Source organism: Capsicum annuum, chromosome 1 (genome assembly GCF_002878395.1).
Source record: "Capsicum annuum cultivar UCD-10X-F1 chromosome 1, UCD10Xv1.1, whole genome shotgun sequence".
Lineage (NCBI taxonomy): Eukaryota > Viridiplantae > Streptophyta > Magnoliopsida > Solanales > Solanaceae > Capsicum > Capsicum annuum.
The window spans coordinates 6,417,216-6,489,304 of NC_061111.1; the positions used below are offsets into that span (position 1 = coordinate 6,417,216).

Genomic DNA, 72,089 nt, shown 5'->3' on the forward strand with positions numbered 1-72,089 from the left:
TATATATATATATTTTTTTTGTCTTCTAAATGATCAATATATTAAAAAAAAATATTTATCAAAATGACAAAAAATTGAACTGACTATAGTATTCTTTACAACTCCTTTTGATATTCTCATAATGTCCATTTATGACCTCATTTCTCCATTTTGGAACTTTTATAGTAATTTTAATTTTAATTTTAATTTCTGGAGATCATTTTATCGAGCATAATGATGTGAATCGAGTTTATCATATTCAGTATACAACGTCAACCCAATGTGCCAAAGGAGTGCACAATTATATATTTGAAAATAATTTAACTTTAAAGTTTTATTTGTTTATCCCTAATGTCAAGCTTTCACAACTATAGAGATGTCTCTACACGTTTAAGATAATAGATTTAATTTGTTTTTCCCTAAAACTTCCTAACAAGTCAAACTCCATAATGTGCCCACATGCATGCGTAACTGTTGTATAATGTTATCTTTAATACGTATCAGTTTGTTGTTATCTTTTTCTCTCTTAATTTGAGTCTACTTTTATTTTTTCAGGATATGAAATATTGTATTGACATGTAAACCCTCACTCCATTGTCATTCCTTATGATAATTGGAGAAGAATTACCTTCAACAATGTACTTTACTTCAATTTTTTAACGAACTTCGTCAATATTTAATTCTATCGCGATCATAGCAATCAATTTCAAGAAGGTTATACTTTCCGAAATAATAATTGCATCATTTTTGTAGGGTTGATAAATAATTTTTGAGTCTCAAATACCCGAATGACGCAACAATATGAGAATGTTTATATTGATATTTTTTAGAATTGAAGAAAGCAGTTGATGATCTTTTTTTTTTTTCAGAACATAACAACAAAGAAGAAAATCTACTGTGATCTTTTTGAATTTTTTTGAATTTGAATTTCAGTTACTATATTTAATCATACACCATATAATGATAAATGAAGTTAATTAAGGAAGAAAACGATAGTATCAGATTTCTCTTTCCATAAATATAGGTTAATCAATTTTCTCATACATTCCAGCAATGTATGAGGGACAACCTAATGTATAAGTATATTTCTCAGTTTCGGAAGAGAGAAAGGCAGCCGGGTTTTTAAGTAATTACCTCCACTAGGGAAGGGATTTATGTGGTTTATACATAAAAAAACAAAAAACAAAAAACGAGAGTATGGTCATGGGCCTTTCAGTTAGCCCCTGCATGGATTTTGTAAGTGGGCCTGTGCTCAAACCCATGCATTTAGTAAGGCCCAAATTTTTGCTCAACAGAGATGGCCCAAACATTGTCCTATGGTAACATTACGATCCAATGCATAGGCCCAAAAATGAAGTAAAAGTATTTGTGATACGAATTTAGCTATATATTTGTGTGGAATAATATGATATATCTCACTCTCCATAATACACAAAGTGACAATAAAAGGTGAGAAACTAATTAATGGATTGCTGGTCAATAACATATCCAGCGTAATTACACAAGTGAAGTCAGAGAGTGCGATGTGTACGGAAACCTTACCCCAGACTTATGACGATAGAGACAATTTAGTATTCTTTAAATCCTGAACAATACTCAAACAACAAAAAGACACTAGTTAAAGTTTTTAAATGATTGGTTATGAATATTGTATCAGTTGTCAACTTGTACATTGTTAAATGTTAAACCAATGATGCATATATACCCTTGGAGAGCGGTTCTTTTATAGTTCCTACCTAAACGTGGAATATTTTGTATATCTGATATGCTTAGATATATATATTTTTTTTTAAAATTACACATTATGATTGATATATGTCCCTAAATGCGCCAAACGTGTAAGTGATCAAAGTCCATTTATGTTTTAAAAATTGGCCATGCGGTTGGACGAGCTAAATGGATTTTTTTTGCAAATAAAAATGGTCAAAGTCCTTTTATGCTTTTTAAAAATGGCCAGTGGAGTGACTTCTATTTTATGTTTAGACCATAGCTTATTGTCTGGGTTGCAATTGGTCATTTGGTATGTGGAATAAGATTTTAACTGTGTCTGGTAGACGGTATAAATCAATGGACGTTCTTTGTTTTCTTCTAGCTCAACAATGGTGTTCTTCAACCAAAACCAATCTAAAATATTCTCATATAAACAACAAGTCTTCAATTTCTTATTGCACATACAAAGAAAATATGGTGGAGGAGGTGAAATCTTGATGGAACTATATATTTGTATAATTTTTTAAATGGATGTCGGCACAACTAATAAAGACTAATTTTCTAGCTAGTCCGGTACCTACATTGGAGCCGGACAGACTTTGGCGGAGGGGAACTTGTTGCATATCACTTGGGAGGAAATAGGAGTAACTAATTTGTACAAAGAGAAACAAAATACAAAGTATATTGTCTGCATCAATTCTATCATCAAATTTGCATATCATTTTTCAATTTTATTCATAATGAAATTAATACCATTACAACATTCAATACAACAATAAAGGAAAAAGAAAAGACAGAGAAAAGAGGCAGTGGAAAGGTGCAGGTCCTATGATAGGGATGCTTTCCAAAAAAACTGAAAATCATAAAATAAAGATAGAAAAAACAAGCCAAAGTTTGGATAATTGAACAAGATAAGAGCATATAAAAATTTGGAATTTTTTTTCTCCAAGTTTTCAAGCTACTGGTGTCTTCCTATTTGGCTTGAACACATTCTCAATGAGGGACTCCTTGATGGACTTCATTTCAGGGAATTCCTTGCTCAATTTCGAAGCATCGAGCTCGTTGTTGCTTCGTGGAGCGATGATGACCTTCGCTTGCTCCTCGATTGTGAAGTTCTTCCAGCAGAAGCTCGGGTCAATATACTCACAGTACATCTCCAGGATCTCGTTATGGCTAACAACTCCAGGATTTGTGAAGTTCCATATGCCAGTGAGGTTTCTCTTTGCCATCTCGATGGAAATAGGGAGAAGCTCGTCCAAGATTGTCATCGAGTTTGGGATGTTGACTACCTTCTCGTATCGAGTGATCTTGGTGATGAAGTTTCGGGGGTTGGTCAAGTCCGAAGAGATGGGCATTCTGACTCGTAATGTACAGACATTGTCATAGTTTTTCAGCAATTCCTCCACCTGAAATGATGATCAGTCAAAATAAGAATAAAGTAGAAGGTTTTAATCACACACCAAACATTAGGCATGCCCCAAATAGGTGAACTAGTTGGTGAGTGATCAAGATAAGGCATCTTCTTCCAGGACGGACAAGAGTAACATTAACTACCGAAAACAGGATATTTTCAGCAAGTAGCACGAACATGGACAGCCTTAGATCGGAAAGTCCACGAATCGCAAAAGAAGGGTTGCAGAACAACATATAACACAATCTGAATAAAGCTTAAAGACAGAACCGAATCAATGACAAAAGAAAGAATTGATCAAGAGAAGATAAAACAAATACTGCAACATTGTAGAAGAACTATTTCTAGTAGAATGTTGCATTTTGAAGCATCTATCATCAATCCGTAATCAAGCATTATTGACTCTGCCTATTAACTCATCATTCCTCTTGAAAATGCAGATCGATTTGCTGTACAAGTGTAACTACGTATCTTGGACATAGATCAAATATCTCTGATTAAATCATCAACCATAAAAATAACTTATCTAAGAAATTAACAGCACACCCAAATTTAGCAAGTAGATTCAATCACAACAAATAGCTACATTCCACATTAGGATCTGGCCCGTGCACTTAGAATACTAAGCAAAAGCAACTATATACACTCAACGAATCAAGACCTCTTTCTCTTACTCATAGATTACAACAACAACAACAACAATGCCTCAATCCCAAACAAGTTGGAGTAAAACCAGAGGCGGATCTAGGATTTAAAGTTTATGCGTTCCCTACGTTAGTCAAAAAACAAAACAAAATAGTAACAAAGGGGAATCAAACACACAACCAAAAGAAGTCGACAAAAACTTTAACAGATTTTGCTGCTCCACTAAACCAATAACACACCTTGTTTATGAGTTTTCAACTTATAATTCTTATACATTTACTAGATTTCTCAATATAAATACAATATCTGTACGAAAGTTACTGGTCCCAGGAACCCCCACCCAACCCCGTGGATCCGCCCCTGAGTACAACTATAAGAGTACAATAGCTAACTCTCTGACTAAACCAACTTAGTTCCAAACAAGTTGGTATCACACATATGGATCCACATGAAATCATTACTACTTTACTCTACTTCACTCATAATTAATGATCCACATAACATCATTAATTAAGAAAATATGATGTCATACGGTCAAACCAAACAATAAAACTGTTATTAAACAACACTAAACAATAAACGGATAAAGTCCAACCAAACATTATATTGCACTGTACTGTACAATACAATACAATACAATACCATACCATACAACACATTATGAAACCATGGCAAACCGCCATCCAAACAAGCACTAAATAGATCCATATGATATATAATGCATTAACTAAACAGATCTCATAAAAACAAATAAACTCACCATAGCTTTAGTCTTTGAATAAAAAGATCCAATAAAATTAGGAGTATCCTCTTCTTTAAATCCAACACCTGACCCCAACTCATGATTCGAATCATATTCAAAAATACAACCAGTTGCATAATTAATAAGGATCAACCCTTTCTCTCTACACACATCCGCAAGCGTCAACGTACCAACAACGTTAGTTCTAATTGTCTCCACCTTATGTGATTCACACCAATCCACATTCGGCCGACCCGTTACCCCCGCCGCATTGAATACATGGGTCGGGTTGAAATCAGCGATATCCGACTCCAACGAGCTCCGATTCTCAAGTCGACCCGACCCGTATGCGTATTCAATACCTTGAGCTTCACAAAGCTTACCAAGTATGCCACCAATCCAACCAGTTTTACCGTAAATCAGGAACTTGTATGAGTTGTTTTGTGCTGGAAAACCCATAATGGAGAGTAGAGAGAGAGAAAAAAGGTTTTCTTTTTTTTTTGTTTTTGGAAAGAGGAAAGAGAAAATGATTGCTCAAAAATGAATGAAAGTAATAAGGTAAGAAAATGAAGTATTTATACATGTGGTTAATATAAAGTACAAGCGGATGGAGGAACCACACATAGATCTATCTAAAAAAAAATTGATGGAGTTTAAATACAACATACTAAATATAAAAAAAAATAATAAAAATTAATCTAGAATTTGAAGTTAGAATAGTATATACTAAATATATACCAAATATTAATTATTTTATTTATTTTAATTATCTCATTGGTATTGATTGTTGATGAAGATTACTATCGTAATTATTGCGAGGTACGCCGAAAATAACAAAATTTCATGTTCAAAGTCAAAAGTCATAATTATTTAATAGTATGTAATTATAATAATGAATGAATGATTTTATGGTAATCGATACTGAAAAAATTGTTAAACATGAGATTTATTTACTCTAAGAAGATATTTGCTTTAAATAATATACTAGTTTTTTAATGGTTTCATGCCCATTTTAAAATAAAAATAATACATAATTTCTTTTTATAAAATATGAGTTAGACGTAAAAAATAAACAAAAGGCAAGATTGGATCTATGAAAAGGTTAATCGGTCACTGAATAAATTAAAAATGAGGTGGGGAAGAAAGTGATGTTTTTATTTGGAAAAGGATGTGTGGCTGTGGGTGAGAATAATGAACGTACCAAATGAGACCATATATTTTCTACTATTATTACTAGAGTCCTAGTAGATTTCTTTTTTCCCTTGTATATTTGAGTCAATTTTTTTTTCTTTCCAAATATCATAATGTACTCAGAATTTAAGGATAATGAGTGCTTGAAAAATTTAAAAATTGAAAAAAAAAATAAAATCATCTCAATGAGATTTTAACTCGAAACACCCTTCTGATGAAGGACCTTAAGATCAACTTAAACACCAATGTACTCAACCAACTTTTGTTACAATGGATGCTTTTATATGTTTTATATCTATTTTCATGTATTTTCTACGTAATTATACTTATTTCGCGTCGAGTTTAGTGAATGCCGGAGCACTCCAAAATCCTATGTAGGTCCGCCCCTGATAGTAGTAGTAACTAATAATACAATTGTTCGGATGATTCAGTTGGTTTTAGAAGGTCGCCATTGACATAAATGACTCCAAATCAATCCCCCTCAATGGCTTATGAGTCAAGTTTATTGCATAAGACTTGCTTAAGTGCAGTTTAATCCACTGTGTGGTTTGCAGGTTTGCAGGCTATTACATAGTGAATGGTTTACTCAATACGCATAAAAAACTCACTCGAAGCACAAAGTTTGTAGCGACTGTTGGTTATCTTGGGGTTTAAGAAAAAGGAAACAAATAATAATGCACTCATTTTTTCTTTCAATTTTTGTTTTTTTAAGTTGCAAATCTTGGCTAGCAGTTAAAGTTATAGTAGCACCCTTGGTTATCCTGGGGATTAAAAAAAAGGAAACAAATAGTCATGCTCCTATTTTTTCTTTCAATTTTTGTTTTTTTAAGTTGCTAATCTTGGTCAGCAGTTCAAAAAGTTATAGAAATATTTGTTTTTGATTTGGGGGTGTCAAACAATACTTCGATAAAATTAAGGATTTAAAATCAAATTTTAATAATAGGTTTTTGTTATAAAACAAGAAAGAATAAAGAAGAAGAATAGAGAGAATAATTGTTATTTCTTCTCTTGAGGGATGATTTACAATGAAGGAAGTCCTTCTATTTATAGGGGGAATTTGCCCTACTTTCACACTAAAAAGACAAGTACATCAAATCCTGTTAGAAATCAAATAGATCTTGATAGATCTTGATAAACATTCACTATAATTGATATATATCATAACACTCCCCCTTGAATGTCTAACAATACGCATATAGGTTGCCTCATTAAAAACCTTACAAGGAAAACCCAGTGGGACAAAACCTCGTAAGCGAAAAAAGAGTACAACGCGTATTAGCTCCCTCTAATAAGAACATCCTTGAATCTTTGCATTTCGATCTTGTGCACCATCTTCTTGAAAGTTGTAGTTGGGAGAGACTTGGTGAATAAATCAGCCACATTGTCACTTGAACGAATCTGTTGTACGTCAATATCACCATTCTTTTGGAGCTCATGTGTATAGAGGAGCTTTGGCGAAATGTGCTTCGTTCTATTTCCTTTTATGAATCTACCTTTCAGTTGTGCTATATATGCTGCATTATCTTCATATAAAATTGTGGGTACTTTGTCACATTTCAAGCCACATTTTTCTCGAATGAGATGTATTATGGACCTCAATCACACACACTTTCGGCTTGCTTCATGAATAGCTATAATCTCAGCGTAATTCGATGAAGTGGCTACGATAGATTGCTTTGTTGATCTCCAAGATATGGAAGTACCCCCACATATGAATACATAGCCTGTTTGAGACCGAGCTTTATGCGGGTCGGATAAGTATCCAGCATCAGTATAACCAACAAGATTGGAATTGCAATCTTTAAAATAAAATAAACCCATATCGGTAGTCCCCTTTAGATACCGTAATATGTGTTTGATCCCATTACAATGTCTCCTAGTAGGAGCAGAACTATACCTTGTTAGCAAATTTACTGAAAAAGCAATATCAGGCCTTGTAGTAGTTGCAAGATAAATTAGTGCACCAATTGCACTAAGATATGGTATTTCAGGACCAAGGAGTTCCTCATTCTTTTCTTGAGGTCGAAAATAGATCTTTATTCACATCAAGTGATCGAACAACCATCGGAGTACTTAATAGATGTGCTCCATCCATATAGAATCGTTTCAACACTTTTTTTGTGTAGGCAGATTGATGGACAAAGATACCGTTTGTCAAATGCTCAATTTGTAAATCAAGGCATAACTTTGTCTTTCCGAGATCTTTCATCTCAAACTCTTTCTTTAGGTAATCAATTGTCTTTTGAAGCTCTATTGGCGTTCCAATAAGGTTTATGTCATCGATATACACAGCAAGTATAACAAACTCCGACGTTGTTTTCTTTATGAAAACACATGGGCAAATTTCATCATTCGTATAACCTTCTTTAGATAAATATCCACTGAGACGGTTATACCACATGCGTTCAGATTGCTTTAAACCATACAATGATCTTTGCAATCTAATGGAATACATTTCCCGAGGATTTGAACTATATGCTTTCGGCATTTTAAATCCTTCGAGAATTTTTATGTATATCTCATTATCAAGTGACCCATATAGATAGGTTGTTACCACATCCATCAAATGCATTTCAAGTCTCTTATAGATAGTGAAACTAATAAGATAACGCAATGTTATTGCATCCATAACTGGTGAATATGTCTCATCATAATCGACACCAGACCATTATGAAAATCCTTGTGCAACAAGGCGTGCTTTGTATCTTTGTATTTCATTTTTTTTATTTCTTTTTCGCACAAAGACCCATTTATAGCCAACAGGCTTAACACCATTAGGTGTTTGAGTTATGGGTCCAAAAACTTCACGTTTGACGAGCGAATTCAATTCAGATTGAATTTCTTCTTGCCATTTTGGCCAGTCATTTCTTTGTCGACATTCTGGGACAGATTGAGGTTCAAGATCCTTGCTATCTTGCATGATTTTCGTTGCAACATTATATGCGAAGACATGATCCACTACTATTTCAGATCGATTCAGATTAGTTTCAACATCACTTGAATTCATGGATAGTTCCTTATTTTCTTGAGTTTCAGGCTCATTGATTCCTTCAGGGATATCAACATTGCTCAAATCTTGAACTTCCGTATGTGGATCTTTCGTGGTGTCATCTTGACCATTTGTTTTTTTTTTCTAGGATTTCGATCCTTAGAACCTAATATCTACCACGCTTCAAGCGTGCTTTAGATTCATTAGCTATGACACTAGTGGATGGTCCTTTAGGGACATCAATTCGAATTGAGATATTCTCTGCAGGAGTATGTGATTTAGTGATCCTTTTCAAATTTGTAAATACATCCGACATTTGATTTGCAATTCTCTGCAGATGAATAATCTTTTGTACTTCTTGCTCACAAATAGAAGCACGTGGATCAAGATGAGATAGTGATGAATTTTTCCACAAAATTTCTCTTTTGATGTCACTATCTTCTCCCCCTAATTTTGATAAAAGTATCCCATCAAACCGACAATCTACAAATCAAGCAGTGAACATATCTCTCGTTAATGGTTCAAGATAGCGAATAATGGAGGGTGATTCAAACCCAACATGAATTCCTAACCTTCTTTGGGGGCCAATCTTGGTGCGATTTGGTGGTGCTATCGGCCCATAAACACTGCAACCAAAAATTCTCAGCTGAGATATATTAGGCTCTTGACCCAGAACCAATTGCAACTGAGAAAATTTATGTTAATTTGTTGGTCTAAGACGAATAAGTGTTGCAGCATGCAAAATTGCATGACCCCAAACAGAAGTGGACAACTTAGTTTTCATTAGTAATGGTCTTACTATCAACTACAGAAGTTTAATTAATGACTCAGCAAGGCCATTTTGAGTGTGAACATGGGGTACAGGATGTTCCACTCTTATCCCGATCGATAAGCAATAGTCATTAAATTCTTGGGATGAAAATTCTGCAGCATTATCAAGGCGAATAGACTTGATTTGATTATCAGAAAATTGTGCCCGTAATCGTATATTTGTGCCAACAATTTTGCAAATGTTAAGTTGTGACATTTGCAAGATGACAAAAGGCACACATGAGACCATCTAGAAGAAGCATCTATTAGGACCATGAAGTATCTAAACGACCCACTTGGTGGGTGAATTGGTCCACAAATGTCCCCATATATGCGTTTCAAGAACGCGGGGGACTCAATCCCAACTTTTGTTGGCGATGATCTCACAATCAACTTGCCTTGATAACAAGCATTACATGAAAATTCACCATTCGAAAGAACCTTCAAGTTCTTTAATGGATGCCCATTTGAATTTTCTATTATTCGTCTCATCATTATTGATCCTGGATGTCCCAGACGATCATGCCAAAGTACAAAAGTATTGGAATCAGTAAACTTGCGGTTTACTATGGAATGTGCCTCAATTGTACAGATCTTTTTCCAATACAGGCCAGAAGATAAAGCAGGGAACTTTTCAACAACACATGTCTTTTCAGAGACATTCTTGGTGATACGAAGATATTCAAGATTCATCTCATCAAATGTCTTGTTATGATAACCATTTTCGCAGATATCTTTAAAACTCATCAAGTTTCTCCGAGACTTGGGAGAGAACATAACATTATTTATGATGAGTTTAGTTCCCTTGGGCAAGATTATAATGGCTTTTCTGAAGACTTCAATCAAATCAGCACTACCAAAAATTGTAGTAACATTAATCTTGTCCATGTTTAGATGAGAGAAATATTTCTTGTCTTTGAATATCGTATGTGTAGTGCCAGAATCAATCAAATAAATATCTTCTTGAAAATTATCCATATCTTTAAATAAAATAACATGCACCAAATAAAATATATATTAAATCTTTGTACAAAGTGAAAACTTATAATATAAAAAAATTATTAATCACACTTTAACTAAGTAATTAAAAAGAAATATATCCAATTAGTACGATATGCAATTGTAATCGTATTACGAAATGAGAATATAAAAATATTATTATATTAAATAATTATATGAGAATATTATTATATTAAAGAATGTTAATATAAAGAATACATTACAGAATGCAGTCTTAATCATATTATTTGCACAACATTATAAAGAATGATAATTTTGCATTGTAATGAATGCAAAGCAAGCACTCCACATATTGTTTCATGCGAAAAGTAAACCTTTGTACTATTGTTTTTTTTAATAAATAATGATAAATTTAAAATTTAATTCAATCAATAATAAACTACAATAATATAATTGAACTAATCAATATTAATCAAAAACTAATACTCATGCAAACAACTACTTTTACATGATTCTTTATTCACTAACTATTATCAATAAAAATAAAACAAAATTAAAAATCATTCATTCTTTCATGTTTACGGAACCATCACCAATCAAGTGATCAATCTTTCCTTCAGGGTGCTCGAAAAAGTCTGCTACATCCAAACATGTGATGTCAACATTATTTTCAGAGAGAAAGTTAGCCTCGGGATTTCTCTTTCTTCTTTAGTGATGCTTGATAAAGATCAACCAAGTGCTTGAGAGCACGACTATCACGTGAATAATGTCCTTTTCCGCCACATCGAAAACAAGTAACTGCTTTACGTTTCTCATCTTTTCTCTTTTTGTTTGATGAATTATTAACACCCGAAACAGGGTTTCTTTCTTGGTCCACGACCACGTCCACGATCAGGGCCGCGACATTTTCCACGCCTAGCATGGTGAGCATGCACATCATTCACCTCAGGGAATGGTGCATATCTAGTTGGTTGGTTCTCGTGATTTTTCATCAACAAATCATTATTTTGTTCAGCCACGAGAAGATAAAAACTCAGTTCAGTATACTTCCTGAAACCTTTTTCTCGATATTGTTGCTGTAAGAGCACATTCGAGGCATGAAAAATGGAGAGCGTCTTTTTCATCATATCATTATCATTGACCATCTCTCCACAAAGTTTCAATTGAGAAGAAATTCTGAACATGACAGAATTGTATTCATGAATAGACTTGTAGTCTTGAAATCTTAGATGCATCCACTCATATCATGCTTTTGGGAGGATGACCATCTGTAAGTGGTCAAACCTTTCTTTTAGGCTATTCCACAATACGAGTGGATCCTTAGTAGTAAGGTACTCAATTTTCAGAACTTCATCAAGATGATGACGCAAAAAAATCATAGCCTTAGCACGATTTTGACTAGACGCTGTATTTTCATTCTTTATGGCGTCTCCAAGACCCATAGCATCTGGGTGGATTTCAGCATCCAACACCCATGAAATATAGTTCTTGTCCGAACTTTGAAGGGCAACGAACTCACACTTCGTAAGATTGTTAGCCATATGAAAAAAGGAAGAAATAAAAAAAATAATAACTTAGTCTTAACCTTCAAATTTGAGATGATAGAGTCTCGTGCTGATAACGTGTTATAAGACAAGAAAGAATAAAGAAGAAGAGTAGAGAGAATAGAGAGAGTAATTGTTATTTCTTCTCTTGAGGGATGATTTACAACGAAGGAAGCCCTTCAATTTATAGGGGAAATTTGTCATAGTTTCACACTAAAAGATAAATACATCAAATCCTGATAGACATCAAATAGACCTTGATAGACATTCACTATAATTAATATATATCATAACAGTTTTATTTATTTCGTACTTATTATGTATAACGTTGTATTTTATCAAATATAAAGCCTTTATAGTAATATTATTACTTATATTGGTAATAATTAATTTGATCCAATAGATTTTTTCCATATATTACCTTCGATTTTGTTATATAACACTTTAGTTATTAATTTGAAAATTTGAAGGGTTTAACTCAACATTTAAGAAATTAGAAAATTAGTAGTACTACTTGGAGTTTTTAAAAAGTACTCGTATATTTTATTTCATGAATTTAGATATACTATTGCACAGATCTCCAAAGATTCCTTTTTTTTATTTCTAGGAATATTAAAATTACTTTTCTATGGGTATTTCATCAATCCAAGCTAAATTTATTAACATTTGCTTCTTGTTTGGTTTAAGTTTTTTGGTCATCAAACACATTGATGGTAACTTTGATTTAAACTTAATAAAATTCCTACAACTGATTTTTTTTTTTCATTCTTGATATTATGGGTTCATAATCTACTATTTATAAAATTTTAATGATTTTTAATATGTATATGTACTCGTACGCTACATTCATCATGGCTTGCATAAATAGGGTAGTAAAATCCGTCAAATGAAAGTATGAGACAGTTATTGACTTCATCAATCGCTAAATAAGCTTGAACCTCAACTGCAAAGACCGCCTTTGTGAAACTTCTTACATCAAAATGCACATTCATGGTTTGCGTTTGGGGGTTTGCCACATCTTGCAAGGAATAAAGCGCGAAACATTTGAAGAGTTGATCACCCTCGATGAAAATCTGAGCTAGTACCCGTGGAATACTGAAGCTACTTAACGAAAAAGAAAACTTCTATACTGACGAGAAATTACTAAATTCTTCAATTGATCACAACGACAATAAACTCACTAAAATCTCACAAGTGGAGTCTGAAAGAGGGTAAATCAGACCCTGACCGTACCCCTACCTTGAGAGGTAGAGAGGTTGTGAAAAATTTTAATATGTGAGAGATCCCGGGAGAAGGGAGTTAAGATAACAAGGATCGCTGAGTAATCCTACCTCAGGTATTTTCAAATCGAGATTCTTGTATTGCTAACCGTTAAGTATTACATGACAGATAAAAATTATACGAGGGTCTCAAAAATTTTGCCAAGGAGGAATAGTGGATCCCACTGTCACAAAAAGATGTCAACGACTTAGATGCCCTATTTCTCTCTCTATTTCTTTTTTTTTTTTCTTACCTTTCTTTTTTTGGTATGGTTGTTTTGCAATATCCTCTTCCAATTCACCTCTCCACTAATATAGGATATTTCAATTTTTAAAATTTAAATTTACTCAACTCGCTTCATTGCACAAATTAAAATAACACAATCACAAGATCAAAGGACAACAAAAAGCAGTAATGGACTTTTGGTCGTGAAATAAAAAAATTACTTTATTTATAAGTTTTAAAATTGAAGTTGGAGTTGTGTTGGTTATACTTTTTGTAATAAAGATAAAAAAAGCCGTTTGGACATATAGTATTCACTATATTTCAAAATACGTTTTTACCTATTCTGGAATACTTATTTGGTCATAAATAAATCAAATACAAATTGAAGTTTTATTTGAAAATTTGAAAAACATCTCAAAAGAAGTTTTCACTATTTTTTATTGCACTTTTTGCACTTATTACTTTATTTTAAAAATAAATTAATTTTTTATTTTCACAAAACTCTATTCTAAAATTTATTTTCACTTTTTATAATTAAAAAAAAATACATTTAAATTCTAAAATCAACTTCAAATACTATGACCAAATACAATTCAACTCCATTTTCAACTTTAAAAAATTCAAATAAAGTGAATATATTTTTGATCTTTCATTTATTTTCACTTTTTATAATTAAAAAAAAATACATTTAAATTCTAAAATCAACTTCAAATACTATGACCAAATACAATTCAACTCCATTTTCAACTTTAAAAAATTCAAATAAAGTGAATATATTTTTGATCTTTCATGGTCAAACACCTATTTAAAGTTGAAAGCTAGATGTGAAAATAAAAATTTTAAGATAGATTTCATTAGTGGTTATTCAACTTTGGCTTTATCAAAAATAATTTTCATTTTCTTATTACATAAAGTTATCTAACTTAAAAGTTTAATACACATAAATATTATTTTCACATAGGTGTGTTCGGTAATGAGGACTTTCGATGAATAAAAATATTAAAATAAAGAAGTAATAAATTTGTTATTAGAGTAAATAAATCAAAAAAATCATTTAAATTAAAAAATGAATATATTGCAAAGTAATTATACCCAAAAAAAAATGTAAGGAAGGAAAGAAATAGAGAGAAAAATAAGGCATCTAAGACTGACTTCTTTTTATGATAGTGGGACCTATTATTTCTTACTCGGCAAAATCTAAAAAGATACTCATACAAAATACTTGGGCCTCTCATATATTGAACTTTTCCGAGAGGTTGTTTCCAACAGACACTCGGCTCGAGGAAAAACATATGTATCGATCACAACAACCATAAAGAGTTCTCTATTTAACCCCTCTGAATTCAACAAATATTTTCTCATTCTAGTTTGTATAAAACCAACACTAAGCGAAAAAAAAAAACAGGAAAAATGCACCAGTGCATAAGGGTGCAGAAACAGTATAAAAGAATGAGGATTCTTGAAATTTTCTAAATCCCAAGATCAGATGGTGAGATTTTCTTGAACACCGGTGAATGTACCTATTATCTTCCCTCCGATGTCTGGAAAAGTTTCGCACCCAGGAAGTGACTTAACTTTCCCAGTTCGATCAACTTCAACGGGATACTTAAGAAGGTGGCCTCTCATTTCGGTGACTTCATCAGCCGCGTACTGTAGCCAGTTGTGTTCACCAAATACTCTCATCCGTCTCACACATTCAAGACTCTCTGGATGCTCAAAACATTGCTCTAGAGTCGCCGTGTGCTCTGCCCACAGTGACATTCTATATCCGTATATCTGCAGTCGAAATGCAATAGTAAGAAGTTAGTCACACAATATAACTTCTTGAAAAGAAATGGTCTGAATATCAGTTCATAGCATCAATCCGAAGCAGATATTGTTATAGCAATTTGTGTCAAAATTTACCTGTGCATGTGGTCCAGTGTGTTTGTTTGCCCATGTATGATGAGGCTGATATGCACCCATTGCAATTTCAGTATCTCTGGTGCCTTCAAGAGAACGTTGATTGATGTTTGCAGATCCCAATATGACATACTCATCGTCTACTATCATTCCTTTTGAGTGAACATATATCATAAATCGTCGACTTTTCTGAGTGAGTTCCTGAATAAGGATGGATTACATTTATAACAAAGATCAGAGGCTGATAATTATTAGAGAATCATGAAAACAAGCTAAGCTTAGATGGAGGAACCGTCGGTTACCTGAGGTGTACTTGGCTTCGAACTTCTGGCAACTGTAGTGATTGCATTTTCCGGAACTTCGCGATTGCCAAGACAGAAGAAAATCAAATAGTCCTGTGGTTCATATGTGTTTTGCAGTCCTACCTCTTGTAAAGCTTTGTAAATAGTTTCATACATCATCTGCATGGTATTGTGCTGCAAATACAAACAATATCGGTTATGAAGATGCAACCTACATAAAATATGCATCAAATCTGCGCGCTAACACACAATTAGTCCCAAAGATATCATAAGGATATCGAAGCACAATAAACGTGAAGGTGAACATATCTAACCTGTCAAAAAAGAGTTAAGCTGCTACAAAGACATCAATCTTGATACAAGAGAGACATGATCTATGGTAAATTTCCGCTAACTGAAACTAAAACTAAAACCTCCATGTGGAGTGAAATCACAAATAAATTTCATCACTAGAATTTTCAAAATAGGCAATGTAATATGTGATTAAACCAGGTATATTGCTTGAGGAAGATAGGTCACTCTTAACCGTAATTCAAAGTTAAACTTTCACACTATTTGGCAAAGGCAACATCCTCATCATATGCCAAACTTATCACCATAACTAAATTGTGATGGATCAAAAAAGAATTTTAGCAGGGTAAATCGGAAAGAAGGGAGTACATTTTATGTGTTCTAAATCATCCTTCCCGACATCTATATGAGGAAAACGGTATGTGTCACCTGTTTAAGTTGGGTAAGAAACACTAGAAGGACAGAACTGCTAATTTCCCTCATGAAAAAGAAAGGACAAGTAATTTATATAAGAAGAAATTAATAACTAAATCATATCAAATTACTCATCCTATATGATGAAGACTACACCACTTAAAACGATGAACTAAAATATACCTGCCAAAAAAGTATTCTCTGAGTAGCAGTACTGGTTGGAACACCCTCTGGCCACATAGGAAGAACTATGTATGCTGCAAACCTCTCATTTGCTCGTATTTTGTTGGCAATTTTTAGAGCAATTTCCATTGGTATCAAGTTATTTGCACCTAGTGATAGAACAATATTTACACTATTAATATATAGTAATTCATACTTTATGAGAAAAAATATTCAAGAGAGATTGATCCATAGTTCATTAAAAGAATGGAATAAGAAATTTGTTTCCCCTTAAATCGGTATTTTAGAGTGCTCACCTAAATTCTGGTAGTTACTCCAATTATAAGAAGACCCTAGGAAGTACTGGTTCTCGATGTAGATGAAATGCTGGGCAGCTCGAATTGCCTTTACATAGGCAGTATGTATGCTCATGTCTATCAGCACATTCTTACCACACACTAGGTTCTGTTACCGGAAATGGTCAACACATTGGTTAGCTTACGGCATATAGATAGCATGTGTTTTATAGATTGAAACATTTGGAAGAAAAAATCTTGCCCTGTTAGTGGCTTCTTTGGGATCTTTGGGGAAACCTTTAACAGAGTTGGAGTCGATCGACCGGAAAATCTGCACGTGCAACAATGTTAGTCAGAGGCAATCAAAAGGGAACTTAACAAGCAGTGCTAGATTCAAATCCTAAGTACCTGGACGTGCCACGTATCTGGAACATCTTCTCTTATGCAAGGGACTTCAGCTATTCCCAAGATATCGGGAATCCTGTCAAGCTTGAGTAATGCATCGTCATGTGAAGCTTTCATCTTTTGAAGTCCATGGCGCTTCGAAGCCTTCAACCAGCGCTCCTCGAAGTTAGTTAGGACATCATATGCAGCAGGACCCTCAATCCGACTATGCAAATCATGCCAAGGTTCTCTAGGACAACCAGTAGTAGGACCCTGTCAAAGTACAAAAAAAGATATACGAAACAAACAGATCAGGACTACAAACATCAAATTTCAATTGCTTGTTATAAGAAGCTAGCCTATCAAGTGCCTAGATAAAAACTAAATTTATGACGTGACCTGGCTTTTTGAGCATCACTAAACCTTTCCGGAGGAACTTACAATGTTTTCGGATTACATCTCTCCGCAGAACCTCCACTTTTATGTCATTAAGGTAATAACCGAAGGACAACAAAACGTGGATCATACAATAAGTTCCCAAATTTAGGTGTTTGAGACCTATGTTACCATTTTCTCATGGGAATAGAGAAGGCCATATTTATATGTGGAATCCCTAGAGATATGTCCTTTAAGAAAACTTCGTGAAAAATAGGCCGTTAACTAACTGAGGCCGTGAAGTAACTGAGGAACAGTTAGTTATACAAGTGTTTGACCTACCTAATGGAATAAGCCGTGTCAAGAAGGAAATAACATGATGTATGACTGTATGTACTGAATTCTATAGAGAAAAAGAGAACTACATCAAAAACCCGCCACTTAATTAGTCACACGAACAGAAAGTTATGTCAAAAGTAATGCATCATAGACATAATATTCAACTATTACCGTGTAGTTAGGCTGATGAAAGTCGTCCTTGTGTACATTTTGCAATGTTTTAAAGATAGGGTGTTGTGGAGTATCATAACGCCCTTTGCACAAATCAAGGCCCCCAACGAAAGCCATAATCTTTCTCTGGTAATTACCAGCATCAGCATCCACTATTACAGTTTTCTGATGATGCGTGTATATCGTTTCAGTTTCCTGATGACAAAAAACATAGTGGTTCAGTAAATAAAACAATCTCAGGAGAGCCAAGTACTTCAGAAATAATTACTCAGGTGAAAAGAAGAAGCTACGTAAGGGAATATACTCATTCAAGAAACGTCTCTCAGTACTAGTTAACATGGCACCTTTTCGGCCAAGTGCTTTTACTAGTTGTTTATTGGGCGCGAGAGTTGCACTGTTAGCTTACTTCCTGCTTCTTTTTGGTTGAAATATAGATCATTTTCAGTTCATTCTATAGACTTGCTCCTTTAGTCTTAGAATCTTCTATTTCTGACCCTTCTATTTCCTATGTTTTTCCTCAAACACTATAAATAGTGTATACACACTATTACACCATGTTTGAACAATAGGATATTGGCCTCAGCATTGTCCAAATTATCTATCAAGCAGGTAATAGTATCTTTCAATTTGTACAAATTCTTGAATGGAATTGGATAACTTCTCATTAGACAGAGTCCCTTCATTAGGCATGGCCCACAAGCCATACGAGAGAAAGAACATAGGTGACATACATTGAACACGGGAAGATATATGACAATATGAATATACTTGAGCAGACATAACCTTCGGAAATTTCACTATTTACCGACCAATCTATAGTTCAGTGCCACGAGAACCGTGAGAATTGGAGAGCAAGTACAGCACTTGCTAACATGATATGGTTAGGAAATACAAGAGTTACAGAAATGGTAATTAAATACTGTATGCAGAAGTCATATGTCAGAAGTGAACCTGCTTTTTGGCCCAGCTGTGTCCTTTTCCAGCAGAACGAGGACAAAGTAGCACCTGCACTGAAGAATGCTTAAAATAGCGACGAGTTTCTTCATCATTAGTTCCCATAATTCCTTCCTACACATCACAAAGAATTCATTAAGGTTTCTTGCATAGAATTGGCATCGCAGAGAAAAATATACATTGCTTCATCATGTATAAAGCTTCTGATTTAGAGTCAATAGTATGACTATCTGGTAGATAATTCAATCTAGACTTGCGTTCTTGACAGTACATAGAGTAAGAAGTCATGCTAAAAGAAAAAACACTTTTATGCAGCTCGTCAACCTGAAATATAGGCAGAATCTATGTTAAGTGATACCCCCTCCATTTCAATTTATTTGTCTTACTTTCCTTTTTAATCCGTTTCAAAAAGAGTGTCTCTTTCCTTTTTTGGCAACTCTTAATTTCAACTTTCCACATGGCATGTTTAAGACCGCAAGATTAAAGAACATTTTGGTAATTTCTACATATAGATTCAAAAGTCTTTTTTAGTGTCTTAAACTCCATGCCAAGTCAAAACAAGATAAACAAATTGAAACGGAGGCAGTATTAATTAGTTGCTCATTCATGAATGGCACATATAAAAATCAGATAGCGGTGAGATTCTCGATTTCCCCTTGATCAATTGACTGAGTTTAGTGTTCTATCTATGTTTCTCAAGTAAAGTTCAATTCTTTTTCTTTTGATTGCCTAACTCTTATTGCTCAAAGAAAGCAAAGATTAGAGATATGATACTTTGGTAATGAAAAAGAACAGAAAACTGTCCCCGGATACTTACAGTTTTGTATCCCAAAATGCTCTTAGAAGTAGGATCATCCCATACGAGCAGCAGTACTCTCACGCCTTCCTGAGACTTCCGCTTGAGAATTTCCCCCAACACACTCTTCTCAGCATTGTCATCATCCCTAACAAGTGTAACTAGATGGTAGACAGACCATCCTGTAATGTAAATCAATCGACGAGCTTGATTGATTGCATCATATATATCCTTCCAGCACTGTCCATGCTGATACTGCACCCCATTTTCAAGCCACAAATTCGGGAGGCTGCCATCGGGTACATGAGCATCCTGATAGAGTGTTACTTTTCCACCTCTTCTAAGAGGGAAGTAAGTCCCGGGCACGCCTTGATACTCGTGATGCCCTCCCACACCACCGTGATAAAGGGGTACCCTCTCCATTGGAGTGAATTGAATTGATAGAGTAAGCATAGCTCCCTCCTTACACGGCTTCCCACTACCGTTAAGAACCGGAAATGTTCCCTCAATCAATGCACCAGAACACAACTGCTCAACAGAAATCCCTACAGCACCAATAAGTTGTGATCCTACAACATCATTATCTTTAACAACAAAGTGCACTTCTGATGCATAATGTGCAACTGGTACATAAAAATGCTGCATCCAAACCGGATTTTCGCTATTATTAATCACATATGTCCTAGCAACTACAGCATTAGATACTGAAACTGTAACATAAGGATCACTAGTAATCTTTGGGGAAGAACCTTCCTTTTTACTCCCAATTTTTGCTAATCCTCCAAACAAGTTATCCAGTTTCTTATGAAATAAATCCATGTTTGGCAAATTCTTGGCCTCCTTCACCCAAATATCCAAGTTTCCATGCAACAACAACACCCTAAGTGATCCTGTAGATGTCTTAAATGGGACAACCTGAACCCCATGTTGTGAACTTCCAGACATTGAATCAGAATAAGACAACTGAGCCATAACAACACCTTCTTTTAGAACAAAACTCACAAACAAAAGTCAAGATTATATATTGCACCAATGAAACACCATACACCAAACAACTAATGACTCAAGAATCTGTTACAATCAATGTAAAAAATCTCAACTTCAACACAGATCACCACAAAATCACAATCAAAAATCAAATCTTGGAAATAGAAAATAGCAAAATGCAGAAAAAAAGATGAGCAAGAAAGGTTGACAAACCAAAAGAAGAAAACCCCAGGTGGTAAATAATGAGCAGAAGTTGTATGAAAGGATATATAGAACAAGGAAGTTGAAATTAGATAACAAAAAGGAAGAAACTTTGACTTGGTAAAGGGCTGCTGAAACTGATGGGAACTGAGAAAACAAAGAAGAAGTTGAACAAGTTAGACCAAGAATGATTCTTTTAGACTGCACTACTGTACCACCCAAGGTGCCTCGCAGCAGTCAATGACGTGAATTGAGCATCACACAAATTATTACCTTCAATTTTCAATACAGATAAAATAATAGAAAAACTTTCTTTGTTTAATATAAAAAAAATAAATCAAGTAGATCAACTTGAACAAAAAGGATAATTGCTAGTATTAAACTCCAATTAAGAGAGTAGATTTAAAGTAATCAATTCTTTTGGATCTTTTAGTATTAAAGTTTTTGAACTTTCAAAAAGTTGACTTAATCATACGTAAATTACAATGAATATAGTTACTACAAATTAAAAGCTAAAAAAGACTGCTAATTCAAAAGGAGAAAAAAAAAGAAGCCTTTCTTAGAAGCTTCTATTATATATGTTACTCCCTCTAATATGTTACTCCCTTCATTTAAAAACAAATGAGCTACTTTCTATTTTAGTTCATTTTAAAAAAAAATAAAATATTTTAATATATTTGACATAATTTTAATTCAAGGCAACAAAATTTAAAAGTATTCTTTATTTTCTTAAATTTTATGTCAAGTTAAAGTAGGTTCTTAAATTTTATGTCAAGTTAAAGTAGGTTATTTTTTTTTAAATTGAGGAAAAGTTAAAGTAGGTTATTTTTTTTTAAACTGAGGAAGTACATATATATGCCGGCTTTGTGATGTAGACAATTAGTTGGATAGATTGGACTCATTCTATACTCATGTTCAACTCGGTTAAATTAATATTCGCCTCGTATAAGACTCGTTAAAGAAAAAAAAGAGAAAGAGAATTTCGAGTTCAAATTTCATTTTTTTTTTTGATAAAAAGTAATGAGAAGATTAAAAAAAAATAAAAAAAAGGAAAATTTCAAAAATAGCAAAAGTTTGACACAAAATTTATCTTTTATAGCCGTTTTTTTAAGCAGTTGTATCGACAAAACACTTCTCCCTTCGTTTCATAATAAATGAATTGTTGGATTTTGACATATATATTAAGGAAAAAGCATTAAAGACATAAATCTAACACAACTTTTTATTTTTACCCCCAAAAGAGAAAAAGTTGACCTTGTAATACCTTTTCAAAAGTTAATTGGTTGTCAAATCATAAGGTCAAATTTGAAAAAAAATTCAATGATTCACTTATTTTGAAACACCAATAAATATCTCAACAGTTCACTTATTTCGAAACGGACGGAGTATCATTTTTTTTCCTTTTCATTTTTTAATATTTTTTTCGTGTTTTTTCCGCTTTTTCTTCTTCTTTTTTTCTACTTTTATATTTTTTCCTCTTCTATCTCCAACTTCTATTTCTCTTTTTTTTTTTTTTGCACTTATTTTCTATATCATTTTTTGTTCTATTTTATAATTTTTGTATTTTCGAAAAAAAATATGACTACTCAAGCACAAGTCATGATTGACAACGTAAATACCATAATTGTTTATCGTATTTATGGTCACACCGTCATTTATATTTTTGTATTCATTGATACAATTGTATTTGTATTTTAAAATTCACGCTTGTATTTATATTTTGTAGTTCACTTTTGTATTTGAATTTTATAGTTCGCACTTATATTTTAAAGAACTGTTTTGTATTTGTATTTTATAATTGACTGCATATTATATTAGATTATATTAGTATTGTGGTTTTATTGTGTTTGTATATTTAGATTATATTTGTATTTGTATTCTATTTTCGTCGATGTCTTTTTATTTTTAAGAAATTATTTTGTATTTGTATTTATAAGTTGATTGCATATTGTATTTAGCTATGACTATGTACAATTTATCATTTGTATTTGTATACAAACAAGTAAATGCATTAATTGTATTTCCTTGATTCTAAAATATATAAATATGTATTGTATCATTTGATACAAATGTCGTTTTGTATTTGTATGTCAAAATTATCATTCGTATTTGTAAATAAATAAAATTATTGATACAAATACAATTACAAACAGACGAAACAAATAATTTTACAAATACATATTGTTGTATTTGTATACATTGTATTTGTATAAAAATTTAAATTGTATCAATAAATACAACTCGTATCAATAAATACAAACAAGTAATCTCAGAAAGTCAATCAATCATTTCTTTTTAATAATTTAAAAATATAAATGATAGTTTACATTTGTATTTGTATTTTATACTTCGCACTTGTATTTTTATTTTATGGTTCGCATTTATATTTCTATTTTATAGTCCACACTTGTATTTATATGTTATAATTCACATTTATATTTGTGTTTTACAGTTCGCACTTGTATTTGTATGTTATAGTTCTCATTTGTATTTGCAATTTAGTTCGCACTTGTATCTGTGTTTTCTTGTTTGCACAAATGAAAAGGAAAAAAAAATAAAAAGAAAAAAAAGGAGAAAAAAATACCAAAAAAGAAGGAGAGTAATAGAAAATAGAGAAAAAAATACAAAAAAAAAAAAAAGAGAAACAATGAAATGGAAAAAAAGAAAAAAAATGGAAAAAAATGAAAAAGAAAAAAGTTAAAAAAGAGAAAATAAGAAAATAAAAATAAAATGAAGAACAAAATAAAAAGAAAAAAAAAAGCAGTAATAGAAAACAGAGAAAGAGAGAAAATTGTAATTAGGGATAATCTATATCTATAATATATTAAAAGTGTAAAGGTCTTTAGAAAAGTGATTTGAACTTTTTACCCTTCATTAAAAGTCTCTGCAATAGACAAAATTATTTTTTTTGCTTTTTAAAAAAAAAATATTATTTAATCAAATTAAAGACTCCTAAAAATATATGAATAGAAATTTAACACTCCTAAAATATATGAGATAGAAATTAAGGACTTTTGAAATATATGTAAAAAAATAACCAGTAGAATATATATGGAATCCTAATAAAATAAATATACTAAATTTTGATTATTAAATTTTTTAAAAGTCAGGTGATCCAAAATAGAGATTCAAATTCTTTTTTTATTATTAGATGATCCAAAATAGAGATTCGGATTCTTTTTTTATTATTAGTAAAAACCCACTAAGTAAAGGACAGTTAATTTTTGTTGGAAGTATGGTGAGTTATGAATTTTTTGTATTAACAAATATGGTAGCTTCGTTGGTTTGCTGATACAGTTAAAAGGATTCGCTCCGGTTGGTTCTTGCATGGTCTTATAATCATATAATTACTATAATATTTTTTAAGAGTATAAGTTTCAAAATTATAATTCTTAAATTAGTCTACAATGCTAAAATGCTCTATAATTTTACTTTGCAAAATTCTATATTGTTTATTTACGTAATATTTTTTTTAAGTAGGAGTCTATTTGTCCTTTACTTCACAAAAATTTCATGTTTTAGCTTTTTTTAGGTGTTGAAATCTATAATATTTACTTTTTTAATTTCTTTTTGATTTAGACAATATTTACTTTTTTAATTTCTTTTTGGTTTACACAATATTTACTTTTTTGATTCCTTTTTGGTTTAGGGTCTCCTATATGTATAAAAAAATATTATTGTACAATCTCATTCATGAACTTTATCACTTTTGTATTTCTCGATTTTCTTTCTTTACTTCAAGAATCTGCAATTTTGATAAAGAATACGAATGATATATTTATGGTGGAAAATATAACAAAAAGTAATAAGACAAACATTAAGATCTACTATAAAATTTTAGACTGATTTTAAAGTTTACAATAATAAATGATGTATTTTTTGATAAACAATTATAAACTGAAAAATTTCTTTGTGAGTTTTATTTATAGTTTCTAACATACAATTAGTGATTTGAAATTGAATTATTTACAATTTTAAACAAATTATTTAGATGGTCACATTTTATCCGGAGAAATTGGTTGGTCATTCGAAATTCATGATAATTAGTAATGAAATTGACTTATTTATAATTTTGGATAAATTATTTGGATCGTCGCATTTCGTTACGAAAAATCGATAGGTCATTCTGAATGCATAATAATTAGTTATCTTATTAATTAAATATTTTTTTATCTAAGCTTTATGGTTAAAAAATTACGCGTACTACTTTCTGAGGATTATTCATGGGATTAGATTTTTAGAAGATTTGATTTTTATTTATTAATTGTATGACTTATCATTAAATTTTTTTAATCACTGATTGTAAGTATAAATAGGCCATCAACAATTTTGAGAATTGCTCCTTTTGATTTGAGGTAAAGTCGAAAATTTTTTCTTATTTTGATGTAAATTTGTATATATATCTTCTCTTTTTTAAATTTATTTATCCATTTTTTTTATTTTGGTTTTGATTTAATTTTCTTACATTTATTATGTATCGTGATTCTTTCTATCTTGGATTCATTTTCCTCTTCTGATAATTTCTATGTTTCTTTTTCTAGTGAATATTTTTTAACAGAAAATTAAACGAAACAAGTATGTTGTCGCCGAATTAATTAGTATATAAAAATCAAAGATTGGTAACTTAACTTTTTATAGTGTTTTTCCTTAATTGATTTCTTTTTCTAAATAGTGAATTCCATCCAACAATACAGATACAATATTTAATTGATTCGAACCTGAGGATTATCACAATTTAAATATAGATCATTAGGATGTAAATTGTTATTTTTCTAATAGATATTATTTGCCTTTTTGTAGTTAGATACTTCAAGTTAATTGAGCACTGGAATGAGACATGATAATGGTTATTTAGTTTGTATCATATTTTTCTTAATTTTGAATATCGTGAATTTTTTTCATGGATTTTCATCTAAATTTTTTTGAAAATTTTGTACTAATTGTGATGTAATCTTATTTTTTTAATTGAATTTTAGAAAAAAATATTTAGAACTTTGAAAGCAACTAAAAAAAAATTATTAAATCTTAGTTAGCTAGAAAGCACTACAAATGTGTACCTAAAAGAGTAGTACTACTATTTTAAAACTGTATAAGACATGAAACCTAAAAACTCTCAAAAGAAAGAGTATTTGTTAGCTCAATCAGTGATCGGTGTAAAAAAAATTACACAAAGAAATGTCTTCCTGTATACATATATACTCTAGCACGCAAATATCTTATTTCTTTAGCATACGAAAAAAATATACGAATTCAATTGTTTATTTTACCTTTTTTTAGTTCATTTCAATATCTTTTTTTTTTTAATTACTCTATTTCTAAATTTTCATACAGTATATTTAAAACTACAAGATTAAGGGATATTTTAATATATTTCACATGTCTATAATAATTAAAAGAGACATTAGAAAATATATGGTGAATTATAATGTTCTTCACATTTTTTGTCTTAAAATTAATAATATAACGTATACACAATAATTTGTTCTTTTGATATTTATTTATTGTTAATTAACTATATACACGTGCAAAGCACGTACACCTAAACTAGTTAATAGATAAGAGGGGGTTATGAATTGTAATTAATTGAATCTTAGGCTAAATAGAATAATTAGAAATTTATGTTTGCTAAGCCATGTAGTTATCTCTAACAAAATTGTCCATGATCATATAACGAGACGTATATTAACTTTCTCATCTAATATGGAGACTAAAATCGATCAAATATCTTTAAAAAAATTGTTAATATAAGAGTTTTGTTTTTCTTTTTATGAAAAAATTCACACAAATACCTCCGGCTCTAGATTATGTGTTCAACTAAATTATAGTGAGGAGAAAATTTTCGATTGTTATTGAATTCGCGATGTGCGATTATTTAATTACTCGAATATTTGATACTTTTCTTTTACCAATATTGACAAAAACTTTGCCCCTAAGATTTAGATAGAAAAATATCAACTAACTATTTTTTCGCTATAAAATGTGAATCATAGATAACTTTTTATGATTTTCTTTTCACTTTATTTACGAGAGCTAGATGTTCAAACGTTTAAAAGTCCCTAATTTCATATTTTAATTAACTGAAAGGACATGTGGTGAAAAAGAATTGGATTTATTTTTGTTGATTAAACCACCTACTACCTACTACCATTAAATAAGTAGAATAAAACTACATTAATGGCTAGGACAATTAATCTAGAAACCCCATGAAACAGTGCATGTTAAGCAAGTCTAAATTTCTTGTTTTTTTTTAGGCCTTTCACATGGAGAAGAAACAGTTCACATGAGTTGCATTTGTTTTTACTTAGTTTTTGAAGAATTTTGATTTTAAAATAAGATTTGGAAAATAGTCACGAGAGATATTATGGATTAGATGACAAAAGTCTTTTGAGATCAACTGGCAGTCAAATAACAAATGCTCTTAGAAAGTAAAACACAATTCAATAGAAGAAAAAGGAAAATGTAATGTCATATTTAATTTCACATTATTTTTTTTTGCTGAAAAGAGATTCTTTATTTGAACGAAACGTAAAGATTAGTTAGCTAAGTAGGACTCGATTATTTGATGATGTATAAACCGTTCCTAACGAGCGATCGGCTCATGTTTGAACATGATGAATCACTTCGTGTCGACCTCTCATTTTCAGGAGGGTAGTGATGCAACCACTTCTTGTTTGTCACAACTAGGTGATTGACCGTGGTTGAGCAACAATATTGTCGTGCTCGTTTTTACCTACTAATGGTTTAGTTGATATCAAAGACGAATTTAAGATTTCTAGAACAATGGGAGGAAAGTTAAAGAGACCATATAATGCAAGGTTAGGATTCAACTTTTGAGGCGTTTATTGGGTTAAAGCCCAAGAAATAAAACCATGAAGCGCAAAAGCCTAGAGGCGATCCAAATGGGCTGGGCTAAAACGGACAATATCTTGGCAGTTGGGCCTGGGATTGTTTTAAGCCCAAGAAATAAAACCGTGAAGCCCAAAAGCCTAGAGGCAACCCAAATAGGCGGACAATATCTTGACAGTTGGGCCTCGGATTGTTTGGTTAAACTAAGTTCTGCAACTTAACCTTCATAGACCAAATAGCAAGTGCTAAACAAACAAGAGAAGTACACAAACACACTTGATGCAGATTATAAAACTCTTCCAATTTTCATGTTTGTCAATACAGATATACTCCAAAAAAATTGAAATATCAGCTCCAATACTGTTTGTCTGTTTGTTTGAATGATACTTTTCTACTTAGAAAACATTTAGAACACTAAACAATTATCACCATTACAAGAAACAGTGTCAATATTCCATAGCTCAAAAGTACTGTTAGTTGTATACTAAAACACAAGTCTACTACCATACATGTATACCAATTCTGAGTACCATATATTACAACCCGGTCCTAATCTACGCGACTTACCTAAGATTTTTCCAATGTCTTAGACCACAATTGACAGTTCAGAATTCTGCTGCAAAAGCTGTTTATATTCATAATACCATCAACCTATACATGTTCTTGATTTCGTAGTTTTTTTCTCTACCTCTTACGCTTGGACTTTAGAGATGTCACAGACTGTGAGTTGCTATGCCAATTGCGCTTTCGTTGATTGATGAACCAGTTGTTGATTTGCTTCAGCTGTAAACCTGTTTCCTCCACAAGTTTTGCCTTATCATCCTCCTGCAAGAATTGATCATTCTCTCATAATGCAACTCTTAACTATAAGACGATGATGATAACAACATTCGCGTGTAACCTATGCTGCTTAGACTGTTCAAAATGGGTACGTGTTGAATCCTCCAAAAAGTAGTACATAGGACCAAACACGAGCGCAATAACATTCTTGGAAAGTCTACGCAACATAGGTTTTAAACGGGCAAGTATAGTTGCAAAATACTAGAGTTTGTTAATCCAGGTCAAGAAAGTCCTGTGTTGCTTGGACTCTTCATTCAAAGATGTCAAAGGGGTACATGTCGGATTCGCCAAAAGTTGAGTATTTCAGAGAATCCGACACGGATACGATATAGAAGGAATTTTCATGTTTCACAAGAAATGATTAACGTATATTAGGTTGAGAGACTAACAGTAGGATAGGGCCATTTAGAGTGCTGCTGCCACCAATTCTTTAAAACAGTAGTGGTGTCACCAGGTAACTTCCCTGCCCTTCTCTTTCTCAGTATCTCTTCCCTCACATCTTCAATTCTTGATCTAAATCCCTGCAACAACCAAATGATAGCTATGAAATCCGAAGCTACAAATTAGCACTTGATAAGTATCAACAACAAAGTTCATCTCAACTGAAAAAGGAGGTGAAATGGTTAGTTTTTGAGTCGACAAGGCAGCAGATCGACGTGTCTGCTTCAGCTGCCTTTTTGGATATTTCTTTTTATACTTATCTTAAAAAAGACTTGCTCATATGCATGGTTGTTGAGGTTACCTGTTTGAGCTCAATTTTGAGTTCCTGTCTGACTCTCTCCATAAGAGACCTTTCAGATTCAGTAGGAAGACCAAATCCCATGCCCATCAAGTCATGTGCATCACCTCCAGATTGGTCTAATGAAAAATCCATCTGTAGCTCATCTTCATCATCAGACATTGTAGCACCTGTTCCCTCACCAAGTGTTGCTCCTGGCCACAAAAAAATGTCATACATATATATTAAACAAGTAAATAGCTACTAGTACCTAGTCTCATTTAATTTGTCTCAGCGTAATTGATAACATTGTTGTTATGTGGTCACGAGGTCATATGGTTAGAATTATGGAAACAACTTCTTGCGAATGTAGGGAAGACTACGTTGAACAAACCCTTGTGGTCCCAGTCCATTCCCGGACCCTATACATCAACAAGGGCGGACCTAGGTGCAAATATTAGGTGTTCCAGCACCTGTTAAATCCGACACAAATTAGGTATAATTATATAAAAAATGCTTAAAAATCGGTATAGGTTGGATAAAAGCGCCCTTGAAACCAAGAAGATAGCTGGGTGCTTTAATTTCCAATCTTTGAATGTCAATGTATATGCTCGAACCTCCCTGAACATCCACAACCCCTAAATTTTGAGTCCGCCATTGGCATTACTGAGAACTTTACCTATTCCAAACGGTTACTCTCATGGGCGGATTAGTGTGCATGCTACACGATCGGCCGAACTCTATAACTTTAATCTAAATTCTATATTTGCTTTAAGATATTTATTGAATATGTACATATTATTAGTTTACAACTAATTAACATATAAAAAATCCACAATTCCAAAGTCACCAAGTTCAAATAAAGTGAAATTGTTATATTTTTTTCTCTGATTTGTGATTATGATTAGTAAACATGCATGCAATTAGAGTATAATATATATACACATATATACAGATGAAAAAACACAAATAAACTTGCATGCGCGTATATAGCTTCAACTGAAAATATTACAATACGAATTTTTTCAAAAAATATTTTTTGCTCGCTAACCAAACATCAGAAAAAATTATCGGATTATTACAAAAAAATAAATAAAAAAAAATTCATCACCAATCAATAATTGTCATCTTGCCATATAATAGAAAGGATACGTCAATTGTCATGCCAACTTCTGCAACATGAAACCGACACAATTGCATAACTTAAATGTATAATTAGGCACTATTGGTATTACATTATTATGTTCATGAATTTTATCTTATAATCCCATTATTTCAATTTTTTTTTTTTTTTTTTTTAAGTCCGTTTTAAAAAGAATTGTCTCCTTCCTTTTTGGCAACTCTTTAACTCTAATTTTACATATGATATGTTTAAGTACTTCACAAGATTAAAAGTTCTTTTTAATTTCTTAAACTCCGTTTCAAGTCACAATCAGACAAACAAATTAAAACGAAGGAAGTAATACTATATATTATATGATGCAATTCTTCTCGTGTTCAGTTCATATGATGAAAAACACATTCTAAAATATCAATCAAAATTAACATAGTTTAAATCTAAAAAGCAAAAAATATCACATTAATTAGCTATACGGAGAGAGCAATGCTTTGCCAAGGAGCTATTTTTCTACCATCCAAGTCCCATTTACCTTAATTTTAGGAGATAAAGTTATTCAATATTTGCGTTGATGATATATAATAGATACCTGATGATAAAATAATCATCGAGGCGAATATTACACTTGTCGCTTCAGAAACAAAACAAGAAAGAGCTCATTCATGTCTTGTTTTGATCTCTAATAAGTTATATGACATACTTTGGTTGGACACGATGCGTTTGAGGCAAACGACCCCTAATTAATACTTTTGGAATGTGTAGTCTTAGAATCCATCTGTCTTCAAGAGTTATTTGCATTTTTCCGAAATAATTTTTCACTTTATTTAAAAGGCAGTGTTTAGCCATGAAACTTCAAATTCAACATAAATTTGGATTTCCATTTTGAAAAATTGGTTTTTTTTTTTTTTGTTTTTCAAGTATCCCCACAGCCGGCAACCGTGAGACTAATTATCCGTTCCTACTGTCAGTGCACTAAGCGATAGGGAACTGACCACAAAGTTTTTTCCATTCACCCAGCACCTCACCAACCCTTGTGGTTTGCTTAACGTGTTTACTAACTCCAATTCACAAATAAAATGGTCCCGTCTCTCCTTTACAAAAAGATACAACTAAACACAACTCTAACTTTTACAAATTTCAAATAAAGTAAAAAAAGTATTTAAAATCTATGGCCAAATGCTTACTTAAGCATGTCATAACATGTTAACACATGTTAATACAAAAACTTGTCGATAGGGGTAAAACAAGATGTTTAAATTAAATTATTTTCCAAAAATTGGACTTAAACTACTACTATTAAACTTAACATGTATATTCATATTAAAATTAGACTTAGACGTATTTGAATCGTGTTTAGGGTTGACTTTCACTCATATAAAAATTAAAATAGACATCACTATTAGTCTATTACTTCATCGATTTTAATTTATTTGTCTGGCCTTGACTTGGACAGAACTTAAGAAAGTATAAAAAAAAAAATTGAATCTTGTGTTCTTAAACTAAAAATATCTAAAATGTATCAAAACCGCTTTAATCTTATGCTTTAAGAATTAAAGAATTGCCAAAAAGAGAAAAAAACATTCTTTTTTAAACGAACGCAAAACAAACAAATTGGAATGAAGATTATAAAATAAATCTACATTTCCAATCGCTAATAGGCTAAATAATTAACATGAGTAGCCCCCTCTTATAGTAAACAAAATGTGGTGAAGGAAGGAGAAATTGAGAATATAACATTATTAGCAGCTCATGTTGGAAAACCAACCTTTTAGTAACTTAATCATCAAGTAATACACAAGTTTTAATTTGTTGAGGTGGATGGCACTAATGTTTGTATGATTATTACCATTTCATAAACACAAATACACAATCTCTAAACATGATTGGAGTAAGGAAAAAAAAATCAAGATCCCACATGATGTCTGTTAGATTATGTTATTAATCCCCCAAGCAGTGAATCAGTATGTCACAAACAAAGCTATGAAAAAAAAAATCTCCAGAAACTCAATATACTAAAGTAATTATATATCATCAATCATCAAGTTGTTAGTGTTTGTTTGGTTTGTTACCTATTCTAATTTGTTCTTTCCATCAACAACCAACTAAACTCTCCAACTACATATATATATATATATATATATATATATATATATTCAAAGTTACCTTTCTAGTTTGGTCCCACTATCACACCCAACTCTCAAACTTGTATCATGTCACAAACAAGAACCTAACGTCAACTCTGATCGAACGTATTGTATACGCAGATCTTACCTCTATTTTGAGCGGTATAGAAACTGTCTCCGATAGACCCTTAGCTCAGACCCAAACAAGAACCCAACAATTGCTTAATTTACCCTAAGCATCAAACAAGAATAAATTCACTCAATTAATTACCATGCATACATCTATCAACACATAGCTAGCTAGGTTCACATATTTCCCGCAAGTATTCATGTTTTGCTAATAAGATGTAAGTAATTTATATACACCGACAATATAAAGAATATTCGTAACTTAACCTCTTATATAGTAGCAAATTGAATGCATAATGGACTGTTATAAAAAAAAAAAAACAACAACTCTTAAACTAATTAAACTTACCTGTAAGAACTTGTAAATTTTGTTCAATTTCACGGCAGGCCATAACAGCTTCAACAGCATGAACTCTGACATGCTGCTGAAGCTGTTCTTTAAAGGAACACAAAACTAACAAGTACTGTGCCTGTTTCAAAAAATAAAAATAACAAGATCAATCAACTTAAAAAGAAACTCATACAAAAAATAAATTCCTACTACTAGTAAAACCTACCAAGAAATTATCCAGCTCCTGCCTCTCATGAGGCGGAAGCTGCTGGTGCTGGTGCTGTTGAGACGAAACATAAGATCTTAAAAGAGATCCCGATTGTGAAAGCTGAGCATCTATTAATGGCAACTGATCAATAGGAGTAGCAACACGAAGACATGCTACGTGTGCTGAAAGTAGCTGTTCGTATAAAGGATGTGTAGCAATTTCACCCTTCAGCTGTGTCGAATGGTTAATATCATCAGAAATCATCATAGATGAAATATCATGATGATGACTAGTAGAACCCATTATCCCTACTCCTTGTTCTTGCATTTTTTTCTTAATACAAGATCCTTTTGTTTACAACATAGGTTATGCAAAAAAAAAAAATTATTTTTATTTTTTTGGGTTTCAGTACACCAGGACCACAAATAATACACACAGAAGAAGAGAATCTTTTGTGTACTATTTCTTGATAATATACACACACTTATAATAAGATCATATATTGGGATCTGAAACAACACAACTTTCTGTACTAATACTGAAAACACTAATTTTTTAACACATAAACAGAAAGAAAAAATAAAATAAAATAAAATTTTGATTATTTGCTTTATGGGATTTCTTGGAAAAAGTGTTTATGGGGTTATTGATGCAGAAGGAAAAAGAGAAAGGGGAAGAGAAGAAGGATCAGTGGAATCATTACTATGAAAGGGAAGCAAGAAGAGAGATGTATAAAATGAGATCATAGATAAAGCTGCATCTCTGGCCTGACTTTTTTTAGGACCTCTTTTTTTCTTTTTTTTTTAATTATTATTATTATTATTATTATTATATTAAAAAAAAATTACTCCCTCTGAATTTTCTATTTTAGTTCGTTTAAAAGATAATGATTCATTTCCTTTTGGTAATACTTTAATTTTAACTTTTCACATGACATGTTTAGGACCACAAGATTAAGCGATATTTTTGTACATTTGACACTACTTTAATTTAAAACCACAAGTTTCAAAATTCTTCTTTATTTTCTTAAACTTTGTGTCAAGTAAAAGTAGATCATTCTTTTTTAAACGGAGGAAATCTTCACTCCGTTTTGATTTATTTGGCTGATTTATATAATCAGGAGATCACGGGTTTAAGTGGTGGAAATAGTCTCTTGCCGATATGGCGAGTAAGGCTGTATATAGTAAGGAATAGACCCTTGTGGTTCGGTCAAATTTTCCAGACTCCATGTATGTATAGCGAAAGATTTAGTGTACTGAGCTATCTTTTTTCTTTTTAGCTCGTTTAAGAAAAGCCTCAGTTCTTTTTTTTGACAGTTCTTTCATCCTATCATACACGTGACATGATTAATATCACAAAATTAAATGACATTAGACGATAAAATTGAAAAATTTTCTTTACTGAACAATGTATTAAGTCAAAATCAGTCGGATAAATTGAAACGAAGAAAGTAACTTTTAAGGTGGGTTAATATTTAAAATAGAATTATTGACACTAATCTTGATTAAGATAAGGTTATTGGTAAGATTAGGTGACAGAATATTGGGTATTCTTTAAGCATGCAATATTTAATTTGAACCTAACTCTAGAACCTTATTAAAAGCATTTGATGTGGCCATTCTAGCTCTATTTTTTCCTGCTATTTAAAACTATATATTTAATATGTATGTTTTGACTTTGAGATAACCTACTTTGATAATTTAATGTTTATAAGGAAATTTAAAACTTTTACACTTCAATTAATCCATAATCCAAAGCACCAAGCACCTTCATTTATTTCTTAGTTTATAAAACTTTACTTCATATGTAAAATGGATTTTCCTAAACAAAATTGCTTGGAAAAGATCCAAGAGAATTATAGTAATAATTTTTTAAAAAAATATTTGGTAAAATCAACAATGTAGCTTCTTTTAATATTTGATATCAAGCCAAATGACTAGCATAACATAAGTTGCGAAATAACAAAAATCAATCAATAATTTTATTTTACACGAATTAGCAATAGATTAGCGGCAAATTTTATCTTTTTTTTTTTTTTTTGTAGTTAACTAAAGAAAAGTCAGCCTTTGTATTGAAGGTTAAAAATATATATTTTTCACTCTTTTTAATGATTCTTTTTCGAATTCTCCTAACGCAAAATGCTTTACACATATTATTGTCTTTACGAGAAAAATTCAAGAAAGAAAAAAAAATTTTAAAAAATGAGATTAAATGCAATAAAAAGGAGTTGAGCTGTCACATATCCATGGATGGTGTATAATTTTCAAGTTTAATCTATTTTCTACGCCATTTATTTACAACCAAAATTTTGTGTACCAATAGGTCCAAAACAAAACCCCATGTCTTAACTGTTTGTTAGGCCACACATGACCCTTTACCAACTTACTAATTACTATGTCACATATGTTTCATAACATCAATTTTTTATATATATATATATATATATATATATATAGTCTTTTTCAAATAAATTCTCCTAGTAAATGAAATTAAATAATTATACTCATCAAATTCAACAAATCTTCTTAGGTGGGCCTTTTTCTCCATTTTTCATGAACAGCCACTTATGATTTTCGCTAGGCGAAGGAGCTCGCATAATATCCTAACTCTATACGTACAAAAGGAAATTATTGATACTATTATTTTACTTTCTTAACCTTCGAGTGATCGATCTTCATGTTAAAGGGTGGATAGCAACTCGCTACTCTTTTTTTATATATACATGATTGGTATTATTATATATTATAACAGTACAAGGAGGTGTTCAGAGACATTATTACAAGTACAACTGTCAGTAGTACTAGTTGCAGTGTTGCTCGATCATGTTTATTGTCTAAATTCGTCGATACTATACTAAATAAATTCTTTGGAAAAAGGTTTGAAATATATCAAAACTTTGGCGAAATTTGTTTTAACACACCTCAACTATGCGGGGGTCCTATGACCCTCCTAGATCATTTATTATAGTATTTTTGTGGCATATATTTGCTTAACTGGACCACTTCAGACCCTCACACACTCAGTTTGCGTGTGTTCACGCAGTGGTCCAGCTGGCAAATATATGCCACAGAAATACGGTAAAAAATAATCTAGGAGGATCATAGAATCTCCGTAAAGTTGAAGCGTGTTACACGAATTTCGCATCTTTCGAACCTTTTTCTCAATTTTCTTGTTTTGTAGTTTCGGAAAAGAATTTAGAAAAAAAATGTTTAATAAACATAGGTAGTAATTAGATAAATATTACTCTAATTGTTTGATACTAGTTCACTATTGATTTAGGAGTAAGCAAACATAATATGAAAGCAGAAAGTTTAATAAAAACTTTTCTTCTGCTTCACTATATTATATTTTAATAATAATTATTTGATGTTAGTTTGGTTTATTATATGGTATAGAAGTAGCGGAGGGAGCAAGGAATAATAGTTTTGGTCAATAAAATGTTTGGTACCAATATTGGAGAATGTCTCTTAAATATTCAATCGTTTTTATATATATACTAGACATCAAAGGGCCATGCTATATATTATTTTTTAGTCTCAATTTATATGATACAAATAAAATTTTGATAATTAATTATATGTTAAATATTTTTTAGATACTTTAAGTTGTTAGCTATTGTAATTTATAATAGTTTTTTGACATTGTAATTTACTATTTTAAGTTGTTAGCCATTATAATTTATAATTCTAGCTCCTTGTCCAAAGTTTTGTATAATTGATAGTTTATTATATTTTTAGAATAATTTAAGTTTTTAATTACTGAAATTTATAATACTTTTCTTCTATTTCAATTTAAGTGATACGGATAAAATTTCGAGAGTCAATCAAATATCATGATTGAAGTCGCGAAGTAGACATGTCTTAAATGACTCATAAGAACTTATTAGAAGTGATACAATAAAATTACTATAAAAAATAATTGTGAAAAAAATTTAAGCGGGCCTCATATAAGATGTCAAGTTAATTTAAAACATCAATAATTAATTTATCTTTTTTTGTTTATTTTATTTTTTAATTAAATATTTTTTTTTAATATTTAGATGACTCATAATAATTAATTAGGGATAGAATAGTAAAATTACGATTGAAACAGTTGAAGCAGACATATCATAAATATCTATTTTATTTTTATTTTTATCAAATATTGTTAATTTTTAATACATAAATGACATATAATAATCAATTAGGAAATAACTTATTATAAGTGGTATAACAAAATAATTGTGAAAAAAATTTAGACAGCCCTTTATCTAAGATGTCAAGTTAATTTAAATACAACTTCTTGTGATATTTAGACATAGTTGAGTAATTTTTTATATATGACAAAATGTAATTAGTAATTTTTATGATATACTTAAATAGAACTGAGTGATTTCTTGATTATAAAGATAATAGTTCAGTAACTTTAATATAATAAAATAAAAACTGAGTGATCATTAATAAATCATCCACCTAATTCTAAGTAAGATATGGGGACTCAGGAAGTTATATATAAAATCTCTCCTCTCTCCTAATAAACTAGAAAATTTAATTAATTAATAAACAAGACTAATTAGAAATTTTCTAATTTTTTTTCTTTTTTGTCATTTCTATTTCTCTTCAGTACGTGCACCTAAATTTATGTTTTAATCAACTTTTATCATTAACTCACAATGAAATTTTAAAGCTTCACCATAAGTACATACTAAAGTTTCTAAAAATTAATTAAGCAATTAAGCTACTAAACTATGTACCAATTAATCTCAAAATTGTTGATTAAAGCACAAAGTTTCTATGGTTTTAATTAGAGAAAAATAATAAACTGAAATTTATTAGGTAGAAACATCAAACTTTAAATGATAAAATTTAATTACATTTAATTAAAGGTTAACTATGTTTTTGTCGAAATATCACAAGAACTAAAACGTTTGCTAATAATTGAGGAATTAAAAAAAGAACTATTTATCCCCTCATCATCAATGGAACAAAGAATGTGACAATTTGGAATTATTATTATTGTTATTTTCTTTTTAGAAGATCAGAAAATGAATATAACAATTTTTCTTTTTTCCTTTCAATAGCAGCTTTTATATGCTAGTCTTTTCCTTTAATGATTTGTGCAAAAAGCAATAGTGCCATAATGTGTCTGTTTCATAATTTCCAAAAGTATACAAACACTAAAATTCCGTATTTGAATAATAATCGACTCAAAAAGATCCTGATCATTAAGTAATGTTTGCAACTAAGTAGACACATATGTCCTATGTGGTATCCTTCATGGTCAATTCTTGTCCTACGTGGCATCCTAGGTGTATAGGACGTACGTCCCGCCTACTTGTGCACACCCAAAGTTGAAGGCCATAGATGTAATTTGAGATCAAGTTAAAGGATATGTTTATGTATTATGCCTATGATAAAGCGTTCTTAGTAGACATTCTTAGCTCTAATATATTACAGTCCTTAACTATATAGAAATTACTTTCAATAAACCTTAACATTATATACATATTTCAATTGAATATGATGGATGTGTATAACTAAGATGAGTTTCTAACAAAATTTGCAAGAAAAAAAAGAAAGAATGAAAAAGGTAGATACAGGGCAACAGTGAACAGTAATTGTTAGTTGAAGGAGAAGAGAGGGGGGGGGGGGGGGGGGGGGGGTGGGGTGGGGTAGGGGGTGTTGTCCTTTTCAAAATCCCCACATATCCTGACTTTTATCTGCCATAAGAAAATTTTAATATCATCTCTTTTGCTTTTTTCTGTCTCCTTCAATTTAATGATAACCATCCAAAGTCAATAATCCTTGTAATCATGTTTAACCAAAATCAAATAGCTCCTTTATTTTTGTGTTTCAATTCAAATCCCAAACTTTGACTTATATAAGATTGTATAGAAAGTCCTAAAGTTGCTCTGCAGTAATAATTATGTGACTACAAGTGGTAAACGATGTCAAGAGTTCTACTAAAGGTTTGATATTAAGTAGTACTACTACTTTCCTATACAGTAAATTCGTATTCGTGTCGGGAAGTCCACCATTGCGAGTAAAACACTCCCTAACAAAGACGGCAACTTTGTACCTAAGGATATTCGTGTCGGGAAGTCCACCATTGAGTAAAACACTCCCTAACAAAGGCGGCGACTTTGTACCTAAGAAAACTCAAACCCGAAACCTCTGATTTAAGTACGAAATACTTACCACCACCACACCCTTACCCTTGTTGGTAGGATCCATCAATTCACACTCCGCTGGGCCCTAACTGATCAAACATTGCTATGAAGCCTCTTATATTGCCACATCACAAGCATGTACAACCACAATGTATACGAGTATAATCCTATCAATGAGGTCTGGTGAGAGTAGAGAGATTGTTTCTTGACGTATATACAACCTCATCATCCCTACCGTGTGAAGTAGAGAGATTGTCTCTTGATCAGCCCTCGACCCAAATAAAGCATAACAAAAACAAATCGTGTCTACCTCCACCAGTAGGTGGGCATGAAGACACAAAAGCGACAATCTTTTAAGCAACCATGCTGACATAAGGATCAGCAAGATGCCCCCAAGCTTCTTTTATGCATGGGGTCCGGAGGACCAGACCAGAATAATCTATCTATAGTATGCAGTCTTACCTTGCAATTTCTTCAAGAGGACAACAACTTTACCAAAAACGTCAAGGCTCCCCTTCTCCATCTTTGAAAATACAAGAGAGAAAATATGTGGGCAGCGAGTCTACGCATACTGCTTTCTCTAAATGTCACTAATAGTTTAGTTCAACAGAAAATGCAACACGGTGTAACAGTGTAAGAAAGAAAGTTATTGACTTTGCCTTATCCAGAATTTCCTTGCTATATACGTTCTGTACAGAAGAAGTTGAAAACTGCAACTCGAATCAATACGTTTTGTTACACTTCAGTTAACATGAGAGCGATTAGGAAGACCAAAGACAGCTATTTCACAAACACACCGAATGATGCAGTCTTGTCACATCACAATACACTTGTCTTTTGGTGCCTTTGAATCCGGCTTGGGGGTCGAAGACACAGGTCTCGCGCTGGTCCTTGGTACCTGTAAGAAAGTAATTTACTCTCTTAGATTACTAAAACACTGGTTGTGATGTGATTTACAAGTTTCGGCCACTTCATTTCGTGACATAATCCACTAGTCGGAAGTACTTCAGGTCGGGAGTTAACAAATGTGCAAACTCAAATGTAAGAAATTTCGAGCCTACCTGAGGACCAGTAATCAACCTTGACCCACCATTTACAGCTGGTTGCTGGGGGTTCTGATTCCTCTGCGTTGCCTGTTGTTGTTGCTCGAATTCCTGTTGCTGAAGAGCTATTGCCAATTGTAAATCAGAACTGCCAGCCAACAATCAGCAAAAAATATACATCTTAGCGCGATCACCAAGTAGATAAATTCATGCTATCAAATTAAGGTTGCAAATACAAGTGTATCAACTTTGAAGTATCCAAAGAGTAAGCTTCAAAAGAGTCAGCAGACTACAGCTAAAACAAAATTAATGCTTCACGCCATTTTGAAACTGAAATGCGTCAGCAACTTCTACGGATGCAAACATTTTTATCGACACAGAATTGGACGACTTTTATGCTAGAACATGAAGACAAAACAACATTACCCAAAAATCTTCATCTAACCACAACTACCAATCAAGGCAAAGGTTAAATATCAACAGACAAACTGGTCGAAACCCCTATTTGTCAATTAAAAGACGGCGGGAGAGCAAATGAAAGAGAATAGTAACTGATGCAGTTTATATGTTCTGCATGCAGTGTCCCATTCTAATTTAATATATGCAAAAGAAGACGCGTAAATATTAGATAATTACTTGAAAGTTGGATGTCCTCCTTCTGGGCTTTCGACGCTTGATATAAAGTCCTGAGAGTAACAGCTGGAGTTAGTTTCAAAAACGTCATTGGTACAAATCCTTAACATTCTATTACAGGCAAAGAACTACATACTGCAGTTCTGGCCACAGCACTCTGTTGATCCCAAGTGATGTTGGCATTATCTTCGACCTTGAACTCCTTGAAGTTGCCAGTCACATATATCGTGTCTCCATTCACCTAGCATTGAGAAATCTGAATTAATAGGCAATGCAAGCAAGTAATAACATAATAACTTCTGGAAACAAGACAAACAGATTTTTAATAGAGCTGCATTATACTATTTGTCGTTATAAGAGGCAGCAAGACATGCAAAAATCACGGATAGCAACGAGATGACAACAGTACAGGCATAGGATGCAAATTTAATGCTATTTGACAGTATCAAACATATTAGCAAACAGCATGTGCTTAGGAAAAAGGGAAAAGATTATAATTTGCAGATTATCCCCTATTGGACAAATCCAAGTGTAAATATATGAAAAGACAGGCTTCTTACCTCGTTGAATTTCTCCCATACCAAATCATGCTGATTTATAAATCCTTGGTCAGTGGCCAAAATATACAATTCGCCTTCAAACTGCACATTAGCTGACATCAGTTTTCTATTCCCAGAAAGTTAACAAGTGGAGATGTGAATATCTTCACATGAAATTATTACCACAGTATAAATCACATAAATAATGATAACAGTATCCTCTAGAGTAGAATAACAGAGAAGGCAAATACCTTAAACATAGTGTTGAAATGATTATTCCTGAAGAAAACACAAAGTTCCCTCTCTTTCAAACCCTCTTGCAAGGAAAACAATCTGTGGAAAGGAGGAAGAAAGAGAATTCTGTTACTACTAGTAAAACATAGTATTACAGTTATGAATGGGAGAATGAACTTATAACAGGGAAAAGAGCATACCCAAAGATTGTTAACTGACTTGCAGTGTTCTTCAGAAAGCTCCTCACCAGTTCCCCTAATGAGAATTAAGAAGGGCAAACATAGTGTTCTACTTAAACTGACAAGGTAGTAAAAGATGCTGAAATACATGAAAGAAATGGAATACAATTAGATCAAGGAGACATTCTTTTTTAACTTTTTCTTTGAAAAGTGTCGAGGAAGACATTCACCCTACACAAGAGCATCTGAATTGACTGATACATTCATACAAAAGAATTTCTCACCTTCTTTCTGTGTGATCTCATCCTTCACAATTGTCTCAGACACATCTCTACTGCCTCCATTCACTTGTTCAGCAAGAACCACCTCGCCTTCATACATAGGCTCTCGACTTTGGTAACTTGTGGTTGCTGACTCCAATATGCAATCCTCTCCTTCATAAATGGGTTCGTCACCATCTATGGAAGAATTAAAGGTTTCAGGTACATCTGTGTCATGTCGTCTGCCATCCGATGAAACTGGGGCTGCAGATGGTATCGAGGAACTAGATGAATCAAACGCATCACAACCAACTTGATTGGGTTCAGCTGCATTCCCATCTCCAACAATAACGTCTGTTCCCTGCTTGTTATTCATACCTCCAGATAGATGCTCATGATTTTCACAGGCTAATGAAGAAACTTGCCCCGACTCAAGAGGCAGACTCTCATTTTCAGCCAACAGTTTTGCATTTCCAAGATCTAGGGTAGGGGTTTCCTGATCAATTTTTAGGGAGGAACTAACAGCTACTTTGGAGGCCAACTGGGAACTGTTTGATTTGCCATCATCAGATATTTCATTATCATTAGATACTAATTCTTCTGTGGATATCAATGCTTCATGCTGCAAAACAGGTTGTGTCTCAATAGCATTTACTTCTGTCGTCTTGGTAAGCACCACTGGCTCTGGACACTTTAGATTTGCTATCTCACCTAAAGATTTCAGTCCATCGGTTTCTACTGATGAAGTTGCTTTTTCAGCTTCAGATAATTGAAGGGCTTTCAACAGCTCTGCTTCTTCTTCAAGATCACCTTTTCTGGCTGTATGGTGATCTGTGATAGAAACAGGAGCATCATCAAATGATCTTCCTCTCGAGAGGCATGGAGAAGGTACCCCAAGTGCTGCAGTTGTAGCAGCAACAAAATCAACATCGTCTTCTTCAGAACTTTTATGCTCAGTATCCATATTTTGGGTATCAAGGGAAACAAGCTCCCCCATCAAAGTATTGTACGACTTTGATCCAATTGCATTTACTGTATCATGGTCCTGGAACAAATTCATAACTCAGAAAAATAATTCACAAATAAACAATGGGTGCAACTGGTCTTTTAACTTGCAACTACCAAACTACTTCCAGAGCAAAATGGACAAAATACTGCAGCCCATAATAAAAACGTCTAAAGAAAAACTATTTATCCTTGATGCAAGCTTTTCTTCTCATTTGCATAATGAAATTGGCCATTGTTAAAATTCTTGCAAACATAAAGACCATTATATAGAAAAGCACACGACATGAGAGATATACAAGTTGCTAAAAATAAAAGATCATACATTTAAGAACCAACATAACCATATAGACGAGTTATAAGACTTCCAATTTGAAAAGTCTACTTAACAATCCTTTTCTCAAAGATAAATTTGTTCAACTCTCTAAAGAAAAGTTGAATCTAATTTTTATACATCATACATATTCATACTGTACAAAATTTAAGTAATATGAAGAATCTCATTTTAATCTACTATTTGGCAAATTACATGTTTTAATCTGCAAAGCTCTTAAAATACTTTACATAGCATAGTTCTTGATTAAAAAAATATATATACTCAACATAGATAGTTCTATTATCCCATACATCAAGCACCTCTCCCTTTTCTCAGCCTATTAGTAAGATTAACCTGTTGTTGCATATGCACACTGCACACAATATTGACTATATTGTGGGCGTTATTTCTCATATACTCCCTTCGTCCCATTTTATGTGACACTGTTCGACTTGGCGCGATTAGGGTTATTCATGGTTCGGTTTTTGATTAAAACCATAACCAAACAAATTAAGTCAGTTGTTAAAATTCTAAATCCAAACCAAATAAAATTAAAAAATCATCTGTTTGGTTCGATTTATAATTAGCTAATGATAAATCGATAATAGTAAAACTACGGGACATGAGACAACTATTTCAAATGAACGTGAGGAACCAATAAATTTCTCTCTACTATCACAAGATGAATGTATATAAATCTTCTATTATTTTTCAACACTAATCCCAAGTTATCGCATGTTTACGTTGCATAATTGTAGAGGTTCTTTCACTTCACGTGTCTAGTATCCATAGAAAAAATATACATCTTTAAATAGAAAAGTCAACCTTTAAATAATCAAAGAGGCAAGCTGCTAATGAATAGATGGATGTCTTAGTAAAGAAAATTAAAAATTGGCAATACACCACACCACATATATATAATTAGATAATTGGACTTAAAGTGTTGAGCTTGGACATACCTTTTAAGAAATGAGATTTAAAAATATTGCAGAGCATGTAAAATAAGTATATTAAAACCAAATTAATGATAAAAAGATATAGAATATTTAGAATTATTTATGAAAAACTAATATTACATATTCAAATATTTATAAAATTTATGTATATATTTATCGATTCGGTTAGGCATGACATGGGGCGGTTACAACTTACGGAGGACGTGACTCTTGGTAGGAAGGTGTGGAGGATGCGAATTAGGGTAGAGAGTTAGTGGGTAGGAATACGTCCGTGATAGTAGGGAGGAGTGCTTTGTTTGTATCTGTGCCTATAGTTTCTTGTCCGTAGTGATATGATGATGTTTGTGATCTCAAATAGGTTGTTTAGTATTACTTTGACGTTTCTTTTATTATCTAGCGGTGTGTTATCCCATTTTGTCGTTTATTTTTATGTTTTTTGTTTGTCATATTGTGATCTGTCCTGAGCCGAGGATCTATCGATAACAGCCTCTCTACTTTATCTGAGGTAGTGGTATGGACTGCGTACACTTTACCCTTCCCAGACCCCACTATGTGGGATTATACTGGGTATGTTGTTGTAATTTATCTGTTCGATGTGGTTGTTTTTTCAATTGTTTTTAGTAGAACCATAACCAAACCAAACCGACAATATTTGATTTAGTTATGGTTCTACTAAAAAAAACGAAAAACCAAACGGAACAGATACATAAATTTTATAATTATTTAAAAATGTAGTATTAGTTTTTCATAAATACAACAACAACAACAACAACAAAAAACCCAGTGTATTCCCACCTAGTTTTTCATAAATAATTTTTAATATTTTATATCTTTCAATCATTAATTTGGTTTTGTTCTACTTATATCACATGCACTACAATATTTTTAAATCCCATTTTTTAAAAAGTACGTCCAACCCCAACACTAATTATATGTGGTGTGGTGTATTGTCAGATTTTAATTTTCTTTACTAAGACATCGATCTACTCTTCAACGACTTGCCCCTTTGATTATTTAAAGGTTGACCTTTCTATTTAAAGATTGATATTTCTTCTATGTGTATTAGACACGAGACGTGAAAGAACCTCTACAATTATGCAACATAAACATGCTAAAACTAGGAAATAGTATTGAAAAATAATAGAAGACTCATATACATTCATCTTGTGATAGTAGGGAAAAATTTATGAATTCCTAGCATTCATTTGAAATAGTTATCTCATGTCCCGTTATTTTACTATTATCGATTTATCATTAGCTAATCATAAACCGAACCAAACCGATGGTTTTTAATTTTATTTGGTTTCATTTAGCTTTAGAATTTTAAAAACCGACTTAATTGGTTTGGTTAAGGTTTTAATCAAAACCGACCCAAACCAAACCATGAACACCCCTAAATTCATACTGTAAAAAATTTTAGTATGAAGAATCTCATTTTACTCGACCATTTGGCAAATTACATGTTGACAATCTGCAAAGCTCTTAAAATACTTTACATAGCTAGTTCTACATTAAAATATATAGATACTTGACTTAGATAATTCTATTATCCCCCCACATCAAGCATCTCCCCCTTTTCTCAGCCTATTAGTAATATTAGCCTATTGTAGCATATGCACACCGCACACAATATTGACAATATTGTGGGCATTATATCTCATACACTCCCTCCATCACATTTTATGGTGCACCGTTTGACATGGCACGATATTTAAGAAAAAAAAAAAGAAAACTCTTTCAAAACTTGTGATCTAAAACAATCCTTAGATAATTTTTTTTTTTGGTTTCCCATCCGGTGTTCGGTACCCGCATTGGAGCCCGACTAATCCGGATTCGCGCCGGGTAGGGCCCCATTCGGGGGTAGCGCTCCCACCAGAGTTTTCTCCATGCCCAGGATCGAACCCTCGACCTCTGGTTAAGGGTGAAGCAGCCTCATCCGCTGCACCACAACCTATGTTGGTAATCCTTAGATATTTGTATGGCTATAAATTATTTCATTAAAGGTAAAGGGGAATTTTTAAGTTAAATTGCTTCTAAGTATAGTACAGTAGAAGGAAAGAATAAAAAGGAAAGGGTGCCACATAAAATGGGACTGAGGGGGTACTACATATCAGCAATGTGGAGAGAGCGAACACATTAACTTCGAATTAGTTAACCAAATAGACCCTACAGAATTATCAGGATTGAATAAGGTTTTGGAGTAAGCATTTTTTATGGCATTGGTTGGTTGGGGTTTGTTGCTTAACACCCTGTTTCCCAATATGCTGTGAATCCTCCGCCTGCTCAAGCTAATGATACCCAAAATTTGGAGTTCGTTAAGTGGAAAAGTTAGATATTGATGCCGATTCTCTTGGACCATATTCAATCCAAATATCGAGGATGGACCGACTTGTCAGCACACAAGTAGGGCAAATACAAATGAGTATGGCATATATTGTATTTCCAACCTCTAGTAAAATGTGAATTTCTAGTAGTTTCCATACTACTGGTTTACTTATTTCTCTAGTTCAAGAGGCCTTTTCAGAAACTAGTCTTCCTAGATGGATGCTTTACGAGACCTATGACTTGTATGACAGTTCACTGGTTAATCTGAGTAATAATATTATTGTTAAATGCAAAAATCCTTTTCTTCCTTTTGGACAAAAAAATAAACAAGTGTTATAAACTTAAAATGAACAAAGATAGCCTTGCTTATCATATTACACGTTCACCTGGGGTTTTACATAGGATAACGGTAAATGCTCCATATACTAAGAAAGTTCTTCCTCAGACTTAAGTGATGATCTGTCGGGCTCTGCCTTTTACAGTTTCACGGGTTGATTTGGGTTATTGACTCAGCCTGAGTTGACCCTTTTACTACACAGGTTGGTTTGGTCTATGCTCAAAATGACCCATCACCAAACATACCATTTGCCCCACTTGTTCAAATTTGGCGGGCTACAGTTTTCGGGTCACATACTAAACCCAATAAAAAAATTAAGGTGGAAGACGAGCATATAAGTGAGGAGTGTATAGAAAAAGAGAAGACAAATGCATGATATAAATCCTAATAAGAGCAATGGAGGAGTAACCTATGGCAAGAAGTGTATAACACTGATTTTCCTATTCCAAATACTCTTTCCCTAGGTTCCCTTAGTCCCGAATCAGTTACAGAATGGTTGCACCAAACTGGCAGATGTACAGTATTCAGTATACACTACCTATCACACTCTTATTGTCGTAGATTCTCGATTATCTATGATATTTTTGCTAATATATTCGCTTTAATTCTGTTTCGTGTTTGCACTAATATGCCTCATAGTTCCACCTCTTGGCCTTGGAAATTAATTTAGTGGTTTTCATCAATAACTACAAAACTACACCATGTCTAGCAAGTCCAAAATAAGCATTGAAAAATCACCAAGTAAATAACGAGGCATAAATTCAAAACTGAAACAGATGTTGGATATTGCTTCAAACGAATTGAGAAGTCATGTGAAATACAGGTGCAAGATACAGCAGCTTCTGGGAACAAGAATGATAAAGCAAGCTGCTGTCAAAACTTGAAATATGTATGCTCGAGGTTTTTTCATTTAAGCTGAACCTTCACATATATATTGAACACCACGAAATAGAACAGTAACACCTAGTGCTAACTCAAAACAAAATCTTCATATACTAATAGGTGTATCAGGCATATCTTTCAGCTTTAACAATGTATTGCTATGCTTGTGAGGTTAAGCACTAGCAGCAAAGCCTAAGGCCCAAAACAGAGGTCCTAGATTCGACATTCTCTAGCATATTTTTAAGGGAACCAAAACAACTGTCAACTATTAAGTGTAAATAAACAAAAGGAACTGGCCTAATAAGCAACTAAAAGATGTAGCCAAAACTCATACCTGTGGATCAACAATCCAACCATGATAAAGTGGTATATCCAAAAGATCAAAAATCGCACATTCACGAGTGAACTCAAAGTCATCAATTCTGCCAAATAAGACATGTATCACGTCAGAACCACAAACTGGAAACATGCATGTTATTGCATCCTAAAGATATAGTGACCCGTGTGTTAATAAGGTGAACAAAAGCAATCAGAAAAGGAAAGATTGTCGACCTCCTGAATTTTATATTTACATCAATTCCAGTAGCAAGTCTTGGAAGCAAATCAATTGCATCAGCAATATTCTGTTGCTGATTTTCAACATATCCTGCATCTTTGTCCTGGATAGAAAATAAAAATGCTCAAAATTACCTCAAACGCAGTAAAGAGAGACCACATTTGACTGTATATATTGTACAACACAAGACTACCCGAAATAGTACAAATAAAAGGAAAAAGCATATTCATAAAGGCGATCTAATTACATTGATATTACTGTTTGAATCTATCAGTCGCTCAGCAACGAGAGAAAGCAATTTTTCCTGTGAAACCTCAGGAATATCAGGACTCAAGCTCAAGTTGTTCTTCAACAACAGTACATTACCTGTCAAACATATAACAAAGATTCATATTTACATACCAACCATTAATTATAAGTCAAAACATTAACAGAGATTTTCACGCGAACTGGGTAATGACATCTAACCTTCTTCATGAGCAAGAAATGACTATATATACAAATGCATCCCATTGATCATGCGAAAATGAACCCCTTTGCTTTATTTGTACCAACACATTGTTTGAGTTCCAACAGCTCCGAGTATAACCAAGAAGATAATTCCAGGTAGGGTGCTTATTATCATCCCTTTAATTTTAATCATGATTTTTCTTCAATTTCTTCTTACAGCAAGGAACAACTTTAACCCTCAGTTTAGTCAGCTGATATCCTTGTTTCAAAACAAGTGAACTCAAGTTTCTTTTATAACCTTGAGTTTGATGAGATGTATTGAGCATCAGGAAAATTACTACTGGTTATTTCACAATAATTAGGAATCCCAAAGTAGAACGCTTTCTTATTTTGTTTAGCTCAAAACTCCTATTTTTCTTAAAAAATAAAACTCCCAACTAAGCAGCTCTGCTAAATGTGCTAACTACCAATTCTGGTAAGTGTTTTTCCTCACCTCTGCATTCACTAAGTACCACAGACCTTGTGACAGCATCAAAGGTGTGTACCTCCATTAAAATTGACGGGTTAAAATCAAGAAGATTCTTATTGTGGAAGAAGAGGCCAAGAATTACAATGAGGGGTAGGCTAAGTGCTACACATATTTCATGGTCCAAGTCCAAAAGGAGAAAGATTAGACCCCATATGGAGCCCAAGAAGAGGGACCCACAATGAAGAGCTGAAATTTCAGCCCTGAGTGGTCTGAGAATCAAGCCCAAAAGGGCTGCAATTCGTGGCCAAAAAGAGGCTCAAATGGACGTGATTTCATGCCAATAATGGCTGCAATTGATGCCAAAAAGGGGATAATTAGGCATGGGTTTTCATTAGGAGATTTTGTGAAAAAGTGAGACATTAATTTTTACTTGCTTTCCTAGTTGAAAGTTTCCTAGTTTCATTTTAGTACTTATTATTTCCTAGCTATCTAGGATACGTTTCCCTTATATATAGAGGTGGATTTAGTTATTTTTTATTAGAAAATTGTTTGAGGTTTCTCTTCTTTAGACATTTGTGTGTGGTAACTATGAATTTATTTGTAACCTTATAAGAAACATTCTTTAGCAGTAAGATAATTCTTAACTTGATATCTTTGTTTTTATTAAAGTAAATTAAAGGTGATAATTAGTCTTAATACTGATTATTGTATCTAATTCTTCAAAATAGAGGTCTAGATCACTTTTCATCTAAGTTCTTATATTGATTTGATTAATAATATAGTATCATAATTAATTTTAATCCGCTAATTTTGAATACTAAGATCAATTAGAGTTCTTAGCACTTAATCTTGCTATTTGGAGATTTTATTCTCAAATTTAGGATGTCTTAAAATTCCATCTTTTATCTTCGAATTTTCGCTTCCACCTTATTTTCTAGTTTTTGTTCGAGCAACCCGATTCTTTATCACCTTGGATGAGATATAAGTAGCTTATGTGTACTTATGGTCATGAATGGTCTTTTCCAGCCAACGCTTTTACTTTCTTTTCCATAATTTCACTATCTTGCTCCTTTTGATGACCCATTCTGATATAGACTGACAACACCATTTTATGATGGATATTCCTCTTCCCATAACATCACACCACCTTTCAGTATCATTCCGGCAATTTTGGTACCAACCAACACCCAAGGGAACAACAGCAACAACAACAATAACAAACTCAGTATAATCCCACCGGTGGGATCTAGGAAGGGTAGTGTTCACACAGACTTTACCCCTACCTTCCAAGGGTAGGGAGGTTGTTTCCGATAGACCAACAACCTAGGGGATGAACAGATATTAGGAGACCTATCTGAGACGTACCACTAATCAGCAACCTCGGAGTGGAAGACTTGGTTGTCACTAGTTGGTAGCTATAGTTCTAATAGTTCTTTACAAACATCCTATTGAACTTATTGTGGATACCCTCCTCCCCAGTATTTAATACAGTAGCTCAAACAAACACAACAGATAGCTCAAAAGCAGTAGGAGCACTTGAACAAGGCTCATGGAAAGGGAATTTGTAGCTATAGATCAGGTAATGTGAAATAGCAGCCATAAAAGGTTTGCGTCTTTGCGACTTGCTGGCAAAGTTTGACTTTTTAATTTATATGGTAAATTCACGGTCAGATCTAGGGTTTCTAAAACATGGCCGGAAGTTTTGACTTTATATGGTAAATTCAAGGGCAAATCCAGAACTTCTAAAACTGTAGAACATTGATGGACCACTAAAAAAAGATGAAAGAATGTATCAAGTGGGAAACAATCGCTAGTCCTCTACATAAATAAGTCAGCATCCAACCAAGTGCACCATTTAGCCTTCTTGTACCACGAGTGCCATCAGATAATACTGTACCAATTTTTTATATATACACAGACACACACACACATACAATACCTAGTTTTACGGAGAGACCATGGGTTCACGTGCCCCATTTTTAATTTATAATTTCGCCCCCGTGGTAATAAATAATGTTGGATTTGTTGCCTATGCTTCAATTGCCTCTAACAGCTAAGATACATCATCTATTCCGTGCGCCGCAGTTAATGAAGGAGGTAGAAGCCCAAGCTACACCTACAATTGGGCCACCAACCATTTTTGAGGATGGACAATCATTGACTTGACCTGTGGCTCACTGTTATAAAGAATGACGAAGAGAAAAAAAGCTTTGTTTTTGCCAAAAACTCTGGCACAATAATCTCTTGTTAATTGCTATAAGAAGCTGATTGGGGAACTGTGTTTATAAGGTCACATTCCCCGAGCTTCAATTGTTTGATGTTTAGGTGAGGATTGCAACTGTTGGATCACTGAAGCCATTGCTAAATGTTTTCATATTTACAGTTATTTCCATTTATACTATTTACAGCTTAGTACCTCTGTCAGAAGTTGGTCGGTTAGAACGGATCACGTGCCAGCTGATTCCCTAATATTAAATTCTATAGATTGTTATAACCACGGATCAAGTAGGGTGACTGAGAAAAGTTTCTATTTTTTTCTACTTTATTTCCTTTTTTCCTGAATTCTCTTTATTTCCATCCATTTGCATCTTTTGATATCTCTTACAAACCAGAGCAGCACAAGCTACAACTCTGATCAGCCACCTTAAATAAATCCAAAGAACGATTCAGTAAGCAACACAATAACAAGATGAAGACTTCTACCTGAAAGGCCATATCCAGGTTTAGGCTAACGTATAGTCAACCCTCGTTCAGTGTTTTCAAAGGAGTGCTTAAAGCGCACTTAAGCCCTAAAGCGAGGCTCAACACGTGTTGACAGCATCACCTCACATAATGTGCACTTTATTGTAATCTGTTTTTTAATTTCCTTGTTCATATATTTGCCATTCATGTTTACAATTGTTAGTCTTAGACTACAAAACAACATATACCCATGTAATCCCATAATTACTAGTCTTAGACTGAACATATATATTTGTATGTTTTCTCCCTTTGCGCCTTTTATCATTAAAACCCATGTTTTATTTGCGCTTCATGCTTAAATTCCCAACGGACCTTGGACCTTTTTTCGACTTCTTGCTGTCAGTAACACTACCCTCAAAGTACATAATGATGATGAAAACTATACTGCCCTTTTTATTCCAAACTTTATTCTAAAGGGGGAAAAAAAAAAAAGAATCCTCCAAACCTTAATTCCAAACTAGTAGGGATCTTTTATATAACTCATCTACATCTATTTTCCCCTAACGGAGTTCTCGAAAACTAGATAATTTTTATCATAAAAATACTACTTGCAAAATTCCACCATAAAAAACTCAATTCACAACTCCATATATACATACAAATTCAAGTAAAATCTTTAGCAAAACAAGTAATGAAGACAATAGAACGAAGATTCTAATAAAACCCTAGAAATGAAAAGAGAAAAGGCGGATTTACAGATAGCTAAAAGTGGACCCCGCGCAGAGCGGAAGCTTTAGTACATCGGCTGCCCTATGCCTTAATTCCAAATTAGTAAGGATCATAAATAAAACTCAACTACATCCATTTCCCTCTTACGGGGTTCTCTAAAACTCAGTTTTAAAAATCTCTCAATAACGTAAAAAAATCTTCTTGCAAATTCCACCATAAAGAAACTCGATTTAAAACATGTTTTTCACAATTCCATATACAAATAAAACAAGATCAAATTAAACACTTATTAAAACCCTAGAAATGAAAAGAGTAAAGGTGGGTTTACAGAGCAAGAAGTGGACCCCGCACATAGCGGGAGCTTTACTATACTGGGCAATCCTTCCAAACTAGTAAGGATCATCTATATAACTCATCTACATCTATTTTCCTCTAACGGGGTCCTCTAAAACTAGAACAAAAATTCTCTAACCAACCTAAAAAGACTTCTTGCAAATTCCACCATAAAACACACACACAAAAAATTACATCTATATGTCTTTCACAATTCCACACATATAAATAAAATTTCAATAATCGATCTTTATCAAAACAAGAAATTCCAACGGAAGTAAGATTTAGTAAACCCTAGAAATGGAATTCAAAGGGGTTTACTTACAGATAGCAAGAAGTGGACCCCACACATAGCGGGAGCTTTAGTACACCGCACTACCCTACCAAACTAGTAAGGATCATCTATAATTCTATATAACTTGTCTATATCTATTTTCCTCTAATGGGGTTCTCTAAAACTAGAACAAAAATACTCTAACCAACCAAGAAAAGACTTCTTGCAAATTCACACCATAAAAAAAAAAAAACAATTTACATCTATACGTCTTACACAATTCCACACATATAAATAAAACTCCAATAATCGATCTTTATCAAAACAAGAAACTCCAACAGAAGTAAGATTCAATAACCCCTAGAAATGGAATTCAAAGGGGTTTATTACTTACAGATAGCTTGAAGTGGACCCTACACATAGCGGGAACTTTAGTATCCCGGCTACCCTTCCAAACTAGTAAGGATCATCTATATAACTCATCTACATCTATTTCCCTCTAATGGGGTTCTCTAAAACTAGAACAAAAGTTCTCTAACCAGCCTAAAAAAGACTTCTTGCAAATTCCACAATAAAAAAACACACAATTTACATCTATTTGTCTTTCAAAAATCCACACATATCAATAAAATTCCAATAATCGATCTTTATCAAAACGAGAAATTCAGAATACGGAACTGAAATTCAATAAACCCTAGAAATGGATTTCAAAGGGGAAGAGACTTACAGATAGCGAGAAGTGGACAAGGTCCATTATCATTCTGCAGAATAATGGGCATCGTTCTTCCCAAGAACTGAATAACCTTCGTCTTATACACCATTTCTTTCCTTTCTCCTTCCTCCCCCACCTTCCCTTCTTCCGATTTCAAACAATCCATCTTCAATTACCCAAGTTACACTAATTCTATCCAATTCTAACACTTTTCCTATGATTTTTCAGAGTAATAAAAGGAGATTCTGTGTGTGTATATGTATATATAATGAGGAAATGGAAATGGGAAATCGACGGAATCGAAGGGGGAAATGGGAATTGACGAGTAACGGAATAACAAAAAGTTTCTACTTTCTACTGCTACTATATTACGTTTTCCTTTTCTTCGTGGGTCGGTGAAGTTAATTAGTTAAAATGTAAGGGGGTTTTGATAATTATGGATTTTTACATAGGTATAAGTGGAGGAAATGGCAACTATGGCCCCTTAAGATTGAGATAGGTTCAAAATGGTTCACATAAATATATTTCTAAGCAATTTTAATTTTTTAAAAGTTTGTTAGAATGTGTCTTTTTTCTTTTGATAAATTTTCCATCAACTAACATGAAAAGGGTGTATATATAATCATAGTGATCGAAATGTTTTTGTTTTACATTTCTGAAAAAGTTGTTTATTTAATTTTTATCGAGTACAATACAAGTGAATACTTAATTATAACAATTTAACTAAATAAAATTAATTCACCCAAGTAAAAAATAAATAATCTCCTCGATAAACTTCATAGTAATAATTGTCAAGCAAAGAACTCTCGTGATTATAGAACTAAAGAAAATTTGAAATTACATTAATTATTTATCTATTTCAAGTTTAAATAATCAAATTGACAAGTGAAAATAAATTATGGGGATTTTTTCTAATTTGGATGAAAGTTGGGGGAGGAAATATAATACTTAATGCATAAGTTGGGGGAGGAAATATAATACTTAATGCATAAGTAAAAAATAGTCTTCTATAGCTTCAACAAATTTCAACCTTTTGAGATTTTTTGTGCAAAAAGACAAATGTGAAAGTGAGCAAATATCTATGCTATAAGAAGTTAATTAAAATTATTAACCCAATAAATTGCATAATCTTGAAGGCTAATTGTTGTCTATTGTCACTTGATAAAGGGTGTGTTTGGTGCGAAGGAAAATATTTTTCATGCAAAATATTTTCCTAAAAAATATTTTCTCAGAAAATAAGTTGATTTCTTACTTGTTTTTTTATGTTTGATTGGTGGAGGAAAAATATTGTTCAAAAAATATTTTCTAGTAATTGATTGGTGAATGAAAAATATTTTTCAAAAAATACATTTTAGTGTTTAGCTTTAGAATCCTTTTTAAAAATAAATTAAAAAAATTAATTTCTTTTTTGGGAAGAGTTGGTAGGCGGGTGGATGTGGATGTCAGAATAGGTAGTAGGGGTGGGGTAAGAAAGAGTTTTGAATTTTTTTTGTTAATTTTTTTTGTTTTAAATTGGTGCGGGGGGAGAGGGGGAAGGGGGTTAGTAGGAGTTGGGGGTCAGGGTAGGGGAGTGAGGAGAAAGAAAAAAATTGAAAATTTTTAAAAATAAATTTAAATATTTTTTTTTTAGGTTGGGGGTAGGGGGTAGAAGAAAAGTTTGAATTTTTTAATAAAATGTAGATATTGTTTTTGGAAGGGGGTTGGTAGGGGTAGTCTTTGTCTCAATTATAGTATAAATATCAAGTACATCACTTTTCAAGACAAAAATCTGTATGCAGCACTATGTTCAGCATATCCAATAAGCATGCAATTAACAATTTTAGAACCTATTTTCCTCTTTTTAGGTTCAGGAAGAAGAACTTTAGCAAGGCAATCTCGCACTTTTAAATATTTTAAATTAGGCTTATAGTCTTTCCACAATTCATAAGGAATTTTGCTAGTTCTTTTATGAGGAATTCTATTTTGTAAATGACATGCAGATAAAATAGCTTCACCCCACAAATTATCAGGTGCATTAGAGCTAATTAACATAGAATTCATCATTTCTTTTAATGTCCTGTTTTTTTTTTTCAGCTACACCATTAGACTTAGAAGAATAAGGCAGAGTTACTTCATGAATAATACCTTATTTTTCACAAAAAACATTTAAAGATACATATTCTCTCCCTCTATCGAATCTAATTCTCTTGATTTTTCTACTAAGTTGATTTTCAACTTCAGATTTATAAGACACAAAAGCATCAAATGCATCATCTTTATTTCTAAGAAAATACAGCTTAGTAAATCTAGAGAAATCATCAATAAAGGTCACATAATATCTTTTACCATCTCCAGTCATAGTTTGTTTTAAATCACCCAAATCAGTGTGAATTAGAGATAACAATTCAGTTTTTCTATTAACTGAAAAACATGACTTTTTAGTAACTTTAGTTTCAGCACATATGTAATACCCCAAAAGTTCAGACATTTTTAGGATCATGCTTCGAACTCATGAGTAATAAATTTTAGTGCTTTGGTAGTGCTATGATCAAGGTTGATACATATTAAGGCCTCAAAAGTGTCCTAGCTAATAGACGAATCAAAACGTTTCCTTACCGATTGAATTCTTGAGAAGGATATTGGTACAAGCAGCTTCAAATGAGCATATCTCTCGTTATGCTATGAATATTTGAGCTCATGACCCACCAACAGATAGATAATTGAATTATCTTTCCAACGATATCAATTTCGCCTAAATTTGATATCGGAGCAAGGTGTTATGCCCATTTTACTCTGGCATGTCAGGCTGGAAAACTGAGTGACGACATTCGCGACAAGCGGTTACGCCCGTGATGGCCTATCACCAATGTCATCAGCTCTGGGCATATTTTCACCCCCAGTGACGACATTTTGTGACAAGCCATCACGCCCGTGACGGCCTATCACCAATGTCTTCAACCTTAACCAGAAAACCAAGATTTTACCTTTTTGTGACGACAATTTGTGACGACCTATTACCAGTATGACGGCTTGTCATGGATGTCGTCAGCTATTTTTTCCAGCAATTGAGGGACGTTTTAGTAAGGGTATTTTGGTCTTTTCCCTTCACTTCCCACTACTTATAACCCTCAAGGAGCGTATTATCTTCCATTCTTGTTAGTTAAACATCTCAAAAAGCTCTCTCATACACTCTCAACCACAAGATTAGGGTTTTCTCTCAAGATCATCTCCTCAAGAGCAAGCCTAAGAAATTCTTCAAGAACCTTTAGAAACATTAGATCTCTTTCAAGATTCAATCACTAAGGTATGCGTAGTGTTCATCCATGGAGCTCAAGAATCATGTTTTAAATTATAAATTGTGATTTCCTTGTCGTATTATGACTATATTCATGTTGATGATTGTTGTTTGGATTCAAGGTTGTATCTTGATGTGTTTTCATGAAGCATATGAATAGGTTAGTTGAAACCCATAAATTTTGGATGGATTAAGATGGTCAAATTGATAAATATACCTATGCCTTAAAAGAGTGCTTGCAAGGTGTTTGATAAAATGCCTAAGGAACTAGAAATCATGCAATATAGCTAAATTGTGACTAAGTGAAGGATTCATGATATGTCCCTATGTTCCAATAATTTTCATGTTGATATTGTGTCTTGTAAATGTTGTTGGGATGTTCATGAACTAGTCTTATGAGATTATGCCATGCTTACTTGTAAATCCTACTTATGTACAAAATGTATGACAGCCCATGCACTTCATGGAATTCCCCAAGTTATGATATTATGGATTGTTGATGTTGGTCACGTACTCAAGTCAGTCATATGCGTCAGTTTCCTTCCATCAAGTCCTGGGAGTATTGTACCCAAAAATTATAGTTGTGTGCCTAGAGCCTTGTCATGTTTCACGATATCCAAAATCAAGCCATGAATCAATAGAAATCAGTCAGTCATGTGACTCAGTAAAATCTCATGATCTCAGTCAGTTATCAGATATCAGAAGTATTCCGTCAGTTAACAGAATTCAGTAAGTTCAGTCCACGTACAGTCAGTTACTCGTGTTCAGTCTCTTCAGATGGGAGTAGAAGTTAGCACCGAGTGAACCCAAGGATGGGAACGCACTTGTTATATGAGGGTGTGATTCTTAGCAGTCATTCTAGCGTTCCAGAACTATGTAGCCAGCATAGGTTGAGACATCACAGCCTGTTATATGAGGGTAGATAAGGTGGCTTAACATGTTATATGACGGTTCCTATCGTTCTCACTAGAGTTACCTGTTATATGAAGGTTGCTTACACGTTGTCCTTACCAGTAGCGAGGTATTGACATCCTTCCAGTCAGGGCAGAGATTGGACCCCAGCTTAGCCATAATGACACATATGGGGCATGTCGGTTAAACAACTACCTCCTACAGTTTCAGCATCAGTCTCAGTAAAAGAACTCAGATAGTTTCATCAGATTCAGGACTGTCAGATACAGTCACTCATGTTATCAGAACTACAGTATTAGTCATGATTAGTTATCAATAAACCATGTATTAGCGTATAGATTTAGCTATCACGTATTCACGATCTCAGTTACTATGCATGCATGTTTGCACTCTCACATTTATATCAGTTAGTCAGTTAGCATTGCTCATGCATGCAAATCCTTTTGCATTCAGCCTACCACACTCGTATACTCAGTACATCCCCACGTACTGATGTATTTACACTATGGTGCTTTCTTTTCATGTTACACCATAGGTCCAGAAACACGAGCTCCAGATCCGCAGTAGTAGTAGCATTCCAGTATACAGAGTTGCAGTGAGTCCTCTTTATTCGAGGACGATATGATTTGATTCATTTATTATCTCAGTTAGCTTTCAGTTTTATGGAGTTAGTTGGAGACATGCTCCTTCATCTCCTTATTCAGACAACACTTAAAGGCTTTCAGATTTAGTTCAGATTTGTATTCAGTTTTGATTCAGATTCAGTTATTTTGGGTATTCGTTACCCCACATGGATGTTATGTTTTGACAAATTCTTTATTTAGTTGAACCTTATGGCTTATTGTTCATGTTTTTCGCATTCTTCATGTATATTATGCAGACCCTTGGGAATTCATTGACCAAGTCCAGAAGGTCATTGACATCATGGGTGTTAATTTTATTGAGAGTGTTGAGTTAGCTGCATACCAGTTGTAAGATGTGGCTCATACTTGGTATAAACAGTGGAAGTCTGAGAGACTTGGTACAAACAGTGGAAGTCTGAGAGGGTAGAGGATGCAGGTCCTATTGAGTGAGAGGAATTTGTCATGACTTTCTTAGACAGATTCTTTCTCCAAGAGCTGAGGGAGGCCAAAGTTCTTGAGTTCATCAATCTCAGACAGGGAAATATGACGGTTAAGAAGTATTCTCTCAGATTTACTCAGTTATCCAGATATGCCCCTCATGCGTTTGCAGACAGCAGAGCTAAGATGAGCAAGTTCATGTCAGGGGTGAATGATAGCATGGTAAATGAGTGTAGGTCTGCGATGCTGAACAGTGATATAACTTTAGCAAGACTCATGACCCATGCCCAACAAATAGAGGAGCAGAAGTTTAAGACTAGGGAGAGGCAGAACAAGAGAGCAAGATCAAGCAGTTTTAGTTTTGCTCAGCCCAAATCAGAGGAAGGAAACCGTTCGCAGTTTTGTCCTAAGTCAGCAGTTCCAGCCCCTTCCTCTGCCAGTTCCCCAGTGCCGAAATTCAGAGACGGCAATAAAGATAGAGTACCAGGCTCTAAATCTTAAGGCAGTGTTAGCAGTGCCTGCACTTATCCTCAGTTTTAGACTTTCGGTAAGCACCATCAGGGTGTGTGTAGAGATGGTAGTGGCATTTGTTTCGGTTGTGGCAAGCCAGGCCAAAGAGTTAGAGACTGTCCTCTGCTAGGTCCTCAGGGTCAGCAGAATAATTCCACTGCTCAGTCTGGGTGCCCGAACCAGCAGGGTGCCACTTTCAGTGCTACTAGTGGGCAACGCCCGAACAGACTCTATACTATTCAGACCCGACAGGATCAGGAAAATTCTCCTGATATCGTTACTGGTACGTTATAAATTTTTAATGTTCATGTTTATGCTTTGCTAGACCCAGGTGCATCCTTGTCTTTTGTTACTCCATACATAGCAGGCGATTTTAGAATCAGTTCCAAAATTTTAGTAGAGCCCTTTTCAGTCTCTACCCCAGTGGGTAAAACCATTATAGCTCGGTGGGTATACAGGAACTGCCCGGTTATGATATTTCAGAGATCCACATCAGTAGATTTAGTCGAATTAGAGATGACTAATTTTGATGTCATTCTCGGCATAGATTAGCTTCATTCCTACTATGCCACAGTCGAATACAGAAATAGGATAGTTTAGTTTCAGTTCCCGAACGAACCCGTCTTAGAGTAGAGGGGTAGTAATTCATTATTCAGGGGTCAGCTTATTTCCTACCTTCAGGCAAAGAAAATAATTTCTAAGGGGTGTGTGTATCATCTCGTGCATGTTAAGGATTTCAGTTCTGAATCTCCTAGCTTGGAATCAGTCCCAGTGGTTAATGAATATTCAGATGTCTTTCCTGAAATACTTCCAAGCATTCCTCCCGAAAGAGAAATGGACTTTGTCATTGATCTACTTCTAGACACTCAGCCTATTTCTATTCTGTCATACAAAATGGCACTAGCAGAACTCAAAGAACTAAAAGATCAGTTGAAGGATCTCTTAGATAAGGGATTCATCAGGCCCAGTGTATCCCCATGGGGTGTACCAGTCATATTAGTGCGCAAGAAAGACAGCTCTCTTAAGATGTGTATTGATTACCGCCAGCTGAACAGAGTTACGGTCAAGAATAGGTATCCACTTCCCAGAATAGATGACCTATTTGACCAACTTCAGGGTGCCAGTTATTTTTTCAAGATAGACCTCAGATCAGGCTACCATCAGCTCACAATTACAGATGTGACATCCCGAAGATAGTTTTTCACACTCAGTATGGTTACTTCAAATTTCTAGTCATGTCCTTTGGTCTTACCAATGCTTCAGCCGCTTTCATGGACTTGATGAACCGTGTGTTCAAGCAATATTTGGACATATTCGTCATAGTCTTCGTAGATGATATCCTGATCTATTCCCGCACAGAGTGTGATCATCCGGGGCATCTCAAAATTATTCTTCAGACTCTCACAGATTATCAATTATTCACCAAGTTCAGTAAGTGCGAGTTTTGGATAAGATCAGTAGCATTCCTTGGCCATATTATTTCCGATGATGGCATTCGGGTAGATCCTCAAAAAATCAAAGCGGTAAAAAACTGGCCTCGCCCAGTATCTCTATCAGATATTAGGAGTTTTTTGGGTTTGGCTGGCTATTACAGACGGTTTATTGAGGGATTTTCTTTTATTACGTCTCCCATGTCCAGATTGACTCAGAAGAAGGTCAAGTTTCAGTGGTCAGATTCATGCGAGAAGAGTTTTCAGGAATTGAAGACTCGACTCACCTCAGCTCCAGTCTTAGCTCTTCCAGATGGTTCAGATGGGTTTGTAGTATATTTTGATGCATCTAGAGTAGGTTTAGGTTGTGTCCTCATGCAGCATGGTAAGGTCATAACCTACGCCTCCAGAAAGTTAAAGCCCCATGAGAAGAATTATCCTACTCATGATCTTGAGTTAGCAGCCGTGGTATTTGCCTTAAATATTTGGAGGCATTATTTATACGGAGTTCATGTTGATTTCTTCATAGATCACAAGAGTCTCCAGTATATATTTTCTCAGAAAGATCTCAATCTTCGTCAGAGAGGGTGGTTAGAGCTTTTGAAAGATTATGACGTGAGTGTCCTTTACCATCCAGGCAAGGCCAATGTTGTGGCCGACGCTCTCAGTAGACTCTCTATGGGTAGTATTTCTCATGTTGAGGATAGCAAGAAGAAGATAGCTCAAGAGATCCATCAGCTTGCCAGACTAGGCGTTTGCTTAGTCGACTCTTCAGAGGGTGGTGCAAGTGTTCAGAGTAGTTCAGAGTCATCTCTAATTTTCGAGGTAAAAGAGAAGCAAGACGGGGATCCTAGCCTTGTCAAGCTAAAAAAGTCAGTTCAGAATCAGAAAGTAGAGGTTTTCTCCCAAGGGGGAGATGACGTTTTTTGTTGTCAGGGTCGTCTGCTTGTTCTAGGTGTAGATGACTTGAGGCAGAGAATTCTTGCAGAAGCACGTGGTGCGCGATATTGTATTCATCCAGGGGCCACTAAGATGTACCGCGACTTGCAGAAGATCTATTGGTGGAGTAGGATAAAGAGAGATATTGCAAAATTTGTGGCTAAGTGCTCTACATGTTAGCAGGTTAAGATAGAGCATCAGAAACCCAGTGGTTCCATGCAGGAGTTCACCATTCCTACTTAGAAGTAGGAAGAAGTGAACATGGACTTCGTGATGGGTTTGCCTCGTACTTGTCATCAGCATGATTCAGTTTGGGTCATTGTAGATAGAATGACCAAGTCAGCTCACTTCCTTCCAGTTCGTACTTCTTATTCATCCAAGGATTACGCCAAACTCTATATCAGGAAGTTGGTCGGATTACACGGTGTTCCATTAACTATCATCTCAGATAGAGGTACCCAGTTTACCTCTCACTTCTGGAAAGTATTCCAAAAGGGTTTTGGTACCTAAGTTTATCTCAGTACAGCATTTCATCCTCTGACAAATGGTCAAGCAAAAATGACTATTCAGACTCTTGAAGATATGCTACAAGCATGTGTAATTGATTTCAAGGGTATTTGGGATGACCACTTGCCTTTGATTGAATTTGCATACAATAATAGCTATTATTCCAGTATTCAAATGGCTCTATTTGAAGCTCTCTATGGTAGGAGATGTAGATCTCTAATTGGTTGGTTCGAAGTTAGTGATGCTTCTGTCATAGGTCCTGACTTGGTATTCGACGCCTTAGAGAAGGTTCAGTTGATCAGAGAGAGACTCCGGGCTTCTCAGAGCCGACAGAAGTCTTATGCAGATGTTTATTTCAAGGTCAATGATTACGTCTATCTTAAGATCTCTTCTATGAAGGGAATGAAAAGGTTGGGCAAGAAAGGAAAACTCAGTCCCCGATATGTCGGTCCCTTCAGAATTCTCAGTCGCTTCGGCAAGGTAGCTTATGAGCTCGAATTACCTTCAGACCTAGCCTCAGTTCATCCAGTGTTCCATGTATCTTTGCTCAAGAAGTGCATAGGTGACCCAGCAGTTGTAGTCCCTATTCAGAGCATTGACATTCAGAACAGCCTCTCTTATGAAGAGATTCCAGTCAAAATCTTAGACTATCAGACTCGTAGATTGACGAACAAGGAAGTCCCTCTAGTCAAGGTTCTTTGGCGAAATCATTCTCATGAGGGAGCTACTTAGGAAGCAGAAGCAGATATGCGTACCAAGTATCTTCACCTCTTCTCCGCCAATTCAGATCAAGCTCGAGGTAATAGTTCTCCTTAAGCTTATTCAGTTTCATGTTCATGTTCCCATCATAAAACTTGCAACCTATTACCATTGCATACTCAGTCATGAATTCATGTATCAGTTCAGTTATAAGATCATGCATCAGTTATGCATTCTCATCTTGAGAAACTCAGTTTATGAGATTACTCAGTTATACATTCATATATCAGTTATCCATGCCTCAGATATGCACGAGTTCAGTGTATTTATCATGCCAGTCATGAGATCAGATTTTAGTTATTCAGGTTCAGTCATGTTTAGTTTGTCTTTTATCCCTTCTCAATTGATTCTCATTTGAGGACGAATGTTCTCAAGGGGGAGATATTGTAATACCCCAAAAGTTTAGACATTTTTAGGATCATGCTTCGAACTCATGAGTAATAAATTTTAGTGCTTTGGTAGTGCTATGATAAAGCTTGATGCATATTAAGGCCTCAAAAGTGTCCTAGCTAATAGACGAATCAAAATATTTCCTTACCGATTGAATTCTTGAGAAGGATATTGGTATAGTCAGCTTCAAATGAGCATATCTTTTGTTATGCTATGAATCTCTGAGCTCATGACCCACCAACAAATAAATAATTGAATTATCTTTCCAACGATATCAATTTTTCCTAAATCCTATATCAGAGCAAAGAGTTATGCCCATTCTACTTCGGCATGTTAGGCTGGGAAACTGAGTGATAACATTCGTGATAAGCCATCACGCCCGTGACGGCCTATCACCAATGTCGTCAGCCCTGGGTAGATATTCACCCCCAGTAACAACATTTTGTGACAAGCCGTCACGCCCGTGACAACCTATCACCAATGTCGTCAACCTTAACCAGAAAACCAAGATTTCACTTTTTTGTGACGACAATTCGCGACGACCTATCACCAGTATGACGGCTTGTCACGAATGTCGTCAACTATTTTTCCTGAGGGATGCTTTAGTAAGGGTATTTTGGTCTTTTTCCTTCACTTCCCACGACTTATAACCCTCAAAGAGCATATTATCTTCCATTATTTTTAGTTAAACATCTCAAAAAGCTCTCTCGTACACTCTCAACCATAAGATTAGGGTTTTCTCTCAAGATCATATCCTCAAGAGCAAGCCTAAGGAATTCTTCAAGAACCTTTAGAAACATTAGATCTCTTTCAAGATTCAATCACTAAGGTATGCGTAGTGTTCATCCATGGGTCCCTTTCATCCATGGAGCTCAAGAATTATATTTTAAATTATAAATTGTGATTTCCTTGCCGCATTATGACTATATTCATGTTGATGATTGTTGTTTGGATTCAAGGTTGTATCTTGATGTATTTTCATGAAGCATATGAATAGGTTAGTTGAAACCCATAAATTTTGGATGGATTCCGATGGTCGAATTGATAAATATACCTATGCCTTAAAAGAGTGCATGCAAGGTGTTTGATAAAATGCCTAAGGAACTAGAAATCATGCAATATAGCTAAATTGTGACTAAGTGAAGGATCCATGATATGCCCCTATGTTCTAATGATTTTCATGTTGATATTGTGTCTTACAAATGTTGTTGGGATGTTCATAAACTAGTCTTACGAGATTATGCCATGCTTACTTGTAAATCCTACTTATGTACAAAATGTATGATACCTATGCACTTCATGGAATTCCCCAAGTTATGATATTATGGATTGTTGATGTTGGTCACGTACTCAAGTCAGTCATGTGCGTCAGTTTCCTTCCATCGAGTCCTGGGGGTACTTGTACCCAAAAAATATAGTTGTATGCCTAGAGCCTTGTCATGTTTCACGATATCCAAAATCAAGCCATGAATCAATAGAAATCAGTCAGTCATGTGACTCAGGAAAACCTCATGATCTCAGTCAGTCATCAGATATCATAAGTATCCGCCAGTTAATGGAATTCAGTAAGTTCAGTCCACGTACAATCAGTTACTCATGTTCAGTCTCTTCAGATGGGAGTCGAAGTTAGCACCGAGCGAACCCAAGGATGGGAACGCACCTATTATATGGGGGTGTGATTCTTAGCAGTCATTCTTGCATTCTAGAACTATGTAGCCAGCATAGGTTGAGACATCATAGCCTGTTATATGAGGGTAGATGAAGTGGCTTAACATGTTATACGAGGGTTCCCACCATTCTCACTAGAGTTACCTGCTATATGAGGGTTGCTCACACGTTGTCCTTACCAGTGACGCGGTATTAACACCCTTTCAGTCAGGGCAGAGATTGGACCCCGACTTAGCCATAATGGCATATGTGGGGCATGTCGATTAAACAACTACCTCCCACAGTTTCAGCATCAGTCTCAGTAAAAGAACTCAGATAGTTCCATCAGATTCAGAACTGTCAGATACAGTCACCCATGTTATCAGAACTACAGTATCAGTCATGATTAGTTATTAGTAAACCATGTATTAGCGTACAGATTTAGCTATCACGCATTCACGATCTCAGTTACTATGCATGCATGTTTGCACTCTCACATTCATATCAGTTAGTCAGTTAGCATTGCTCATGCACGTAAACCTATTTGCATTCAGCCTACCTTACTCGTATACTCAGTACATCCCCTCGTACTGACGCATTTACACTATGGTGCTTTCTTTTCATGTAATACCATAGGTCCAGAGACACGAGCTCCCGATCCGTAGTAGCAGTAGCATTCCAGTATACAGAGTTACAGTGAGTCCTCTTTATTCGAGGATAATATGATTTGATTCATTTATTATCTCAGTTAGCTTTCAGTTTTACGGAGTTAGTTGGAGACATGTTCCTTCGTCTCTTTATTCAGACAATACTTAGAGGCTTTCAGATTTAGTTCAGATTTGTATTCAGTTTTGATTCAGATTCAGTTATTTTGGGTATTCGTTACCCCACATGGATGTTATGTTTTAACAAATTCTTTATTCAGTTGAACCTTATGGTCTATTGTTCATGTTTTCCGTATTCTTCATGTATATTATGCAGTGTATAGGTACAAATATCAGTCATGGGTTAGCTTGTGGTCCTTCGGGGTCATAGGTACCATGTAGCGTTCTGGTTCAGAAAATTGGGGTGTTACAACATATTTCTCATTTATCAAAATTACTTGAGTCTAAGCCAGATATTAAATCAAGTGATTGCATACTCTTTATATATTTAATATTAACATGTCCTAATCTAGCATGCCATAAAGAAATAGACTCAATCATATAAGCAGAAGTTAATGCATTATCATTGTAATATTAAGTGCATAAAGTTCATGATTACAACGTACATTTCCAATAAGAATATCATTTTTAGTTAATATGACCTCATTATTTTCAAATATAACCTTTATTCCAACTTTTCCTAATAACGCCACAGAAATCAAATTAATTCTGATATTAGGAACATGCAGCACATGACTCAATGCCAAAGTTTTACCAGATGTGAATTTGAGAATCGAATCTTGATTTTCAAAATTCAAAAGAGAAGGCAAAGAAGCGGGCAGAGAAATTGGTCAACTCATCAGGCTCATGACCTGAAGATTGCAGGTTCGAATCTTGTCCCCACCTAATCAATGGAACATTGTTCACCGGGATAGAAGGTCGGTTCCAACCCGTCTACAAAAGGGGCTGGTGTTCAGTCTTGGTTGGTTCCACCTCTTTGCAGGGCGATGATAGCAGTAGCTGTAGAGCAAAGATGACCATTTCTGTCACTATTGAATTTCAACGTCAGAGCTCCTTTCCAACCAGTCAAATGGCTTTCCGCTCCTTCTACTCTAAACTATTGTGTGCCTATTTGGAGCTTTTCACAGTCAAATGGGTTGCAAGATCGGCATGCCTTCTAGTTGTAACTTTACCTTTTCTAAGAACTTGAATAGTTCTTGAGGTCCCAAGATAAACAATTTCTTCTTCTTTCTCAACTTAGTTGTATAATATAAAATCATTTTTATTTGCACAAATGTGCCTAGTAGCACCAGAGTCAACCACCCAATTTCTCACATTGGTCTCAATATTCATTTCTGAAATGACTGCAATTATTATATCATCCGTTTCAGTCAAATTTATTTTTGACTTAGCGGGATTATCATTTCTTTCACATCTTCTCTTGAATTGAGATGCATTTTGTATAAATATTTTATTATTAGGCATGTGACGAAGTTCATTTTCATATCTATATTCTGCAGTACCATAATCTTCCAAACTAACTGAAATGGAAGCAGTTAGAGCAATACCAACATTAGAATTATCAATGGTTTCAGGGCTAATATTATGTGCCATAGTTTCCTAGATTGTTGGGGAACAATCGAAAATAATAATATTAACAATATTATTTAACAGTTAACAAAATATTATATTAATATTATTAGCAATACAATAACATAATAATGAATAATATTATTACTACTTCAGTGATAATACTATATTCAATATGACAACTATAATAGTGATCTAACTACTTTTTAACAAGTTAATATATTAATTATACTTGAGTCGTGCTGGGCACTATCCTAAGAAACTATTTCAGCAGTGTGAAATGTTTTTCCAGGATTAAACAAGCATTTTCCTGATTAATTATAGGATATTCTGAGTTAAATAAGTCTTCCCTAATCAATCAGATGATACAAGAATCAACAAAATTATTAATACAAATATCAGCAAGTTAAATCATAGGCTTAAATAATAACCAAAATCACTAAGCAAGATTCTAAAGAAGAAAGAGAAAACTAAAAAGGAAATCTTTTTTTAAAATATTCAGAATTGATGTAAGGATTGAAGGAGTATTTATAGGTAAGACTTAGCTTCTCAAGTACACCTCTTGATGGCTCCCAAAGTAAGCCTTCTCAAGTATATCTCTTGATGACTTATAGAGTAAGCCTTCTCAAGTCCATCTCTTGATGACTTCTAAAATACATTTAAAGACATGACTTTTTAAATACACTTCAAATATAAATTATTTTGAAATAACTAAATAATTTTCCTACACAAGTTAGTTGAAGTAATTAACTCAATCAATTGTAGAATCTTGAATCGATAATTGATAATGCAAATGTAATCAAGGTTCAGTCTAAAGTTTTGTATCGATTAAAGGGTTTCTAATTCGCGTAATTCTAATGAAGTGAATATAGTAACTAAAATATCTTTTCATATATTGATATAAATAAAAGAAAAAGAGAAAGAAAATGCATAAGTTCAATATAAGAGTGCTTATTACATCAAATCCTTAATAATAATTACATAATTGAGTGTACACAAGCTTCTATATAAGTGGTCACAGATACAAGAAAGTTAATTGAAATAATTAATCCAACAAAATTGAAGAATTATGAGTTGTTATACCAATTATGTAATTAAGATTCTATCCAAACTAGTATTTCCACTTGCTTAGAAGATTTCTAATTTGAGTAATTTAACTAAGTAAACAATATAATGTAACTAACAGTCTTATCGTGAACTAATCAAAAAGAAATTTTATTTATATACGATATGTATACCAAATCAATGATTATTTGCATGCAAACTTCTAGTAGTTAACCATAGTAAAGTGAATTGATTTAGTACCAAATATGAGTAAGTATTTAATTACTTCTAAGTAATAAAAAATATATTTCTTCACTTTGTGCAATTATATGTTGAGCTGCACATGGTGTATTTTGAAAGTACTTATTTGAACACCAAATGTGAATAAAAATGGTGATCAAATATTTTGAAAGTACTTATTTGAACACTAAATGTGAATAAAAATAGTTATTTATCACAATATTTATTGTATTTACTTTTGGATGGGTAATGGAACATGGATGAAATTAGTAGGATTTTCTAAATTAAAGAATGAATACTTTTACTATCTTTTTCAACGGGGGGAACATTGATTAAAAAGTTAACAATATAAAAATGAAATAATGATTAACAACAAACGACTAAAAACACAAAATGAAAACACACACTAAAAAAAGAAATATATTAGTACTTTAATACTTAGAGGTGTGCAACTAAATGTAGACAAGCTTCTATCCTATGAGAAATAACGCTACCAAGGTTTCCTTTTTGAAGCCATGAAAATTCGTAATCGCTATCCTTCTGATATATATATATATATACTGGATAAATCTGCTTTTGTATGTACAACAGCTTTCAAATCACATAGGAAATGTAAATCGCACTAGGCAAATTCAGTGACGAGTTCAACTGACGAGAAGACATTGATATGTTGATTACTTGCTTCGCTTATGAAATACCATATGTTGCATCAACTCAATATATCATTCTTATATTGTTTAATATTACTAAGTTCTTAAAAAAAAAAAAAAAAAATTGGGGGTAAGGGGAGGGGATTACATACAATGTGTGGAATCGAGCCCTCACCAACAAGGTGGAAGTTCAGGTAACTAACCAACTAAGCTACTAAGATTAATGATTATGTTGGTCTATCTGTATAATTTTTGAAGTTCAAGCGATCTATGCATTAACGGTGTAACTAGCTTTTAAGGTAATTATAAGTATTTTTTTTTTATGATAGACATTAATGACTAGCTTAAACATATGGTAACAAACCTGCTATTTTGTACATGCATGCAGGCACGTTAGGTTAAATTACATTAATAGTGTAAAATAATCTTTACAGTATTGATATATATAACTTAAATCATTCTCCGGGTAATAAATACTTATTAGTTTGTTGCTTGATAAATTTTAAATTGTAGTATAATGTTCGAATATTTGATGAAATTAACAATGAAACCAAAAGGGTTTATATTAACCTAATAATTATATAATACATGTTGTTCGTTAATTATTACAAGTTATTCATAATTAGTTAACACCTTGTCTTATCACTAATTATACAATAAATTAATATATTTTGATTTTTCTAATTGTAGCTGTCGAGACATTTAATATTTTGGAGACTAGCCTTGAAATATGATTATTTAAGCATGTTTCCTTCGTGTTTCAACGATCCTCATACCTATGAATATCACATTCAAAAATTTAAAGCCGCATGTTTCCTTTGTATTTCAACGTTCCTCATACCTATGAATACCACATTCAAAAATTTAAAGCCGAACCATATTGATATTGCCTCTCAAAACTCTCTCATTTTTTTCATGAATCTCTACACTTAAGAACCATTGGTGAGGCATGATATTCAATTTCAAACAAATTTTGGAAGACTTTTTTATTGCTTACTTAATCAGGAATAAAAATCTTCCAATTTGAACTTAGATTAGAGAAGGAAACAACCTCCAATTTGACTTTGTATGGGAGAAGGAAACAACCTCCGATTTGAATTTGTATGGAAGAAGGAAATTAACCTTCAATTTGAATTTGTATGAGAGAAGGAATTAACCCTCAATTTGAATTTGTATGGGAAAAGAAAACAATCTCCAATTTGAATTTGGAGATGGAAATTATTTCAATCTGAATTTATATTGGAGAAAGAAACAATCTCCAATTTGAATTTGGAGATGGAAATTATTCCAATCTGAATTTATATTGGAGAAGGAAATATCCATCCTACAACTCTATAAAAGGAGGTAGTTTCTCCACTTTTTCAATATCAATTTTGGGGTTTTCAAGTCATCAACTATATTGAGGTAATTTCTTTTCCTCCTACTTTTCTCTTATTTTCGTCACTTTTTTTCTCAGCACAGCATGTTAGTGGTAGAAAATTCATATCTAATTGTAGGAATATCGGAATCATGAACCGTTTGATATTACAAAAACTAGACTTCGAGATATATAACATATCCAAAATTCAACTTCAAATTCCTTCAATATAATTCTCGATAATTTTTTGAAGTTAGCCCCGAATTTTTTCATGCTGAAAATTTTAGATCTGCGCGTCTTTACTAAACCTTTCATATCTTGAAGTAGGAAGGATGAAATCACAATCCGCTTGATTCTTGTGAAACTAGACACAAATATCTATAATATATCCAAAATTCATAAGTTAATACAATTGAGATAGTTTCAGTTGTTATCCCGAAATCAACATTGAGTTTTGATGCATAAACAATTTCAGATTTACGCGACATCATCAAAAAAATTATATCTCAATGTGAGAGTATTGAAATTATGATCCGCTTAATCCTATAGATGCCGAAAACATGCATGTATAACATATCAAAAATTTGGATTTTAACACCTTTTTTATTGTTCTAGATGATTTTTTTGAAGTCCATCTTGACAGAGGATTCCAGATTTGCATTACCTCACCAAATAATTTATTTCTTGATGTGGGACCATCACCACCAAAGGGAATTTTTGT

At 33.4% G+C, this 72,089-nt stretch overlaps 4 protein-coding genes across 4 annotated transcripts; all 4 read right to left on the reverse strand.

Annotated features, from left to right (window-relative positions):
* Nucleotides 1–2,389: 2,389 nt before the first annotated feature.
* Nucleotides 2,390–5,106, reverse strand: LOC107866265 (bifunctional dTDP-4-dehydrorhamnose 3,5-epimerase/dTDP-4-dehydrorhamnose reductase). Its single transcript, XM_016712400.2, has 2 exons — nucleotides 4,506–5,106; nucleotides 2,390–3,095 (listed from the first exon to the last, which is right to left on the reverse strand). The coding sequence occupies exons 1-2, from the start codon at nucleotides 4,944–4,946 to the stop codon at nucleotides 2,643–2,645; spliced, it is 894 nt and encodes a 297-aa protein (XP_016567886.1). The 5' UTR covers nucleotides 4,947–5,106; the 3' UTR covers nucleotides 2,390–2,642.
* A 9,572-nt stretch (nucleotides 5,107–14,678) lies between these two features.
* Nucleotides 14,679–21,593, reverse strand: LOC107866274 (phospholipase D beta 1). The gene is made up of 10 exons (XM_016712403.2): nucleotides 19,874–21,593; nucleotides 19,054–19,170; nucleotides 18,103–18,297; nucleotides 17,242–17,490; nucleotides 17,096–17,164; nucleotides 16,855–17,002; nucleotides 16,559–16,707; nucleotides 15,671–15,844; nucleotides 15,372–15,569; nucleotides 14,679–15,242 (listed from the first exon to the last, which is right to left on the reverse strand). Exons 1-10 carry the CDS (start codon nucleotides 20,822–20,824, stop codon nucleotides 14,949–14,951), a joined length of 2,544 nt encoding a protein of 847 aa, XP_016567889.1. The 5' UTR covers nucleotides 20,825–21,593; the 3' UTR covers nucleotides 14,679–14,948.
* A 6,698-nt stretch (nucleotides 21,594–28,291) lies between these two features.
* LOC107866283 (homeobox protein knotted-1-like 7) lies at nucleotides 28,292–34,134 on the reverse strand. Its single transcript, XM_016712409.2, has 5 exons — nucleotides 33,371–34,134; nucleotides 33,163–33,283; nucleotides 29,469–29,659; nucleotides 29,116–29,247; nucleotides 28,292–28,711 (listed from the first exon to the last, which is right to left on the reverse strand). Exons 1-5 carry the CDS (start codon nucleotides 33,677–33,679, stop codon nucleotides 28,571–28,573), a joined length of 894 nt encoding a protein of 297 aa, XP_016567895.1. The 5' UTR covers nucleotides 33,680–34,134; the 3' UTR covers nucleotides 28,292–28,570.
* Nucleotides 34,135–40,126: 5,992 nt separating this feature from the next.
* LOC107866295 (ubiquitin carboxyl-terminal hydrolase MINDY-2) lies at nucleotides 40,127–54,827 on the reverse strand. The gene is made up of 12 exons (XM_016712415.2): nucleotides 54,430–54,827; nucleotides 49,013–49,131; nucleotides 48,762–48,868; nucleotides 48,544–48,631; nucleotides 42,413–43,433; nucleotides 42,150–42,204; nucleotides 41,967–42,048; nucleotides 41,737–41,817; nucleotides 41,313–41,417; nucleotides 41,180–41,229; nucleotides 40,562–40,691; nucleotides 40,127–40,398 (listed from the first exon to the last, which is right to left on the reverse strand). Exons 1-12 carry the CDS (start codon nucleotides 54,578–54,580, stop codon nucleotides 40,315–40,317), a joined length of 2,073 nt encoding a protein of 690 aa, XP_016567901.1. The 5' UTR covers nucleotides 54,581–54,827; the 3' UTR covers nucleotides 40,127–40,314.
* Between the last annotated feature and the right edge of the window lie 17,262 nt (nucleotides 54,828–72,089).

Excerpts from the sequence above, each read along its gene's own strand:
- LOC107866265 (XM_016712400.2), bottom strand. The coding sequence starts at position 4,946 with ATGGGTTTTCCAGCACAAAACAACTCATACAAGTTCCTGATTTACGGT. Across the intron at positions 3,096-4,505 it reads ATTCAAAGACTAAAGCTATG|GTGGAGGAATTGCTGAAAAA; the intron begins GTGAGTTTATTT and ends TCATCATTTCAG.
- LOC107866274 (XM_016712403.2), bottom strand. The coding sequence starts at position 20,824 with ATGGCTCAGTTGTCTTATTCTGATTCAATGTCTGGAAGTTCACAACAT. Across the intron at positions 16,708-16,854 it reads GAGTAACTACCAGAATTTAG|GTGCAAATAACTTGATACCA; the intron begins GTGAGCACTCTA and ends TTCTATCACTAG. Across the intron at positions 15,570-15,670 it reads CGAAGCCAAGTACACCTCAG|GAACTCACTCAGAAAAGTCG; the intron begins GTAACCGACGGT and ends ATCCTTATTCAG.
- LOC107866283 (XM_016712409.2), bottom strand. The coding sequence starts at position 33,679 with ATGCAAGAACAAGGAGTAGGGATAATGGGTTCTACTAGTCATCATCAT. Across the intron at positions 29,660-33,162 it reads AAATTTACAAGTTCTTACAG|GAGCAACACTTGGTGAGGGA; the intron begins GTAAGTTTAATT and ends TTTTGTGGCCAG. Across the intron at positions 29,248-29,468 it reads TCAAAATTGAGCTCAAACAG|GGATTTAGATCAAGAATTGA; the intron begins GTAACCTCAACA and ends TGGTTGTTGCAG.
- LOC107866295 (XM_016712415.2), bottom strand. The coding sequence starts at position 54,580 with ATGGATTGTTTGAAATCGGAAGAAGGGAAGGTGGGGGAGGAAGGAGAA. Across the intron at positions 48,632-48,761 it reads GTAAATATAAAATTCAGGAG|AATTGATGACTTTGAGTTCA; the intron begins GTCGACAATCTT and ends CTTATTTGGCAG. Across the intron at positions 42,205-42,412 it reads TGAGATCACACAGAAAGAAG|GGGAACTGGTGAGGAGCTTT; the intron begins GTGAGAAATTCT and ends AATTCTCATTAG.